This window comes from Papaver somniferum, chromosome 9 (genome assembly GCF_003573695.1).
Source record: "Papaver somniferum cultivar HN1 chromosome 9, ASM357369v1, whole genome shotgun sequence".
NCBI classification, from domain to species: Eukaryota; Viridiplantae; Streptophyta; class Magnoliopsida; order Ranunculales; family Papaveraceae; genus Papaver; species Papaver somniferum.
In genome coordinates this window covers 164690491-164761993 of record NC_039366.1, presented here as the reverse complement: position 1 = coordinate 164761993, position 71503 = coordinate 164690491, and the positions used below count along the sequence as shown (strand labels likewise).

The window sequence follows — 71503 nt, the reverse complement described above, 5'->3', positions numbered from 1 at the left end:
TTCAATGATTAATGACCTAATTAATCATTCACAATTCATATTTGGTTCAAACTCTCTTCAGCAACTGGGAAGATAATCCATTCACCATCAGATGGTCCCACGACTACCAAGGGCCGGTTCCACACCCCTTGGTCGGTCCTCCTCTCTCCATAATTAGGTTTTACTACCTAATGCTCAGTCAAACACATTTTAATAATAATTAAACAACAATTAATCATCCTTTCACCAACTGCTCTGTAAAAGAATTTGGTGAATGCTCAGTCGAGCACCTGGAAACTACATGGTCAGTACATCACCTCAGGTAGCTGTTCATTTCTCATCCATCGGTTGATTCTCAGTTGATCATCCATTGATCATCCAATCAAAATTATGGTTTTGAGAATAATGCTCTATCTAGCATAATTCTGAACAGGTTCAAACACCAATATTTTTGATCTTGATCCAGCAATCAATATTTTAACTAATCATATAATATTCGGTCCATCTACTATTATTTTTTATTAATATTTTATTTGGTCCTATTGCTAATTATTCATTGATCAATCGGTATTTGCTCTGACTAGCAGTGTTTGCTCTGACTATCAAGCGATTTATTTATCAATACCCTAATTGATTACTCTAGAAATATGTTGACTCGGCCAACGAGGTTCAGAACCGTCTTTGTCACTTCTGGCAATATTAATTCAACTAGTCCATCGACCAACATTTGGTTTGCCAGTCTACCATTATTTTAATATTATCTCTCCTTGTCATTGAACTGACTCATGACACATGGATCGAGATGAACCTCCAATGCTCATTCAACAATGATTATTTTTAATAATAATTAAACGCACCAGTATGATGGTTTATGATCGATCTAGCAATTTCATTAACCTATGCTCATCAATCCAAGTCATTGAACTATCGTTATTGCTTCAGCTAGCATAATGATATGTCACAGTCATCAATGACCTAATTCAACGTCTATGGTCCACAAAGCGCGTTGTTGTACTAGCAAGCACTTCATGCTTCATCCATTGGAGCTTCGACTGTTCAGTTCATCGGTAAGGAACCCTGTATTAACTAGGTCAAAAATTGACCACGCATAAAAATACGTCTGCAAAGCAGACTTACACATGAGACATCAATTCATGTTACATGGGGGGTTATCATTAGGGTTTTGGTCTGGTGGTCTACATCATGTGCAATGTGCAACACATTTATGATGAGAAATGTAAGTAAGTCATGTTGACAGTTAAGGAGTAAATGGAATAGTGGATTGTCAATCAACCAAGTCTTCCACGCAAAGTGGAAGTGGTTTTTGCACGTTCTCCCACTTCCTCATTCTTTAATTTCCTTCAACTGTCACCATTTACATGAGATCGATGTGCTGCAATAAATAGGTTTCTACACCTATAATTTGATAAGACTAAGAAGACTCAACGTAAGCAAACCTACAGCAGTCAATTATCAAACATTTATAGAGAATTTCTCTAGTCTACGCAGAGAATCCATCTTCAAAGAAGTTCAACACATCACATCACCAATCGGTCAATCTCTATTAATTTCCTCACATTCTCAGCTTCCCTCCTATCAGACCGACCCTTCTCCTCCTCTTGTGACCAAATTGAAACTGGAACAACCATTGTTTTAGTTTAGGTCAGGATCCTACAGATTAGTCTCTCGACTCAAAGTACTCTCGCACAGTACATTTATTTATACGTTCAGGCGATTTTCTTTATCGATCACTTGCCCTCTCCACTACTTTTCACCAGAAAATCAACAGTCGTTTTTACCCGTAAACAAAAAGTTAGCTAAATTTGCTTGGTGGAATGAGATTCCTAAAGATTCATCCATTCTGTTAGATTGGGATATATCCCCCTCTAGTTGTAGGATGTCCTACTTTGTACTTTGTTTGTCGGGTTCTCTCCCTTCCTTGTATCTTGTATGGTCTGTTTATTACTTTTTGTTGTGCTTTAATAAATATCTAGTACTTTTCATTAAAAATTTTTTTATTGGTTTCTCTGATAAATCATATCTTGATACAGAATCTCCATTGTATTATGAGAAGATGTTCTTGTAAATTTATTGCAACCAGATAGAAAAGAAAATGTGTTAAAGATAAAAATCGGCTGAGCTTGGAGTTTGATAATGGTAATGATCTTTAATTTTCCACTATTAACAACCTACATCCACGTTAAGCAGAATTGCGTCGAAAGAAGAAGGTATGTTGTGATCCCTTCCGCACAGACAATTATAATCCCTCATTTTAGGGGTTAACCTTAGTAGTGAAAGACTTACAGCAACTGCAATGGACGAGTAAACCCAAATTTTCAGTCGAGTGGGCTGGCGTAGTGGGACGGACCATCGATCAAAATTTGATCAAAGAGTAAAATCCAGACCAAATTTGGTCTGGGATCAAGACCAAATCCAAATATAGTCGGGCGTTGATATAATGTCCGTCATTCATCGGGCGTTGATATAATGTCCGTCATTCATCGGGCATTGATATAATGTCCGCTACACATCGGGCGTTGATATAATGTACGCCTGAAACAGGGCGTTGATATAATGTACGCCCGATGGGGCGTTTGTATAATCTCCGCGCGAAATGGGGCGTTCATATACTTAACGCCCCACTTTCACAATTTTAAGATGTTGCATGGGGCGGGCTTTATACCTCCGCCCCATTCTTTTTTTTTTTTTTGTTTGTGAAGCGGATACTATACCAACGCCCCACTCGCGCGTTATCTTTACCAACGCCCCACTCGGGCGTTATCTTTACCAACGCCTGATCCCAGGCGTAATGTTTATCAACGCGCGACCAAATATACTCTTTTCCCCCACTACGCCACATGACGGACTAAACCCAAATTTGGTCTTTTTTTTTAGTCTTTGGTCTTTGGTTATACTCGCACCACTGTGGACGCTCTTAGGGATATATAATAGATATAACATTTTTATGTTATCTCCTCGTTTGTCATTTTGAGATTTTGAAATAAAATTTTGGATTCACTAAACAATCTAGTGGATTGTTGTCGCCTCACCTTTGAGGATGGTTAAATAAGGCTGCCAGTTTAACTTACAAATTCATAGACCAATGACTTTCATTACAAGCATTCTAAACTGACCATGAAGAGCCCACAGCGTGTCCCACCGTAAAAAAAAAAAAGAAAAAACGGGACCCGCACACTTCGAAGTCCAAACCCATCCTTGTTAATTCACGATTGTTGTTGGGAGCGGGGACACATCTTTGGTTGTGGCGAGACGGACCTGAGATTGAGACACGACCGGTCCATCACCACTGACTTGATTATCAAATAAATTTAGAACATTATATAAAGGGGTTATTTGACGTTTAATCTTTGTATTTTATCTAATTTTAGTGTTCGGTATAATATTTGTCCAATTTAGGGTTTGATACATGGACTTCACGTTGACCATCTTTGACCAAATTTTAATTAATTTTTAATAAAATATATTGATTTACAAATGTACCCTTGTTGTGGCTTAGCTGGGATCCAATTACTCTAATAAATTGTTAGAGTATAGCTCGGTTGAACCCATCAAGCGTTGGTAAGTCAAGTTTGGTTATCATATTTTAGTATCAAAACTCATCTAGAGTCGCTTGATTGAATACTAGACTCAACTTCGTTTAGGTTAGACTAGAAAGTCTAGGAATGTTGAGACGTACAAGTATTACTTCGAAGACCTGAAGAATGTGAAGAAGTAACGACTACAACGACATCATCCTTCCTCTTGAGGTTAGTAATATTGACTTGATCTTGTTTTCATTCCTAAAGTATCTTTCAAGTCGGATTATATTGAACAAGATAACATGCAAAGATGTATATATACAATACTCTAGTGGTTAGACTTGGTCATGACATTATGATCAAAGTGGCAAGGAATTTATTGAATTACGAAGCATAACTCGTATCTTTTGAACTTCGTAAATACGACATCGACATAATCTATTGTATATAGTTGTTTGATTATGTGTGCATTATTTAAGAATGATCTCACTATAGGAAAAAATGTTTTATAACATTTGTTTAAAGGAAGTATATATATGAACTTGTTTCATAATCGAAAGGAAATCATGATTGGTCAGATTCTTTATTGAATATCTTTTGAATGACCAATATAAGATGACATGGTAAAACCTATCTTAACTTGTTAATATTTACGGTATAACCGGTCATAGCCTATATAATATAGCTAGTTGTAATCGGTCATGAGCTACATTGGAAATCAAGGTATAACCGATCACAAGCTATATTGGTACGCAAGTTGTAACCGGTCACAAGTTACTTTGGGATCCAAGGTATAACCGGTCACAAGATAATGGGAAGTTAGTTGTAATCGATCCCAAGCTACCTTTGGGAAGCAAGGTGTAACAGATCACAAGCTAACTCAGGAAGTAAGGTGTAACCGATCACAATCTACCTCTGGGAAGCAAGGTGTAACCGGTCACAACCTGGTTTGGGAAACATGGTATTACCGATCACAACTAACATTATAAGGTTGGTACAACCGATCCCAAAGAGCAAAACCGAGTTACCAATATTTACACCTCCTTATGTTTTGTGTGAAGCTTGGAATTAGGGTTTGCTGAGAAACTTATCGATGTCACATTATTTGAATATGTACATAACTCTTATCATTTATTGTTCAAAGATATTCTTTGATACTCAAGGTGATCCTATTTCCGAAAAAGTGAAAAGCATTTAATTATGATTTTCATCATATATGTTTTAAGTACCAGCAATTAAAGCATATCCTCTGGAAAATATCATCAGTTAATGTGCTAGACTAATAATATAAGTTTTCTGTGAGAGTTTTCGGAAATATGGTTTGGCATTTATGTGGAAATAGGAAAACCAAAATTAGGTACTTTAATGAGAATATCTTGATAATATTTTCAGTTTTGAAATTTCATTGTTGTCTAAACAACCTTGGTGTATAAATACTTGAGTTTGCATTTCTTGCAAACTATCCTAAGATCCAGGCAAACTTCATTCTTGTTGTTTCTGGTGGAGCCATCTATCTGGAGAGGAAAGTATCTTAATTAGGTGAAATCTCTTAAGACCGCTCGTTTAAAGACTTCTGTGGGATCAAGAAGCTCTACGAGTACCGTTGGTGGGAAACTAGATAATTGTTTTTTTTATTGTAGTTGTCGATTATTGATTTGATTGACTAACGGTTGTTGAAATTTTGATTGCTCCTAGTTTGTTTATTCTTGAGAATCTTTTTTGTTGATATAAGATTCACTCAAACTAGATCAAACTATTGACGGGATGTTTAGAACCATTTTCGGATCTAAAGACATCTTGTGATAATCCATTATTAACAGACTGCGTTTTGTGCGTGATTGATCACAAGAGGTTTCAAGTGGTATTGTTCAGGCTATTGAAGACAAACGAAGATTTGAGGACGATGAAGTTTTTCTTATTAGTTTTTGTATCTTGTGAATTGTGTGCACAAACCTTGATCGGCTGGGATCCAACTAGAATCTTTTTTATCCTTGATAGACTTGATTGATTAGTTGCGTGAGATCGGCATTACCTTATAGTTTCTCCTAGAGATCTATATTGATTGATTGCAAATATATAGTTTGTTTATTTCAGTTATCAAAAGATAGACTGATCTAACCAGACAAAGGAATTTATTAAATTAAACATAAGATCCTTTGTCACCGACTCAAATATCTTATTACCAAGTTTGAATACAGTGGTTACCAAACAGATTTATCCTTTACTATTTAGAATATGATGTAAAGGATTGATGATTCACGTGTGTGACTCTAGAATTCGAAGGCGCAGTGATACTAAGGAAACTAAGTAGCTAGGGGTAGTCTGCTTGGTCTCAACTATACGAAGTTGGTATTATATTTTGTATATCGGATTAATTATGAGAGTATTCAAAACTTGACAAGATCCCGGGATCTTCTGCATTTGTGGTTTCCTCGTTGACAAAATCTGTGCCATTTACTTTATTTTTCCGCATTGTAATTTTTTATTATAATTAAAGTAAATTGCACTTGTAAGTTAATCTGTAACACTTGATATTGATATTATAGAATTTCGGGTATTACCGAACCTATTATCAAGTGATCATTTCGTTATCGTTTCGTCTCGATCTTGAATCCATAGTCAATCACACAAGTGCTCTTTTTGTTGTATTGTCTCGATCTCGTATCAATAGACGATCACACGAAGTGTGTACTGAAGTTGTTGTATTGTCTCGACTTAGTCCATAGACGATCACACTTGGTAAAGGACTCATAGGTTGATAAATAAAAGATTGTGGTGTATTTGGGTACCCTCGTCTTTTAAATTGGTATCAGCAGGCAAACATGAAAATATCTATCAATATGTATTTGGCGCGATCCAACCTATAAGATATGAGTCTACAGAGAGGTAAATTAAAACCTAAAATAGACTCAGTTAACGTACCACAAGATTTGGGATAGTCTCTCTATGGGTTTAATTTTAGCAAATGTTAAAATGGAGCTTCTTCCACAAGTTCTACTTGCTCTTCTGAAAATATGTCTGAATGTTCTCAAGAAGAGGTTAAGTTAAGCCCTGTTATTCACAATCAATGGTTCAGATTCTGAAAAATCTCTTCATAGCGATAGAGAAGACATTGATTATATGAATATAAAAACATCGCAGCTAAATGAACTAAGTGAACAATTTCTCTCATGCGCAACTGAACTTACTCTTGCACTATGAAGAGAAGGAAAGCTTCTAGAAGATTTGTGTTGTATGAAAGCTGAAAATTATGAATTCATTCTTGATCTGACTACCTTGAAAGCAAAAATAGACTCTCTCAAGGTCACATCTTCCTTGAAGATCCAGTAATTGGAAGAGAAACTGAGTAAAAGCATTGATCAAGAAAAGAGGACTAGGCTCTTAAGAACATTAGCTTCAGACAAATACAATGCCTTAACGATCTCATATGATTCTAAGATTAAGACAGTTTCTGAACATGTCAAAAGGCTAAAAGATGAAAAACATTCTTTGATGTCAAAAAATCAACTGGTAATATCCTATCCGGATAAATCCATAAATTATGATTTGACCTACTCCTCAAAAAGGAAAAAGGATGACATTGAAGGCTCTATAAAGAAATGTTCATCTTCTAAAGAAGCTTCCGTATTCTCTGGTGATTCTAAGATGAACTACTCACGTCAGAGTTTCCCACAACATCACAAACATCATTACAAATGATGTTTTCATTGTGCAATTAAAGGTCATGTTTTAAGAGATTGACAACAATCATCTTATTCAAGCTCTAAAAGAACAACTTCTAATCAAGGTTGTAACAAGAGACCTCTTTCGAAAAAACTCATACATAACTCTGATTTTCTCATATCAAAGAGTTCCCACAAAAATCCTCATAAGGGATTTCAAAGAGTAGTGCATCACAAAAGGAAAGAGGACCTAAAGACTAGCAACTCATGGAAATGGGTACCAAAGAAGACTATGAAACCAAACAAAAAGGAATATGGAAAATTCTCTAGTCCATCACTACATGAGGTAATACCTACATATCTTGATGATAATCTTTTATATGATAAGTTTGGTCCATCTTACAAGAGAAGTGAAATCCCTAAGAGAACAGATAAAGGAATATTCTCTACAACTATTGAAGAGAATAATTTGTCTTAACTAGATACTTAGTATCTTGATTATATATACTGGCTCATGAAGTGCTCAAACTGTTGTTTGATGAGTTTAGTGTATATAGCACAATACTCTAAAGCCTGCGAGATTTAGCCATACGCATCCTAAACTTTTTGCAAATGATGGAAAAAATGTTCACAAGAAGGCACTTTCTTAAAACCTTTAATATTAAAAAAAAATCGGTTTCTTTTATATTAAAGCAGAATATTATTGATTTCCATAATCAGTGACCAAGGCTTTGTAAACTATTGATATATAAATTTTTGGTAATCTCTTATGTCTCTTAAGGAGAAAAATCTTGTTTATTCCTTTTAGAACAAGGATTATGTACAATACAGATTACCATGCAAAACTCTCTGCAAGGGTTTCAGAAAGGTATGCTGGAAAAATGACCTGTAATCCTTCCGTTTTCTTCAATTCCAACGGATTAGAAGGAAACGGAACCACCTCTTGCAATAATATCAATCTGTCATACTCCATGATCGATTATGAAAAAGAGTTACACAAAATGGCACGTACGCGTGCAGAAACAAAGCTAGAGGTCATGATGTTGAAATGTTCTCTTGTGAGATCTCTACTTGTTCAAGCTCATCTTGTCAAACAACAAAAATTACTTCTGAAAAGATTAAACAAATGAGAACCTAACTTACTCAAGTTTGAGGAATTATTCTTTGATCAAGGATCTCTTCAAGGAATTCGGAGAATTGTTCCTATTATGCGAAAGAGATCTCAACATCATGAAGAGATTTGATTTAATTTCAAACCAGTTCTTGTTTTGTAAAATGAACTATTCAAAATTGCTGAAATTTAATTTCGATATTTTGTATAAGGTCTATTTGACTAAAACTATCAATATTTATTTATGGATTAATAAAATTATTATTTATAATCTTTTTTTCATTATTTGATAGTTCTGATTGCATAGCCTGTGTATGAATGCTTATATTTTATGCTATGTGATTTCGGATTTATGATGTTTAGTTTTAGTCTCTATTAACCTAAATATTCGATCTCATATGGTGTGACCCTTATGGTTTGTGTGGATTTTTGATTTAGTGGGATTAAGTTCGAGCCCATGTTGGTAGGCTTTATCAAAGGATCATAAGGTGTTCTGATTGAAACTCATATGTGAAAAGTCACAATATGTTAATAATCAATTTATGTTTACATAAGTTGTGTTTAGCATAACATATGTGTTTCAGATTTAAACTTATGATATTGGCACGAGTTAGTTAAAACTGATTCAACCTTTCTCTGGTAAAGGTTGATTTTATTTTTGTTCTTTTGTTCTTGCGAAAGAGTGACAACACACCGGGGGAGAGTTCTTATTGAACTGGTGCTTAAATGATATATATCTTTCTGGGGAGAAGTGGCCGTGGAATTTTGAGGTAACGATTTTTATTGTTAGTTAATCATTTTTCGTATTTAAGAAAAGCTTGAGTTTATTGCATATATTTTGTTTTTGCTTAAAAAAAATTCGGTACAATTGATATGTTCCATTATGTTGTGTGGATTAATTTTTATGATTCAATTGTTTCCGGGTAAGAAAATCTATGTCAATTTGTTTGGCTTATGATTTGGTATCTTCTATATTGTTTGGTAACAAGTATTTATTGCTTAACGCAATTCGGTGCAATTGCGGTGCCTACAATGATTATATTTGTTTCAATTGCTTTCGGTTGAGAAAAACAAAATGACAAGTCAATTTCTTGTTTGTATCTATTTTTTTTGGCTTAAAAAAATTTACGGGATAATTTGTTTAGTCCATATGATTCCGGATAAGAGAAACTAAGTTAATTCTGATCTTACTTAGACTTATCAATTGGAGGATTCAGTTATTCAAGTCTAATTGAATGCCTTGAAAAGAAAAACTAGTTAACTAACATAGTGTTTGTCTTGTCTAAAGGGAAAGGTCTAAGTTATTTCATGAAATTATTGAGCCTGATGAGAGAAATACAATTAATTCCGATCTCTATTTTGGTCTTGTCGAAACAAGCGATTGTACATACGCAATCGTTTCGACAAAAAAATTAAGTATCTAAGTCAATTTGTTGGACAATTGGGAAAATTGCTTCGGGAAATTGTTTCCTTGATAACATATTAAAACTAAATTAATCTCGTAGTTTCGGTCTTAGTATTGGTTATCTAAAGTGGTATGTGAAACCTTCGTGCTTAACTCTTATAGGTTGTACAAGTCTTATAGATTTGTAAGATCCTTTCGGTTTGTCCTTTGTTTGCTCATACCTTTGTCATTTTGTGACAAAAAGAGGGAGAAATATATGGAGTAAACAAGTGATGTTTAATCACTAGTTAAGGAAATTTGTGCTTAAACGTTATATCTAACGAAAGACTAAAGCATAGACTAAGGGGGAGAAACATATCATAATGTTGTGTAGTATTTCATACTACAAAAAGGGAATAACAAAGATGTTCAGATTAAATATTTACCTAGCTTGCCTTTAGGGGGAGTAAAAGCTTATGTTATTTAAATGTCAACAACGTCATTTATTTATAAAATATATGCAGGTATATTCGTTTATCTCCGTATGTAATTCGTTTAAACTTGGAATCAAGCGTATGAAGAATGAGTTATTTTGTAATTCGTTTAGCTCGATATGCAATAAGAGTTCTGTACCTAAAATTGACAAAGGGGGATATTGTTAGAGCATAACTTGGTTGAACTCCCCAAGCGTTGGTATGTCAAGTTTGGTTGTCATATTTTAGTATCAAAACTTATCTAGAGTCGCTTGGTTAAATACTATAGTCAACTTCGTTTAGGTTAGACTAGAAAGTCTAGGAATGTTGGGAAGCAATGTGTAACCGGTCACAACCTGGTTTGAGAAACATGGTATAACCGATCACAACTTACACTCTTGGGTTCGTACCACTGATCCCAAAGAGCAAAACCGAGTTTCCAATATTCACATATCTCCTTATGTTTTGTGTGGAGCTTGGAATTAGGGGTTGCTGAGAAATTTCTAGATGTCGAAATTATTTGAACTTGTACATAACTCTTATCATTTATTGTTCAAATATATTCTTTGATACTCAATGCGATCCCATGTTCGAAAAGTAAAAAGCATTTAATTATGATTTTCATCATATATGTTTTAATTACGAGCAATTAAAGCATATCCTCTGGAAAATATTATTAGTTAATGTGTTAGGCTAATAATAAAAGTTTTCTATGACATTTCTCGGGAATATGGTTTGGCATTTATGTGGAAAGAGGAAAACTGATATTAGGTACTTTAATGAGAATATCTTGAGAATATTTTCGGTTTTGGAATTTCCTTGTTGTCCAAAAAACCTTGGTGTATAAATACTTGAGTTTGCATTTCTTGCTAACTATCTTAAGAGCCAGGCAAAATTCATTCTTGTTGTTTCTGGTGAATCCGTCAATATGGAGTGGAAAGTATCCTAATTAGGTGAAATCTCTTACGACCGCTCGTTTAAAGACTTCTATGGAATCAAGAAGCTCTACGAGTACCGTTGGTGGGAAACTAGATAATTGCGTTGTTATTGTAGTTTTCGATTATTGATTTGGTTGACTAACGGTTGTTGAAACTTTGATTGCACCTAGTTTGTTTATTCTTGAGAATCTTCTCTTCTGATATAAGATTCACTCAAACTAGATCAAAGTATTGAAGGGATCTTTAGAACCGTTTTCGGATCTAAATACATCTTCTGATAATCCAATGTTAACAGACTTCGTTCTGTGCGTGATTCATCACAAGAGGTTTCAAGTGGTGTTATGCAGGTTATTGAAGACAAACAAAGATTTGAAGACGAAGAAGTTTTTCTTATTAGTTTTTATATCTTGTGAATTGTGTGCACAAACCTTGATCGGCTGGGATCCAACTAGAATCGTGTTTATCCTTGATAGACTTGATTGATTAGTTACGTGAGATCGTCATCACCTTACAGTTTATCTTTCAGATCTATATTGATTGATTGCAAATCTATAGTTTGATTATTTCATTAATCAAAAGATAGATTGATCTAACCAGATAAAGGAGCTTATTATATTAAACAGAAGTGCCTTTGTCAATGACTCAAATATCTTATTACCAAGATTGAATAGAGTGGTTACCAAACATATTTATCTTTTACGATCTAAAGGATTGGTGATTCATGTGCGTGACTCTAGAAGTCGAAGGCGTAAGGATACTGAGAAAACTAAGTAGCTAGGAGTAGTCTACTTGGTTTCAACTATACGAAGTTGGTATTAGTTTTTGTATAGCGGCTTAATTTTGAGAGTATTAAAAACTGGACAAGGTCCCGGGGTTTTTCTGCATTTGCGGTTTCCTCGTTAACAAAATCTTGTTGTGCCATTTACTTTATTTTTCTTCATTATAATTGTTTATTACAATTAAAGCAAATTGCACTTGTACGTTAATCCGTAACACTTGATATTAATCCTATAGAGTTTCGGTTATTACCGAACCAATTATCAAGTGATCACTTCGTTGTCCTATCATCTAGATCTTGAATCCGTAGTCAATCATACAAGTGATCTTGTTGTTGTATTGTCTCGATCGCGTATCAATAAACGATCACACGAAATGCGTAACGAAGTTGTTGTATTGTATCGACTTAGTCCATAGACGATGACACTTGGTAAATGACTTATAGGTTGATAAATAAAAGATTTTGGTGTATTTGGATATCCTTGTCTTTTCATAAACCAATAAACTGACAGTTTTGATGATTTGAGAAAGACTCCTTTTTCAAAGCCACTTGCATAGCCATTACTGCTACTGCTCTTTTTTTCATACATTTTCAAATACCTTCATTGTTGCTCCTAATTTTACACCCACAGTAGATAATACAAATAACACTTATCCTACAGAGTATTTAGATTAATTCGAACCTATATGATGTTAAAGCCGTAGCAGTAATAAAATTAAAATCAAATATGCAAAAATGTAAACCAAGGAAAAAACATCATAAAAATCAAAAATTTCCACCTAAAATCAAAATCAATAGGAATTATGGCGTTTTTCAGAGGATGGATCGAATGTGAAAATATTGATTTATAGGAACAAATTGGAAAAACAAATGTTTGAAAAAGTTGTTTTCTCCCACAAACCTCTGCTCATCGAAAATTATTCCCCCGCTTTTCCACCTCTTCGCAAATAGGTAAGCAAACATGTGAACATTGAAGAAAAAAATGGGCAATTTTCGATTTTTTTTCATAGAAAATTAAAATTAGGACAAAAATTGAATGATGTTAGGGTGAATTTGTACAAAGTTGTTTACTTTAGCTAAAAATCATGATATAGAGATCCGATCTGTACGAAATCCTATGATAATTTTGGGGTAAGGGATGAACATGTGTAACTAAGATAAATTACAGGGTTTGATCTTATATTTAGGGGTTATTTTTGAAAAATTTGATTGAAATGGGTGTATAATTCTTGATGGATGAATTTTAACTGTGTAACAGACAAAATTGGCACGATTTATATGGACTAATACCAGATTACTAGGAACTGATACCATTTCATAGAGGACAAAAAAAAGTGATCCTGACCGTTGGATCGACTAAATGGTATCAGCCCCTAGTAATGTTGGTAGAAATTGGGGTCACTTGGAACTTACTTATTTGATTCGTAATTAATGAATTTTGAATTTACTTTGTTGATTGTGTAATAGATTTAGTACTGTTGTTCTTCCTTAATGGGGGTGTTAGTATACAGTCGACTGTGGATGCAGAAAAAGAAAAATATTTTGTAGTGGATGGGAAAGATAAAGAGACATAAAGAGAATAAGATTCATTAGATTTAGTATGTGTTACATCCTTTACATACAATAGGAATAAGGCCCTAGCTACTATTGGGACGCACATCCATGGGTTAAATCCCTACAACACTCCCCCTTGTGCGGTCCAATAGAACTTCATATGCAGTACTTCACACACAGTGCTTCAGATGTAGGTCTTCAAATTTAGTTCTCTTCTTGATGACTATTTTATCTAAAACAATTGCTCCATTAAAACTTTAACAAGGAAAAACTCAGTAGGACAAAATCTTGGTAAAACTCTTCACATGTAGTACTTCACATGTTGTCTCGTATTTTACATGTAGTTCATCACATGTAATACGATCTTCAAAGATCGACGAGTCTAAGTTAATTGCCTCGTTAAAACTTCGTCAGGAAAACCCATAGGGACAAAACCTGAACTAAAGAAAAAGAGTACAATATTAAGCAAACTTAGAACATAGTTAGACTCGAATATGTTGCCTCATTAAAACCTTGACAAGGAAAACCTAGTGGGACAAAGCCTTGACGAAGGGAAAATAGTACAACGTGACAGATGCAAGTAAAGGTGATTCGTTCCAGATGATCACTTTGATTCGTTGAAGTTGACTAGTTTCTTCACAACTCCTAAGGCAAAAAATTCTCGTGGAAAAGACAATAGCCTTAGCTAGGAAATTTCTTCCCGGTGTTTGTTGTTGTCCCATAAAAACCTTGCCGATTAACAAAACCCTGTGGGAAAAAGCAACCTCGGTGAAGGAAAATAGTTCAACAAACCATTAGATGCTCCCCCTGATGTCAAAAAATTTTCATTAGTCTAATGCAGTCAAAAGGAGTTTATCACACTTTGATTTGGTGACTTGAATGTTTATAATACCATGTTGTTGATTCTGGAAGTACATTGTTTAACAGACTGTCGCATTTCATTTCTTTAATTCGTATATTTTCAGTAATATCAACGGCGATCTTTATGTCTTCAACGTTGAACATACTTGATGTTTTTAGTGTTGTCCCGCTAAAAAACTTGTCGAGTAACAAAACCCTTTGGGAAAAACTATTCTCGATCGAAGGGAAAAAGAGTACAACACAACTTCAATTTCGAAGTAAAATATGTCGACATCATATCCTTGGATCCTCCCCCTGATGTCGGCATCTCCCCCTGATTACTTTCAGAGTTGTTCCAGACAGTTCCTTTAGTCATGTACTTTTCGAAACTGAATATCGGTAATGACTTAGAAAATATTCTACCATATCTCCCCTGATTACTTTCGTTGGAGAAGAGATTACTGTTCCTTCATAATCAACAACTTTTGGATTGCAGTTCCTTTAGCATTCCTTTTTATGTCTTTGCAGGGATAAAACAAACTCATGTCAAAGGTTACTTTTAAGTACATGATTACTTTCACTGTACCATTCCAATGACGTTGCGTTGGCGCTGAGCTATATCTAGCTAACAAGTTACCTGAGGATGTAAAATTTAATCGAGTACATTATTATACTAAGTACAACAATGCGTCTATTGTACTTAGATATGGGAATTTCATCTCCCAACACAAATTCGTCATCTTCCTTTAGACGAAATGGTCACTTACTTACATTTGAACCTCGACTAATCATGGGAGTGCTATCAGCATGCATGTCTTTGTCAAATTGCCTGACAACTTTAGACATATGCAAACTGGTGGAATAATATACCACAAGCTCAGTATTCGGTCGAGCTTTACCCAGATTTTTTATCTCAAATTCGGATTTCAAATAGCTTTTAAGGTCTCTTATTACATCAAGAGTACCCATCATGTCTGTACCATCGACATAAATGGCTATAATTCCAAATCAGGAACTTTCTTGTGAATACTCAAGAAGAAAAAAAAAAAACTTATACTTGTCTATCCCCTCCAAATCAAATAACCACTTAGACGGGTATACCACATCCGCCTAATTGCTTGAATCTATAAGTGACCGTTCTATCTAACTGTAAACGCACTCTGTGGTTTAGAGTCATTAGATTTGGGCAACAAAAGTCTATCAAGTACTTTTGTAAATATCTTCTATCTCTTGATTCTTTCAGAGATACGTAGCAACCACATACATATGCTGCATTTCAAGTCCTTTTAAAATTACCAAGCTAACTAAATAGCCGAACTCTATAACGTTCATTATAAGAGAACAATTCGAGGGCTTTGTGAGAAACCTCGCGCCACAAGGTGAGTCTTTGTATTTCAATACTACTTTCTTCTCATTATGCTTTATGACAAATTAATTATGTATGTCCAATAGGATTTACACTTGGTTGGTTAGCACCAGCACACCAAATACCTGTATATTTGCCAAAGAACTAAGTTCTACCTGGATTGTGTAGGCCAAATATGCTATTTATTTGAAATTAATCAAAATAAAGCATGGTTCGATCTCATTGTGCTCTACTTATGGAGCACCTATTTATGGATTATATCATCACTGTGCACGCATGATCCTTCCATTGACTCATGTGCATTCTCATAATCCGTACAGGATTTCATTATTCTCTTGAATCATTAAAACTTCGGAGCGTCCTCCATTATTGATTCATGGACATAGTCAGAGACAATCAAATGAGATGGTTTCATCAATGATACAAATTAGGTTGTGCCTTACTCATCTACTTCCTTTCTAGGTGAGCATTGATCGAACCTGGTGGTCTCTCCATCTTTCTTTATGGAGCCACGACCTCAACTACACTTCCACCAAGTGTAGTTGCAACACCTTAGTCTATGGTGTACCCCATACCGAGGATTTCTAACCTTGCAGGAATATTTTCATCTGGTATGTGTGATCTTGTCACTTTAGCGACATCAGTGTGCTTTCTGAAAATTGATTATTCTTTGTCACTTCACATTTACATTTGTGGAGTACAATAATCAATATGAGAGACACAGAGGGAACGCACCACGACAATTCATGTCGCTCCCTTAGAAAATAATTTTTCTTATCTCCCCCTAACGACGGGAAGACTGTCTCATTAAAGTGATAACCTGCAAATCTAGCAGTAAGAGACCTCCTGCCAAAGGTTTTAAAATGCGGATAATTGTTAAGAGCAAATATCCAACAAAGTTACTTAATCATTTTTGTGACTCATCATAGTACGATGTGGACTCGTAATGGCACATATATAGTACAACCAAAAATGCGTAATAACACAAATGTCAGGCTTAAATTCAGTTACCAACTGGTACGCAAAAAAAAAAGATTGACTAATATTGGGTTCTAGAATGAATTAAGTAAAGATACGCGTAATATTGCATATCCCCAAATTAATAAAAGGTAGGTTGGTACGCATAACCTATTCCTTAGACACCATCTGTAACCTTTGATGGTAACCTCTGCGAGACCATTGGGTATAAGATGTTCTATATTGATCTTATTAAACATGCAATATTCATCAAGTCCTTTTGATGTAAATTCTCTAGCATTAACAAGGGTGGTGAGCCTTTGTACTTTGCTTTGTGTAATATGTGCTAGGAATTCTACAAAAATTAAACGCATCGTTTGTTATGAACAACAGCTGATTCAATGCGTCGAATCATCCACCAGAGCCATAAATCACTTTGAATGGTCCGCATTATGCGTGGATATATGTTCATTAACAACACTTTATTTCTTTGGAGAATGAGTTATTTATCATTTGCATCTAAGTAAAACAGGATGGTCTCAATCATGTTTCACTAAAGAGAGACTTTGTAAGATGAGTGACGTGCTTTCTTACTCTAAAGCATAATGGGGAGAGGCAGTGCAAATCTAGTAACTCTAGAAATCACTGATTATGATAGATGTCGTAACTTCGCATTCTATTAGTTCATTTTCTTATACACTCAAATGAAGTGATGCTCGTGTTAATACTTTCAAAACGGAACATCGTGTCACAACCAATGTGCCTTATGGTTATGTCAAAGTCTTTATGAATCAATCCCAATTATTTCATTGTTAGGGTTAATAAGGATTCAACAATTCAAGTTCTAGTGATCTACAATTCACTAGATTGACACATTAATTTTTTCTAAGAATATGCTTCCTTCCACATTCATTAGAAAATAATTTATAGATGCAATCAAATCCATTCTCACTGTAAGGGCAGACATATGATCTAGTTCAATTAAATATTCAATTGGCCAGGCAAAGTTCTTGTTTCCATTAAAGTTGATGTGAAAATTGGTTGCTACTATGATATACATTACATTGTATATATCAACACCTATGACCAGGTGCATTTCCAACTATTTCATTTATGATGGGAGATGAATTACATCTTAGCACCATATTCAGCTGATACCGGTACTTTGGTGTCATTAATTATTACTAGGAAAAAAATACACTTCCGTCTCATGATATATATGTCCCTTTTCACATGCTTTATATGAGTACGTCTAACCCTTATCACTTCGGGGTTCTTTCCATTTTCAATTTTTCTACATTTAGCTTAATTTGAGAAATTTCTTTATCTCAATAGACCAAGAGAATCTGACTACACATGTCAACCACTTACTTTAGGTTGAATATATTATTAAAAAATAATTAATTCTCTTGTTTTCATACTTCAACATATACCGGTTCGTTAGTATTATGGATGAAGTAGAGAAATGAAAATTTTCTGGCTCTTATCATCTTTTGCGAGTTCTTCCACAAAAATTGGAATACATGTGATTTTATTTGAACGTATGTTTTGAACAACTGACATATTAATAGTCGAGCAAGTGGATACATTTCAAGGAACATTCAAATTTTGGGAGAAAAATATCAAGTACACAATAATGGTGCTTAAGTCCTTTTAAACCCCAAATGAATACATTGGAATTGAGTTGGTACAACCAATTAAACAAAAGACACTATTCAACTATAACCAATATCATATTCAAGAGAACAAATAGCATTGAGACCAAAATTCTTAATGATTGGGATCAATAAAAACAATTTAAATTGACCGTTTATATGTTGTTGACTAGAAAAAAAATAAACAAAACTAGGCATATTCTAAAAGCAAATAAATAAGTCTAGCAAGTAAATAATCCTAGCATATAAACACTCACGTTATAGTTACTTACCTCAGATTTTGGTTCCCCCGTATATACGCAAAACCAGAACGTCCTTGATCGCGCACAACCCAAAAAATAAAAATAACATAATAGAACATGAAAGGTTCTGGAAAAGGACAGGACAGGCTCTGGAACATGATAGGACAGGCTCTGCAACGGGAACAGGACAAGACATGCTCTGGACAGGGGCTGAACGGGTCGGACCGGAACTGAACAGTGTTGACCGGTTTGGATCGGAGTTGGCCGGATCGGGTCGCGGGCCGGGTAGAGTAGGTCTTCTCCTTGAACGGACGTTACATACATCTTTTCTTCCCCAGATTTTCCATTTTCGTCGATCTGATCGCAAGCAAATCCCAAGCCACCTTGTTAGTGTATATGCAGTATGAACATGGAACAAAATGAGTCCCCATTAGAGCATACACAGTACGAAAATAAAATTAGATAATAATAACAATAAAAATAATTTCAGATTAGATTAATCAAAATCATCCTCATTGATTGGTATATACACATTACGAAAATAATAAACAAAATAATTTCTGATTATAAACGATTAATCAAAATAATTCTTAATTCCTGATTAAATCAATTTTCGCCACAGATTTAATATACCAATGTATATGCCAAAATCAAAAAACAGTAAACAGGAAGAGAAAGAAATGGATTCAACTTAGCTGATATGATTCCAGCAATCTCATCATTTGCTTGATGATAATCCGTGTAGGAAAAAAAAATCAATCAATCTGATATAGCTCCGCGGTATAGCATCGTGCATGATAACGTTTTGTAGTGGATGAGAAAGATAAAGAGACACAAAGAGAAGAAGATTCCATTCATTAGAGTTAGTATGTGTTACATCCTTTATATACAATAAGAATAAGGCCCTAGCTACTATTGTGACGCACATCCATGGGCTAAAGCCCTACAACAAAATAGACAATTATGTAAATATTTGGAAAGTAAAGGGTGTTATAGCAAATTGTATAGTAATTTCTTAACAGAAGTTAAAATATAACCGAGTCAACATGGGTCAACGTTATTTACAAGTACCAATTTCTAAGTTGAATAAAAGTTAGACCAAACACTAATTTTGGATAAAATATAAGTACCAAAAACTAAATGACCCATATAAAAGAGAAGTTCTAAATGGAACGAGATAATTGGACTTCATCTAAACCAACTCTAACAAATTTAATTGGTGGCGCTGGCCCCAAACCTATCAAAGTTTAGTGTGTGTTGAATTTGGTGGAGTTCAGATTCTCCATTCATAAAGCATATTGGTTAATATGATAAGAAACCTATTATAGATGATCCAAGTTTTTGGTTTTGAGGGCTCACAAGATGACGAAATCGGGTCATCAAATAACAATCAAAAAAACTTCTTATCCTACTAATTTTGATAATGACTATAATATCCTATATTAATTGATGCTAATTATTAAATTAACTAAATTAAGTAAGATTAGTGATTAGGTTAGACTATTAATTTGACTTATAGTTATTTTGAAAATCAAAAATAAATTGTTCTTTTTCTTTCTGAAAAATAGTACATACGGCTAGGAAACCTAACCATAATAGGATATATGGTTGGGAGTTCATATTTGCCGAACCATAGATAAAGTCAACGTAATTTACGGTTGCGAAAATTTTGAAGATTAACCATCTACGGTTGGGAAAAATCTGGAAACTTATTTTTCAAAATTAAATATTCAGTTAGGAAGCCCAACCGTAAATATTATATACGGTTGAGAGTTCATATTTTCCCAACCATAGGACTTGTTTACGGTTAGGAAATCATTATTTCCCAACCGTATTCAGTTCTGAAATAAATCCCTAATTTAATCAAATCTAACATGTAAATGCAATTAAAAGACACAAAAGAGGGGTGGATTTTTTGATTCTTACCCAATAGAAATCATCATAGACTAAGAATCGACAATTAATCATCGTTGAAGCAAAAGTATGGAAGAAGAAGAGGTGATGGAGGGATGAAGGAGAAGAAGAGAGGAAGAAGAGGAAAAGGTTAAAGAGCATAGCTCAGTAAAAAAGAAAAGAAAAGAAAAAAAAAACTCCTGAAACCCTATAATACTTGGCTAAATTGGGACATATGCCCATTAATTTGGGCCTATGACAAAAAAAGGTCATTGAAAAGTAAAAAAAAACACCCCTTATCCAATTATTTTAAAAAATGTCTAATTTACCCCTTGATTAATTAGCGTTAATCGGGTGATTAATTGATGTTTAATCAAATTAAACTAAAAATTAACTAATCTTGATTCTTCATCAAAACATGAAGTTTTTTTTTTTTTTTGAAAAAAATCAAACCAGAATCGGTATATGTTCGTGCTCTCATGAACCAATTCTGGGTTGATTTTTTCGATTCACAAAAAAAAAAAAAACAGAATCTGTTTTTATAAATGTACACAAAAAACCGATTATGGGAAAGAAAAAAAATCAAACATAATTTAAATCATACTCGATCTCTGAAAATGAGTATGATTTCATACTCGATTTCAGTACGAGTATAAATTCATATACTCATTTTGAGATCGAGTATGAAATCACACTCGTTTTCAGTACGAGTATAAATTCATATACTCATTTTGAGATTGAGTATGATATCACACTCGTTTTGAAATTGTGCAAAATCATAGTCATACTCATTTTCAATTTGGGTATAACCAGAATCGGTTTACACGATACACACATAAAACCATTTATAGACATTGCAGAAGAGAAATCGGTTTATAAAAGTGCTCATGTAATCCGATTCTAACAAAAAAGGATACAGAAAAATTGGGCATTTTTTCTTACAACAATCGGTTTACTCGACACACATATAAAATCCGATTCTAACATTATACATCAACAATCGCTTTTTATAAGTGCTAATGTAATCCGATTACGGGCTAAGCAGTTATGAATTCAAATGGTACACAATCAGGCTATGTGGACATTAACATTCACCGATTCTGGTTCAAATTTCTCGAGCCACAAAACGTATCCAGGACAACCGGTCTTTGTGGGCATGAACATAAACCGTTTCTATTTGCAATCGGGTCACATGTACATTAACGTTAACCGAATTTGGTAAACCCGGAAAAGTTTGATTTCAAAATTTTCAATTTTTGAGCGATTGCATGTTACTAAAACCTAGTTTAGATTGAGAAGAAGAATCAGTTGAAGTGGAGATGAAAATAAATTTGATTTTGAATTTAGTTTTTAATTTTATGATTTTAGGTTTATGATTTTGATTTTGATTTTGGTTTTTAATTTTATGATTTGAGTTTTAAGATTTTTATTTTAATTTTTAATTTTATGATTAGGATTTAATGGGAACACATTTGTAGTATTAGTATTTGATAAAGGGTAAGTTGGTAGTTTCATCTCTTAATGATCTTTTTTGTCATGTAGTGTAGTGGGCATAGGCCCAATTTAGCCAGGCTATAATAGCCTTCGATAATAGTATACAAAAACAAATTCCATTTATCAAGCAACATAGTAGTTGGCGAATTGGACAAGGAAATCATATCAAAATCCGGATTCATGTTTGGATTATGGGTCTAGATACTCCACCAGTACCACGAAATGATGCGACAGACTCAGAGAATTTCATCTGGGTCAAGGATCTCATTGTTCAAAAAAGTAAGCAATGGGATGTTAATATAGTTCAGCGTCTGTTTGATATTGAAACAACTGAGTTAATCCTAAAAATGAGTATCCTATCTTCAACAGAAGACAAGTTCGTATGGACTCTAACGAAGAATGGTAACTTCACACTGAAATCAACATACAACCGCCTCTTCGAGATCAGTAGAGGAAACCTCCAGGCCTCTACTTTCATTCCTGGTACATGCATCAATTGGAAGGATTTTTGGAGCATTCAAGTATGGCCAAGAGTTAAACATTTCTTTTGGAAATGCTTTCTGGATATTGTTCCCACCAAAGAAAGATCAGCAAGAGTTTGTGGCTTTATGAGCAAAAAGTGTTCTCTGTGCAACCAATTCGATGAAGATCTAATGCATGTATTATTCACATGTCCCTTTTCGAAAGCTGTCTGGTTAATGGTGCCTGGTGGTTCTGTAATTCTCAATAGGAATGATGATAGCATTGCGGAAATGTTTGAGAGTTGGTGGCAAGGTCATCAACAACAAACAAGCCAAACAAGCTGGTTAACCACTGCAATGACAATCTCGTGGACTTTGTGGAATACGAGATGTGAAGTTGAATTTCAGAATACAAGGGTGGATCCAAGGGAAGTAGCTAGAAAAGCAATAAGCTTCACTAACTACATGGACAGTCTAACTGTCAAAAACCAAGTGCATAACTTTACACAGGCCTGTACAGTGATACATGCTACACAATGGAAACCACCTGCTCAAAATTTCTTAAAATTAAATTGTGATGTTTCTTACGACTCAAATACTGGTCTAACTGGTATCGTTCTGGTTTTACGTGATCATGCAGGTAAGTGGAGAGGAGGGCTCGTAAAATGCTATGCAGGAATAACAACCTCGGAGCAAGCAGAGTGTATTGCATTCAAAGATGTTGTGAGATGGAGTTTAGAGTTGCAGCTGACAACAATTATCTTGGAGACAGATCTTCAAGGAATTGATAAATACATCAACCACCGAGCACCTACCATAACATGGGAGAATGAAACCATTTTGCTCGACGCACTTGATAACTTAAAAACTATTAGGCACTGTGAATGTTATTTCGTCCCAAAAAAGTATAATAAAGTTGCCGATAAGCTTCCCAAATTCAACAACAAATTTAGAGTAACTAGTGTTTAGCTAGACAGTCCACGTAGCGTCGTTGAGGGTTATCTTTTGTGTGACATTTCTCCAGTCAATTAATAAAACTTCTTATTTGCATCAAAAAAAAATAATATTATTAATAATAAACACGTCCACTGACTCCACTCTTGCTTTTCTGTATGTACCTACCTCACCTACGCCATAGTGTTGGTCCATATACGTGCAATCATAATAGCCCACGAGCATCCACTTACTATTAAATACTGAACGTCCAATTCACACCGTTCATTTTAAATTTTTAATTCATTTTGTTTGTATTCTTGTTCTATGTTAAATTTTCTAACACAGTATAAGTATTGTTTTAGCTTAAGCTTTTGCTCGGCTCAATGCATCTTTTGTCGGGGAGCTTTTAAGGTTAGGAGATGGATCTTTATCGATACATCTTTTCGGTTTGTCAACAACCTACAATATATACCTTCCCCATATGAATTTCACCCAAAAGCTAGTATCTGGTTGTGCGTCAAACTCCAATTTTAAAGCCCCCAACCATGAAGAAGTTGACAGTTTGATAAGTTGGTGTGCCTTCAATAGCAAGCGGAAGTGTTTTACATACTCGATATTTTACCCAACCACCAAATTATACTGGAGTAGTAATTAGTATACTGGAGTAGTTTTTTCTTTTTTTTTTCCTTTCTTTTTCTCTTTTTTGTAACTTGTATTTATGGGAGACTTTAGAATAGGAGTCAAATAGCCAGTGAGGGAAGAGACGCCTTAACCTCTATCTGACCGTCTCTCAAGTCTCACCTACTCCCTCCCCTTTTCAAAGATAACTTGGTCCCTATTATGTCATTGATTGACATCAGATCATGAAGGAGAACTGGAGAAGGACGTTGTCGACTTTATAAACCGGCCCGACTAAATATTTTGTTACTGTGTCACTTTTTTTTTTAACTGAAAAGGGTAAAATATATTGATTGACATTAGATCAGGAAGGAGAAGGACGTTGTCACACAAGGTGACAAGAATACAACAGCTCAAGGAAGAGCATACAAAAATGATGTCAAGGACAGTTCACAAAAGCATCCACTTACAAATTAAAGTTGAAAGAAAAAAACCATTAAAAGTCTTGGTATGAATCAACCAATTGAACATTATGCACTTAACTGCAATGATAAGTTTCAAACTATTCCTGAATTTATTCGCGAAGCACCTGTTATTCCGTTCTTGCCAAAAAAATCCACCAAACTGCAAAAGGTAAAAGAAACCAAATTTTCCGGTTTTTGGGTCCATATTTTGTTACCTAGAAGTTATAAATTTACCAGTTTTTAGCTGTAAATATTGGTTGGATCTCCAACGGATCAAACTCTCTGTTGTGGATGCCTCCATTTCTTTGGAATCTGTTAATCTCTTAATAGTTTTCTCAGACGGAGTCGAACATTTGACAAATGTTGTTTTGATTTGTGTTGTTAGGGGTTATCCAAACTATAATTCTTATTTATTTTATGGAGGTCTTATAAAGAACGCGCGATTGCAGGATATAAATTACTTCCCCCAACCCATAGTGTCTGCTAAGGGGTGATTTTTGGGTATGAAAATACTAAAATACCTTTTGGTTAATTAAAAAATATTATGAAAAGACTATTATACCCTTCCCACACAAACTTAAAATCAGTTATCCCCCATTTCTATTTTGTTCCGGCACACTCTTAGGGTTAGGGTTTCCGGAAAAAAAAATTCTTCATCTTCTTCATCGTTCTTTATCCGTTCTTCATCGACGATTAATCGTCGATTCAAAAATTTCTTCGTCGATTAACCAACCCGAATCATAACCATGCCTCCACTAAAGAAACCAAATGCCCAGTCGAAGTCAAAATCGATTGCTCAACAAAAATTAGAACAAAGGCTTGCTTTGATTGCTCAAGAGCAAGAGGAAGAAGAACTCGGACAATCAACCTCTCGTAAACATGGCTTCTGTGGGAAGGTAAGTGCTTCTGAACTAGTTTATAAGTGTTTTAATCGATTTAAGGAAATGAGTTTTGGTTAGAATCGCGAACCCTAACTCAAACAGTTTAGTTTCAGTGTGTACCGACATTGAATTTAGTATGAATACGATGTCGGTATTGAATTACGACATTCAATCTAGAATGAAGGCAACGCCGGTAGACTGTCACGGCGTTAAATTTGGTATGAAACCAATGCCGGTACTGATGCTAAAAATCACCTGAAACTGAATGTTATGTACCGGCACTGAAATTAGGTTGAATGCTATGCCGGTAGTGCGTTACGGCATTGGTTTACATTTATTCGTCTCTTTAGCCCAAGCAATTGCTTCCTTTGGATCTTTTATTCCCTACATAAGGACAAAAATGGGAGATTACAAGGTTCATTACAAGCAATATTCAAGATACCAGGTGAAAAGAATTCTTTGGTAACATACCGGAGGCATTTTATAGTATTCCGACGTATCCCGACCGAGCGGTTTTGCATTTGTTGGATCAATATATGTCACAACCTAAGGATTGAATGAAAATAAAATAAATTAGGTCCAACAAATAAAATCAAATACTATGCCGGTAAACACTTCCGGCATGCTCGATCACAGTCCCGGCATAGTCGAACTGCACTGAAACTGAAGACAATTTTGATAGGCTTCCGGCATAAACATTTTATTTGAAATCAATGCCGGAAACACAAGTGTCGGCATGCTCGTAAACTAAGTGACAACGCCGGTATATGGTTCCGGCGTAACCAATATTTAATATACCATGCGGGCTTTTATCTTTGGAAAACACTCCTTCATGTATGTTTTTTTTTGTAGGTACCGGCATGGTAACGTTAAAATTTAACAATGCCGGCGACAATGTTTGCATGCTCGTTATCTATGATTTTATGCCGGTACGCAGTTCCAGCCTTGTAGTTAATTAAATCACTATGCCGGTATTTAGCTTTGGAAGACACTGCTTCCTGTATGTTTTTCATGCAGTACCGGCATGGTAACCTTATAATTTAGCCATGTCGGTAGCATATTCCGTGGTAGGTGAAAATTAACTTTTGTACCGGCATAGCTTTTTGGTTGCGTACTATGCCGGCTTTAGTTTCAAAATGGGGGATATCGAGCTTCCGGCAGGGGCGTAGTATGAATTCCATGCAGGTATTGAAGGTTCCGGGATTGTATTCATACCGCGGCCATGCCGGTACCGAGCTTATTCAACAACATAAATGGTGGATTCAAAGAAAAAAAATCAAATTTTCAACCTATTCGCAGCTTTACCTGAGTATTGGGAGTGTTTATATGTTGAACTAGTTTACTCTCTTGGGTTGGTTCTTCACGAAACACTTCATGCTCATAAAAATCATGATTCAAAGGTGTTGGTTCCACAAAAACTTGCAATTGTGAGTTGTTGTCATTAGCTGAAGATTCAAGATATGTTCCTTGTTGTAGTTGAGCCAAAGATTCAGCAGCAGCAATTCTCTCTTCACAATCATCCTCTCCCCCAAAAAAGTTCCCTCTCAAATATTTTTCCCCTCCTTCTACTCTCACCTCACTCACCCAAACACAAATAATAATACACACTAATCATTTATCAAACATCTTATGATTTTACTAACTATTATTAATCACTAATCAGGATCAGTGAGGGGTAGATTAGGAATTACTTTAAATGCTTAGATAAGGGGTGACCCTGATTGGATATTTGGATCCTTTTTTTTCCCTTTTCCTATATCCCCCAATTGGGGATTCCTTATAGAGACCTTTATTTAGGAGGTTTTAAAAAGCAAAGTCAAATTCCAATCAATTATTTATCAAAATATTTAAAATTTTATTTATATTTAGTAATTTATGCTATCTTATGAATTATAGGCTGATCAGAATACTAGGTACTTGTATAGTTGTGTTACATAAAAATGCTTGGGCTTCAAGTTTCTAATAATTGAGTTGGTCAGACACTTCATAGCAGTACCAAGAGGTATAACGTCGAAATTCCATTTGCAACGGGGTAAATTTTGTATTTCTTTGCCTAGTTACTTTTGATTGTCAAAGGAAAAAGATTGAGAGAGATTTATTTGTTGTTGGGAAATTTATTTTAAATATTGTGGTTTTGGATCGTAATGTGCCAACAACTAATTTGTTGTTCTGTTGGAAACCTTTCATTTTTCACTGAGAGCTTTGTGCTTTGTAAACGGGTAGCACTGATGCAGACACCATCACACGAACACGATACATACATGGATACGAACAAATTAAATTCTTAAAAAAACAGAATACAGACATGTTATGAAATGAGTGATATTTTTTATTAAAGTGAATATATTATGAATATAATTTCTCAACGATGCTGATAAATTGTTGACAAAATAGCAAATCTATTTAAGATCAAGTACATATGCCAATAAAATACATATAAAAATAATCAGCCATTTACGGTATACATTCACATCAAAATAGTATGTAACAAATGCGATGTGTCTGACACGGAAAAGCCTGTTTCAAGTGTCGGACGCGAACATATGACCATGTTAAGCGCATAACTTTGTAATCTCTTTTGAATTTATATTCACCTTTTCACTTCAAAAACACCGACACATCTTCTGGTAAAAGTGATTTATGCTTTAAAAAAAAGGTATTGTCCGTTACCTTCCCTGCAGAGATTGGTATTTCATGTTACCTCCCCTCATAAATAAAATTAGCAAAACCTCATTTAGTTAACTGTTCCGTCCAGATCCCAGTTAGCTGAGTCAACAGTTGTGTACATGTGGCAGATTTCTTTTTGTGAAATACCCAAAATATCCTCACCTTCTCTGATTTATTCAATCCATTTAATCACGTTTCTTATGTTCCTTCTTCACTGCCTATAAAAATTTCAGTGTTTCAAGATCCAGACTTAGGAAAAACCAAACTAAGCTGAAGTTTCTTCAATTAATTATCGTTATTAGAGAGTTTTGGAAGCAAAAGAAGGGACAGTTTAGGTTGTAGCTAATTTGACAAAGGATTTGGTTTGGGGCTTTCCTTTTAGGTTTTGGAAGAGACATGGGATAATAAAAAAAAGAAAACAATATCAACAGAGGAAAAAGAAAGGTTGACATAAATAAGGAACGTGGGACCGTTATAGTTGCTTTTAGGTAATGAATAATGAAATCATTCAATAGTTCCTGATTTGATCCTATGTTTTTTTCTCTTTAACTGAATACTTGATTGAAATTTGCATATATATATATAGTAAAACCTCTATATAAGAATACTCTATAACGGAATAAATTTCATAAATGAATAAAAAACTCTAGTCCAGAACAATTGAGACTAGAGTTTAAATTAGAAATTTGGGATTTTCTATTAAATGGTTCAACTGTTCAGTTTGGGTTTTTCATTTGGGGTACGGACAATTGAGTGAATTAAACTAGAAATTAGATTTTTTTTTTTTTATCAACTGACTAGAAATTAGATGAATCAATCATTGTTGGATGATGATAGGTACATGGAATTTCGGCGATGAACCGAAATCATTCTAAATTAATAGCAAATCAAGGACATTGTTTTGATAATTATGTTTTTGGATATCTGTAGAAGTTGATAGGTATGGAATTAAATGTCTCATATATAACCTACAAGTAGTTGTAATTGTTATTGTGTTCATAGTTTTTATATTAAACACCGTCTTATCATTGTTGGAGAAGATCACTACGGTGTCGAAATCGTGGATTTTATTATTTCAATTGACCAAATTCGAGAATTTTCGAAGGTACTTTTCTTCTAAATATAATGTCATTTTGTAAAATGCAAGCATACCAGTGTTCTTTTTAATAGCAGCTATATTATGCTCGAGAAAGAAGTTGATAGATTTTTTTCTCTACCTCCACCGCTAAAACCACCTCCACCTTCGACACTGTCTTCTCCACCAACCACCTCCTCTGGCACCGTCTCCCCCTCTGTCCAGCTTTCAGTTGGTCTATACTTATACCGTTAACATTTATTTGTTTTTTCCACGTGTACATAACTGCTGACTCAGATAACTGAGATCTGAACGGAATCGTTTACTAAATGAGGTTTTGCTAATTTTATTCCTGTAGAAAGAGGTAATGCAAATTACCAATATTTACACAGGAGGTAATAAAATAAAATAAAATAATGATTTTCAGAGAAAAGATAAACTACGAAATGGACAACATGGCTCCAAGGAAGATCCGATTCTATTTTAAGATGTGAAAACTACAGCCAAACCCATTTTACAGATTTCTTCCACTGTGAAACCCACGCTCGGAAAAGTTCAGGTGCGCACCCACTTTTTGGGGTAAAATTTCTCCCACACCCAGAATTTCTAAAATTGTTTCTTATGGAGTTATTACGAGATAAATGGTCTAGTTATTATGGAGTTAGCATTTTGATTTTTCTTCCACCGGAACTTTCTTTGGATGGGTTTCTGAGTTCCTTATCATTCTTGTGGAGTCACTAGAGGGGTTCTATATTAGAGTTTTAAAATGCCGGGTTTCAGCCAAATTTCTATAGTTTCAAAATGGGAACCCTTTCAATATCTTTGATGCATAAAGTTCTGTAATGAGAGGAGAGTTTATAATAAGCCCAGGAAGTGTTCGATGAAATTGCTAACAGAGATTTGGACTTTAGTTTCCTGATGCGTTTACTGTTTTGAGGTTGTGCAAGCATAAGCGAAGGAGGGACGACTCAAATGTTAGAGCCTAGAGAAATTGTGTCTTAGAGATTTGGCTCCAAATGATGTTGCATAAGTTAAACTGTAATGGCTGATGGGCACCGTAAAGAAAAATAATATTGAGGTAGCAATTCAAATGTACTTGGTTAGAATTTAAGACCGATCATTACCCTTCATCTTCCATGTTATTAATGCAGTCTACATGGTGTTTTTCATAACGGTTGCATAACACGTTATGCAACTATTTTTTCTTAGTGTTGAAACCAACAAAAAATAAGGTTGCATAACTTGTCATGCACCTACAATAATATCTAGATAACATGTTATGCACTCGTGAAAATGGTGCATAACAGGTTATGCATCTGAAAATATGACTACATAATGCATTATGCATCGAGAAAATTGTTGCACAATCTTTTATGCATCGAGAAAATAGATGCATAACCTGATATGCAGATGCATAATTTGTTATGCAGTCGAGAAAACGGTTGCATAATTCGTTATGCGTCTGCAGAATGTGTTATGCATCTTTTTTGGTGGCTGCATAATGGTTATGTAGTCAGTTTTCGAAATTTTGCCTAAAATGATGATGACTTCCGATTTTTTCGTGAAAAATAAAATTTTGATATTGTTATTTGTACTCGTTGCGTAGCTCTCTTAAAAAGATTTTCAACGATATAAAATTTGTAAAATTCCGAGGCGCGGACTTTTAGATATGTTATATCCAAGTTTCCTTGCCAATTATACCCTTGATGCATAACCCGTCATGCGGATGCATAATACGTCATGCAGACATTTTTAATAATTTCATATAATTATGGGTGTCACGGTACCTAAAATTAATTGTGGTCTGACAATGAGAATTTTTTTTTTTTTGGGCTAGGCCTAATTTTCCCTTTTAAGATTCATTGTTATTTAAAGAAAAATTAAAGGACTCTTTTGTCTTTTGGTCCTAGGAAGTCCCATCTTCTATGCATCTTCGCCTCTACTATATCAGAGTAGCCTCCCTTGACGAATCTCTTATAACAATATCTCTGTTTTTCGCTAAAAAGCTCCAAGCTCCAAATACAGATGGCAATGGCAGCAACATCTTCAAACTCACTTCTTCTCAAAAACCCTAATCTTCCCTCAAATGGTTTCTCGCTAAAAAACCCAACAACCAAACTCACCTTCCCATCTAACCATTTCACAGCTCAAACTCGTTTAAACAAATCAATCTCAATCACCTGTGCAGCAACTCAAACTAAAGATCTCTCAACAAACAATTCTACAACCCCATCTCAAGATCGAGTTTTCAATTTCGCAGCAGGACCAGCAACTCTTCCCGAAAATGTTTTAAAGAAAGCTGAATCTGAACTTGTCAATTGGAGAAATTCTGGCATGAGCGTTATGGAAATGAGTCACAGAGGTAAAGATTTCGTTTCGATTATTGAAAAAGCCGAATCAGATCTACGAACCCTATTGAATATTCCTTCAGATTATGCTGTTTTGTTCTTACAAGGAGGTGCAACTACCCAGTTTGCTTCTATTCCTTTGAACCTTTGTAACCCTAATGACTCTGTTGATTATATTGTTACTGGATCTTGGGGTGATAAAGCTTTCAAAGAAGCTCAAAAGTATTGTAAACCTAATGTGATTTGGTCTGGGAAATCTGAAAAGTATACAAAAATTCCATCTTTTGATGATTTGAAACAAAACCCAGATGCTAAGTATTTGCATATTTGTGCCAATGAGACTATTCATGGTGTTGAATTCAAAGATTACCCAACACCCAAGAACAAAGATGGGATTTTGATTGCAGATATGTCTTCTAATTTCTGTTCTAAACCTGTCGATGTATCGAAATTTGGGATAATTTACGCCGGAGCGCAGAAAAATGTTGGTCCTTCAGGGGTTACTATTGTGATTATTAGGAAGGATCTTATTGGTAATGCACAAGAGATTACACCAGTGATGCTTGATTATAAGATCCATGCTGAAAACAATTCATTGTATAATACTCCACCCTGTTATGGAATTTATATGTGTGGATTGGTCTTCGAGGACCTCGTGAACCAAGGTGGTTTGGTTGAGGTTGAGAAGAGAAATATGAAGAAGGCAGAGATTCTTTATAATGCTATTGATGGGAGTGGAGGGTTTTACAGATGCCCAGTTGAGAAATCAGTTAGATCGTTAATGAATGTACCATTTACTTTGGAGAAGTCAGAGCTTGAAGCTGAGTTCATTAAGGAAGCTACCAAAGAAAAGATGGTTCAGTTGAAGGGTCATAGATCAGTTGGAGGAATGCGAGCTTCCATCTATAATGCAATGCCGTTACCAGGAGTTGAGAAATTGGTTGCTTTTATGAAGAATTTCCAGTCTAGGCATGCTTGAGCTTGATCGATGAAGGCAATGTTTTCTGAAACACTCTTAGATTTTGCTTTGAAGTTTTAGTTGCTTCCTTTGTCTTCGTTTATTCTTGTTTATCTTTCTTGATCTTTTTACTGTTAAATTTTGGTTTGGCATTATAAGCGCTTCAATAGTATTGCATCGTGTGGGCTTGGTTGTAGTCAATTTTCATTTGGGTGATTGTAAAATCTCCGTTATCAAGTTCGTACAAGATAAATCAATGTTACAAGTTAGTTTTGTTTCTCAGTATCATTCGTTGTTTTTGGATTTAATTGCATATTCACACATGAGAAATTGTAGTTAAATTACATTATGTGCTGTAGCCTTGTAGGTTGCCTGTTGATCTGCAATGTCTTGGTTAGTTAGACCTTTATACAGGTTTTTCAGCTTCGTGTCATTCTGGAAGAGCTCTTGGAATCTGAAAATTATAGTTGCTTCTCAGCTCTCAAGGAAATTGTAACTCAGTTTTTGGTTTCAGTCTCATAAGACCTTACTGTTATGTAGACTCGTCTCCTTTGATATTGTTCATGTTTGTGGTATATTTCTAGCTCACCCACATAAAGGGCAGTTGCAGTAACACCTGCGAAGTACTCGGTAAAAGGGTTCATCTTTGATTGCAGAGTATTGTTATCCACAAGGGAACATCGTAAGTACTGGATGCTGAAATCAAGAGCCGATTTCCAGTTCCAGGACCATATATCTGGTACAGAGAACATCTATCATATCTAAACTTAAATAGTACCATATATATCTGAATGTCACCAATGAAGGGAAACCTAAAACATCTACTGTGTCACCATATCTGAAATGGGATTTAAACCGACATAAATAGAGATCCAATTGATCTGAAAGGCACTGTATCCATTGAACGTGGAACTCACTGGCTCACACTCACAGGATGCATTACTCGCAGTACAGGTTAAAAGAGAGAAGCAGGAGACGAAAAAGAGTGCGATGAACATGATGGTGTCCAGTTTTGGGTTCCAAAACCACCACCCTCAACCCACACGCTACGGGAAGCAAAAATCTTGTGTGCTCCTCATCCACCAACCAAACAAATTTGCAGAAGAAATTTTTAACACCACCTTTGCACGTGTATTTCACACCAAACCAGAAATCTTTATTATTTTCTCTTTCCTCTCTCTTTTACACTCTATAACGTCTTCCAGAAGCCTACCTCATTCACCTCGCCAACCCTTCACGAAACCAACGTGCTCTCCCCCCCCCCCCCCCCCCCCCCCCCCCTTCATATTATAACTTACCATCTTCCTCATAATTTATCTTTCTTTCTTTCTTTGCCATTTTCTTGTTGCATTTAGTACGCCATTGAGATATGGATGAGCATCAAGGTGATGACAACTCTGGCATGCCACCACCCGAGGGTACCCGACGTGGTGGCATGGGTAAACGTGTTGCACCCCCTTTCTCATCAGCTACTAGTGCACCGTGTGGAGCATGCAAGTTCTTGCGGAGGAAATGCATCAGTGGTTGTATATTTGCGCCTTACTTTGGATCAGATCAAGGTGCAGCTCGCTTTGCTGCTGTACACAAGGTTTTTGGCGCTAGTAATGTTTCCAAGCTGTTATTGCATATACCTTTGAATCAGCGACATGATGCAGTCATTACCATATCATATGAAGCTCAAGCAAGGTTATCTGATCCAATATATGGATGTGTTTCTACCATACTTGCTTTGCAACAACAGGTTAATCAAATCTCATCCCAGCTTTACCCGCCAACGACTTGAATTTGTTTTATCTTCTTTTCTTTCTGTTTCGTTGTTATCGTCTGAATATTTCATATTGAGAAATAAAATCCAAGATTTTCTATTTTAGTTGCATTCCTTATATTTAATCAGGTGGCATCGTTGCAAGCGGAACTCTCCATGGTGCAGTCACAGCTTCTCAGTAGTAGGCTGGCAGTTGCAAATGCACTTCAAAGTTCTCAGCAACAACAGCAGGTTGCAGTGTTGCAGCCAGCCTATTCGAACAACTCATCTTCCTCCAACAACCTAGTTAACTTGACTAGTACCTTCCCATCAAACTTCGATCTCACTGGTGAAACAGTTCCCTCAGGGAGTTTGATCAACAAGACATTCCAGCAGTCTGTGCCGCCAATTCAAGATGAGGAGGAGGATGAAGAAGAGAGCAGGCATCCTGTCATTTTCACAAACCAGATACTAAACAGGAAGTAGATAAGAGCAAGTTATGTTATCTATTAGTTTGAGAGAGTGAGAGAGGGTTGAATGTTGAGATGCCCTGTACTAAGGTCCAAAATGACCACTTAGCTGATCCATAAAACCAGTTTACACTACAGAAGTATAACCCCCTTTTTTTTTCTCTTAAAATTTCTCTGACCATCTATACTAAAATCACTTATACTAGAATCGGAGACCCAAAACTACTATAACATTGTTGGCCAATCAAATGCCAACTAATTGACGGTTAGGATACTATGGGACAGTTGACCATAACCCATCATTAAGTTTCCTCCGAAGGCAGAGCTCCTAAGCAACAAGAGCTTCCACAGAAACACTTGAGTCCATTTTGCTTGAGCATCGGTTCCCCATAGCTAAAAGCAAGCTCTTCACCATCTAGTATGTCTCTGGAAGCGAAGAAGCAAAGCCGGGGGAACAAAGCTCCAGAACCCCGAACCAAAACCGTTGACAAGTTGCCACCGTCACAGGAATGGTTGATGAACCGTGCAGCATTGCCAACTCTAGTTGCGTCTATGTTTACTCGTAAGCATGCATTTCCAGATGGGAGGTGCTCTCTCACAACAAGAAGTGCAGAACCAAACTGACTAGTTGATGCAATGTCATCATATTTCTTTTGCCGCTTTCTAGCTTCTTGGGTAGTCAACAGTTCACCTACAAAATAAGTGAAATTAGGCACAGCCGAAGACTCATACTACCCCCCAACAGGCATGGTGTAAACAGATTGCTAAAAAAGTATGTCACAGAGTCGCATGGTATTATTGATATATAGGCAACAAATTGCGTAGATGCTACTTAAGAAATACAAGGAGATAAAACAGACAGTCACTCAAGATAAGTTCGAGAAGATGACAGCAAGAGTAATTACTGAGTTAACGAACATTGACTTAGAAGCCTGACATCCTAAGTTAATGATGATCAGTTCCAGGAAATATGGCTAAGCTAAGACTTGCGCACGAAAAATCCTTCAAGCTACAGCTATTAACATCCCGCAAATGAATAATGGACAATACTCCAAACTGGTAAGGTAACACCACATTGCACCCGAAATTTCATTCTAGTTTAGGCACAATGGAGATTGGACACAAGAGGCTCAAAACCTATTAAATCCTGTTTGGTTTGGGTACAAATAAAAAATATGTACAACATTATAAGAAATCAAAATTTACCTGCATACTCACATACAAACTCCCCGCGAGGAACAAACTGAGCTGAGTACAAACTCCAACCTTTCCTCGCATCTTTGCCAATTCTCACTTGAACGGAAACTCCTCTTTGAGTCAACCGATTCTTACACTCCACTCCACAATCACAACTCGGTCCGCACTCAGTCATCAGCCCTAATTCTGAAGAATCTGAACCCATATTAGACAATGACAAGGGTTTCAATTTCGAACATGGGCACCGGATATCTCCATTGGTATCTTCTGAACAATTCTTACAAACACAACCAGAAGTACTATCCGACATTAAACTCGTCACATTCGATCCAAATTTCATCAACGAAACCGAACTCGAAACGTTTCTTTTAGGGTTCGTTCCCCATGATTGAGATAAACAAGGAGAAGAAAAGATTTGAGAGAAAGTGTAAATGAAATAAGAGTAAGGTTCGGAATCTATAGTGTTGATAAAAGGAATCGGGTTTTTTTCAAGATTTCTAGAAGCATCTGAAACTCTTCTAATGGTAATTGATTTTGATAATGAATTAAGGGTTTTACAAGTTAATGAAATTGAAGCTAACTCTCTAGGAGATAGCCATGGAAGCACAAATTCTGCACACTCGATGAAGCTCTTGTTGTCCTCCTCTTCAGCAGAACAAGTTTTTTTGGATTCTCTCGACATCAAAAATTCCGAAATGAGAGAGTCCGCCTCGTAAATCCGATATATCACAATCGCACAAAACTACCTTGTCGGTTATAAATAACCGAGCGTATAAAATCTTTCGGTGTGTTCTGTTGGTTAAACCGACACAAACTTAGGCAGGAATTAAGTCGGTTAGGAAACCCAGGCCCACCATGAAAAATACGCTTAATAATATACGTATATGTATACGAAGAGTCGTTCTGCATTTACCTCATTTCTTGGGGTTCATACACGAAACTTGATTCATTTTCTTCTTTTCATTTCTTGAGAAAGAGAGAAAGAAAAGGAAACCCTAAATCACCTTCTACAACGGTCATTTCTAGGTATCAAATCCATCGAGATCGATTCGTACTCCTTCAAATCTCGAACGACTTGTTCGATTTTCAGGCAAAATAATCAAATCCACATCGATTAGGTTACAATTTGTAAGCATTTCTGGTCAATTCGAATTAAGGTTTTTTGTTGAGATTTTCATGAAATTGAGAGATTTTGAGGATAAATGAGGTCGGAAAGTGTAATAAACGAAAGGAATTTACAAATTTCTCCAACGAGTTCAAGGTCTGTTACAGAAACTGTAAATGGATCTCATAAATTTGTTATACAAGGGTATTCGCTAGCGAAGGGAATGGGAATTGGTAAACATATAGCAAGTGAGAATTTCACAGTTGGAGGTTATCAATGGGCGATATATTTTTATCCTGATGGGAAAAATCCAGAGGATAATTCGTCTTATGTTTCTGTTTTCATTGCGTTAGCGAGTGAAGGAGCTGATGTGAGAGCTCTTTTTGAGCTGACTTTGGTTGATCAAAGCGGGAAAGAAAAACATAAGGTTCATAGTCATTTTGATCGGTCTTTAGAAAGCGGACCTTATACGTTGAAGTATCGAGGGAGTATGTGGTATGCTTGTTTTTGTTCCTTTCATATCCTTCAATGTAGTTTATCTATTTTTTATAACCTCAATTATATTGCATTAGTATAATTTAGTCCATTGATTCAATGTTGTTACTACTTATTTGTTACAATGCCTGAAGTCACTTTTAAATTTGAGAAAAAAAGGAAATGAATGCTTTAGAAATGGAAGACATAGTATACATGCTTATCTGCCAACTATTTTTAATTATTGTGTGCTATTTGGAATATACAGTACCTACCATTGCTTAGCTTCTTTACTTTCTGCCTCGTCACTTAGCGTAAACAGTCATACAATTTGAAACAGTGAAGTTATTCTTGGATGCACACACACAAGTGCAGATTAAGCAAAGGCTATATATACACCCACTTTTGATGAATTTGACGCCTTTTAAATGAGGACTGGTGAATGTCGTGCTGATTTCTGTATCTTGGCGCAATTGTTGAATCATTGCTAATACAAGCTGATGCATTAATCTCCTCTAAACCAGCATACTTTGTCGTGCCATTTCTTTTTCAGGGGTTATAAACGCTTTTTTAGACGAGCTATGCTTGAAACATCTGATTTTCTTAAGGATGATTGCCTGAAAATTAATTGCACTGTTGGTGTAGTGGTATCAAAAGTCGACCCCTCGAGGTTACCCTCTATTGTAGTCCCAGAATCTGATATTGGATCCCATTTTGGTATGCTACTGGATAACAAGGATGGTTCAGATATTGTATTTGATGTGTCGGGAGAGAAATTCCATGCTCATAAGTTGGTATTGGCGGCTCGTTCTCCTGCATTGCGAGCCGAGTTCTTCGATGATTTAGAAGAAAATAAGCAGGAGATTGTTGTTACGGAGCTGGAACCTAAGGTCTTTAAGGTGAAAATATTCTAGGCATTCCCATGCGGGCTTTCTTATTTTCAGAGTTTATATCTGTAGGTTTACATAATTATCATTGTATGTATCCCTATTTATTCTTGTTTCTTTTGTTAAGTTTTATGTTGTATGTTGTTGACAGGCTATGTTGCACTTTATATACCGAGATACTCTTGTCGAAGATGAGGAATTGTTAGCATCAAGTTCATCTTGTGAATTTTCTGTATCTGACACATTGATTGCCAAGATATTAGCTGCTGCAGACAAGTATGGTCTGATTAGACTTAGACTAATGTGCGAGTCCTATCTTTGCAAGGATATATCCATAGGTTCTGTTGCGAGAATGCTTGCATTGGCTGATCGCTATCAAGCTGCGGAATTAAAAGCTGCCTGCCTAAAATTTGCTGCTGAAAATTTAGCAGGTATACTTGTTAGCTTTAGTTTAGGCATTTCTCCTTTATCTAGTATTTATCTTGCGAAGCAAAGACACAAGTTTCAATTTTCAAGATTACATTAACAGATTAGCCTGTGTGAGGAAAAAAAAAACTAAATATAATAAATCATAACCTTTATGCACCTTTACATTAATAATCATGTACAGTGCTCAGTTTCAAAAATACTTGTACTGTTAAACATGTATTTACTGTTATATCCATTTATCAACCTATATTTACTGTTATATCCATTTATCATGATGAGCACTTTTTTCGAATCTCTATCCACACATAATTTGTTTGTTCTCCATAAACAATTATATGTTGTCACGTGCTAATGTCCGTCTTCACATTGGTCGATAAATTGAAAGCCATCCCTTCCTCTGACTTTGGGTGTCTGATTTATGAGATAAACTCAAAAGCATCCAAGGGGTACCAAGTGCTTTGGTTAATTCAGGTGTGCTTTTTGAATTAGACATATTGGATAATGAGGTTATATAGGTTGAATCTACTAACCCTAAAGCCATATGTATGTGTGTGTATATAACTCATCACGTCCATGTTACCTAGAGTCCAAGTTTTTTCCACTTCCAGAATAAATGTCTCCACTAGTGTGGCATGCTTAACGAACTTCTCTAAAAGTCTTGAATTGGATACTTACTGTAGCAGTGAGCCTCGATTATAATATGTTTCTTAGAATCCTAATGCGACTTAAAATGAAAGCTGGCTCGGAAAATCTTCACAATTTGATGGCTAATACAGAAAACTTCTATATAAGAGTAGCCCCGGGAAACTGTGCAAACTGTTCTGATAGAAAGGTTACTTTTACAAATGTTAGACCAAGTTGGGACTTGAAGTTTTGAGTACTCTTATATGGAGATTTTACTGTATCATAATATACTTTCTCTTCTAGATTCTGGTCAGGATTTGCCTATTTTCCAGTTCTATCCTTGTCTAAATGTTGCTATCTTCTCTTTTACGAGGCATGAAATTTAGTTATTTCAACAACAAGGGTTGTTTAGTCATTATAGCGGATGCATTCCTCAGTCGCATGATTACAATTTTTTATTTTTTTATTTTTCTGATAAGCGGCTTGTGTTAGTTTCGTAACCCTGCGATGCAACATCGCTGGCTGCCTGGTTTTACTAGCTAAGTGGAAAAATTGTTTTGACTGGTTGGCTGATAAAGTAAACATTCTGTATCATAGTTGTAAGCAAAAAAAAGAAATATGTGATTATGATTGTAAGTTTTTTCATTTTTAGGTAAGTTTGTTGCTTATTCATTTTCAGAGTTTTGGTTTAGTAAAACTTATGCTTTCTATCTATCTATTTAGCAACTGTTACTTCCTCTGCCATATTTGTAATGCCTCAAATGCCGCTTTCTTATGCAGCTATAATGAGATCGGATGGGTTTGAGTATCTCAAAGAGAATTGCCCAGCGTTGCAGTCAGAAATCCTGAAGACTGTAGCTGGGTGTGAAGAGGAATGCAGCAGTGGGGGTGGAAAGAGCCGAAGTGTTTGGGCCCAGCTCTCAGACGGTGGGGATACCAGTGGAAGAAGAGTGCGGCAAAGGACGACCTGAGGTACAAGATATAGATTTCGATTCTTGTGCTTACTGAGCCTTTTTATAAATTGTGTTGACCCAAAACAAGTTAATTGAAAAACAGGACAAAAAAGAAAGTAGAAAGAGCAAATACATTCCCTTCACTGTTTCAGCCCTTCTTGTTTAGTCTTTATATGATGATGATGAAAAAGAATTGCAGTGCACAAAAGTCCCGAACATTGTGGAAGTTGTAAAATCGTTTTTGTAAAAACTGACAACAATCTCAAACTGGAAAGTGGATATTCTCACTTGTTTCACTTTTGTCTGCTCTCTCTCTCGTTTTTTTCTCTTTCTTTGTTCAGCTCCTCATGAGAATCTTGTGCATCTGTTTGTATTGGCCCTTTGCTTTGTTGTGTTTGGTTTGCATCCGAATATAATATTTTTGCACCTGGAATAATCCCCTTATCCTTAGCTATAGGGGACTTAATATAGTTGAAATATAACGAAAATGGAGATGTTCAATCCTTCCTTGTCCATGCTTATGCCCTTGCAAAGTCCACTAGGAGATTTAGTATTATTTACCTACTTACTTGCACACCTGACACCACTGGAAGAAAACAACTTTCAAACTTGGTTCCTAGAACATGGGAAAGACTTATCTCATGTCACCTATAAAGCTTTGGTGGATCTTCTGTTACTGACAAGAAGAAGCTCGCATGGGACGAGTGTTTTCAGTCCAGCCAAGATGATGCATTTCTCAAGTGGCAGATGAGACAATTAAAGAGGCAGCACATCGGCAACTCAGACTGATATCAATCTATGGGCTGGTTGAACGTGTTCTAGTTCTAGGGTTTTAGTTACATGTATTTTTAAGCAGAAATTGAGCACTCATAAGATGCTACTTATCACTCTATTTACCATCCAAACGTTTTATATCTGTAACATTTTTGAGGTGCAACATATTTTACTTGTTTTATAAAACACTAACTGAACCTTACAAACCCGAGGAAGGCTCTTGCTGCTGCACCATCTACCAAATCAGCATTCAGGAAATCAGAGGTACTAAACCCTAGAGATACATTCATTAGCAGCTGTCATCTGCTACTAAATTGCCTTCCCTGGAGGGATGCTGAAACCTAATCCTTCCAAACGAGGTAGCTAACTTCGTTGATGCCTAGGTTGCTGGTGGTCAATTGCAAGCCATCGTGGATAGTCCACACTTTAGCCATGTTGTTGAAGTTGGAGAAATGTGCTTGCAATAGGCTGCAATAAACTTCCCATCAGCTGCAGAAATGATTCCAGCAGAACTCTGTCCCTGTGGCAGTCGTACCTGAGAGAATTTATGAGACCAGAGAGGAAAGGAAAAATGGGTGATCCACAAAGTTGTGCTAAACAGGATTAACATAAGAGCAGTGGCAGAATAGATGGCTTTAGGCTCCTTTTGACACAATCGGCACAAATCAGCAATATCAAGCCCTCTATTCATAAGGTTAGTCTTGCCATGAGCAAGAAGCCAAAGAAAGTGCTTGGCACGAGAGGGACACAAGGGCTTTGCCGCATTGTAACATGCTTTAACCGAGACCTGATCATCATCATTGCTATGGCACCAGACAAGATGATCAGCAGGCGGATCTGGACTAGTGGAAGAAATAGCTTTGGTCTGGGATAAGGTGCTGACAAATTATACTGTTGATGGATTGAGATATTGGACGATAATTTGCGGTAGTCGCGCACAAATCCCTAAAGGATTGGGATAAGATTTGATAAAATATACTAAGAATTTTTACCTGCTTCCTACACACACGAGTAGTTTTGCATTCGGATTAGGCTTTGATATTACTGTCACTTGCTTAAAAAAGATTCAGGCGATTTCCAGCAGGCAAAATAATAGTAATTAAGTTTCTAAAATTGGTTTGCTGATGAAAAGTAATAACGATAAAGATAGATACACCGAGAGATTGGGACCGAGTGTATCACCGAGTGAGTTAGAGAAAGGGCCCCACATCAGTCCACTGATGATCCGATGCTGAGAGGGCTGGGCTCTTCCGTCGATCTCCCTCTACGGTGTCAAATTCGGTGAGTGTAGAATCACCCAAGTAATAAACCCTAAGCTTCCTCAGTTCGGGACCAATTTTGCAGTAGATATTTTTACAACAGCCATTCCCCAACTTCCACCGCAAAATGTTTTAACTGATCGATCACGTCACGGGTGTAAGAAAGCACTGTGTTTTTATGCAACACTGTCACTGAGAGAGAAAAGGGAAGAAGATATACAGTCCCAAGAAAAACAAATTTAATTCACCTTTTTTCAGGTTTATTATAATTAGCTGCTACTTGGGATTGCAAGGGTCGGTGGGAAGTAGAAGATCATTTTACCATTTGAGTGAAGCTCAACATAAAAGAGGGTTTTTTTTTTTTTAGTGGTTTTAATGGGCTTATTGGAATTTGAATCACTACCTAATGCTGCTGGTAGTGGAAAAGGTTGTATTTCATGGGGATTTAGAAGTTTGATTAGGAGAAAACAGGTTGATTCAGCTCATGTTAAAAAATATGGAAAACATCCACAGTTGGCTAAGGAATTATCTATCCTTGAGCTCATTGCCATTGGTAATTTATTGACCATCAATATCTTGTTTTCTGCTCTTTTTCTTTTCAATCTGGGGTTTGTTCCTTGAATCAGTTATTGTGATTTCTTTGATGATTTGAATAGGTGTTGGATCAACCATTGGGGCTGGTGTTTATGTTCTTGTTGGAACAGTTGCTAGAGAGCATTGTGGACCTGCTCTAACCATATCTTTCTTCATAGCTGGAATTGCTGCTGCTCTATCAGCATTCTGTTATGCAGAGCTTGCCTGTCGCTGTCCGTCTGCTGGGAGTGCGTATCATTATTCGTACATTTGTGTTGGAGAAGGGTAATTGCAGTGGATCACATTAACCTTTTTTACTTGTGTTTTGGTTTGACGAAAATAATCTATACATATTTCCACCAAAATCGTGTTGTGTTGTCTTTCAATCAGTGAATTTTAGTTTGTAACTGATGGCAGCGTTGCTTGGCTTATCGGTTGGGCACTCATCCTTGAATATACAATTGGTGGTTCAGCCGTTGCTCGTGGCATATCCCCAAATCTGGTACCATTGAATTTCATTAAGCTCCAATATTTATTTTCTCTTATCTTGTGTGCATGTGATTTGTCTTGTCCATGTTGAGCTTCCTAGGTTATTATTTTACGGATCCAGTCTGTCAGTTGCTTTTTTTGCAAGGGTCCTAAAGAGAGTACAGTTCCACAAGAAAATGAACTTTGCACTACACAAAAATTTGTTTTGAAATGTTTTCCGATTTGATGCATCTAATCTTTCGAAGTTTTATTTGAGATGTGGATCAGATTTGTATTAAGAAAAATTTCTTGAACTGCCGTCTTTTAAGAAAGAGCGGGTCCGAAAACAAGAAGCTTCCTTAATGGTTCACCATTTCATTTCCTTTTAACAAATACTTGTTTGTAAATTTTTCCACTTCCAGGCATTATTTTTTGGAGGGGAGGGCAATCTACCTGTCTTCTTAGCTCGTACTTACATTCCTGGACTTGATGTTGTAATTGATCCATGTGCGGCACTTCTAGTTTTTGTCGTCACTGGGCTCTTGTGTATGGGAATCAAGGAGGTACATTTTTCACTTTAAACCTCATCAACACTTCCGGTGTGAGGTTTTGATCTTATTGCCTATGATGGACCTATAACTCCAGTACATCTTCTGCAGAGCTCGTTTGCGCAAGGTATTGTCACTACGGCGAATATCTGTGTCATGTTTTTTGTAGTTCTTGCTGGTGGCTATCTTGGTTTCAAAACTGGATGGGCAGGATATCAACTTCCTACAGGGTAAAGTGGGTTTCTTTCGATGTTCCTATTTTAATATGGTAACTGAAGCAATATGATCCATAATCCTACCTTTTAGGTATTTTCCGTTCGGAGTGGACGGAATGCTTGCTGGGTCTGCAACAGTTTTCTTTGCGTACATAGGGTTCGATTCAGTTTCTTGCACTGCTGAGGAGGTAAGTTTGAGGTTACTGTTGAACATCTCTGAGCCAAAGCTTAGTATCTTCAAAAATTTGAATCCTCGAACCTCTCTTAAATTTTGCTATATGATTTTATTGGCTGCAGGTCAAGAACCCTCAACGTGATTTGCCGTTGGGTATAGGGATGTCCCTATCCATATGTTGCATGTTGTATATGCTTGTGTCTGTTGTTATTGTTGGCCTGGTTCCATACTATGCAATGGATCCTGATACCCCTATTTCATCTGCATTTGCCGGCCAAGGAATGCAATGGGCAGTGTAAGTAAAGAAATATTATTTATTTTGTTGGCTTTGTTTATTTGTTTCCATTATCTCATCTCCTTGTTCTTTACTGAAGATACATAATCACGACTGGAGCAGTCACTGCGCTCTGCTCAAACTTAATGGGTTCTCTTCTTCCACAGGTAATGAATTTCAGAACCTTATGTCTTTTCGAGTCATTCTTAGTTTTACTGCTGCTGCCAGAAGAGTTCAAATTTTGCTATTGATTGCTTGTTTTAAGAACTAATCTTATCTATCCGAGGGAATCTTTCATGATAGAAATTTATCTACTTGGATACTAGCATAGATTCATGGAACTGGCCACTGGATTTTCAAGAGAATGTCCAAAAGGTTGGGGATATTTCTCACAAAAGTTGCCCTTATTGACGTCTCTAAACGTATATAATAATTGAGGGGTGATTTTTTGCTTATTTTAGTATTGCATTGTTTGATTCTGCATATATTCACCTCATTTTCTAGTACTGTAGATTATTTGTTTTTATATTTTACTTGTTGGGATCTAGATAGACTTGTAATTGTTTTTTCAGCCTCGAATCTTGATGGCTATGGCTAGAGACGGGTTGCTCCCTTCTTTTTTTTCAGACGTCAATAAACGCACCCAAGTTCCTGTAAAGAGCACAATAGTAACTGGGATATGTGCTGCACTATTGTCGTTCTTTATGGATGTTTCTCAATTAGCAGGGATGGTATGTAAAACTATATTCCGCTACGTGCAATATTCAAAAATTTGCAGTTGTCATATGCTCTCACTAAGAATCAAGCAACAATGAAAAGGTCAATAATTTGCAGGTCAGCGTGGGAACTCTTCTTGCATTCACCATTGTTGCTATCTCTATTTTGATTTTGAGATATGTTCCACCAGATGAAGTGCCTCTATCATCGTCACTTCATGAAACATTTGATTCAGTTTCAACACGGTACAGTTATACTACTCCAGAAATTGATGGAAGTAACACTAAGGATCCTGTAATCTCTACTAAGAGTAGCAAATATTTCCAACCTGAAGCTGAAACATCCATTGGTTACCCTCTCATAGTCAAAGACATAAATTATGGTCATGGTAAGTTATGTTTATTGTTCTAGAGGATGTTGATTCAGTAGAATATCGGGTTCAAATACAGGATTTAGGTAGATTTTCGGAGTGACAACATATTTTTCTCTTAAACTTCTTTTTTGGGGAATTGGTCATAGTTTCTACTGGTTAATTGCTTTTCTGCTTTATGCTGATTGTTGCAGATAAATTGAATGAACAAAAGAGGCGACGACTTGCAGCTTGGAACATAGCCTTTGTGTGCATAGGAGTGTTTCTCGTCACCTCTGCAGCTTCTTCAGCTGAATACTTGCCTGGGTAATATTAACTATCATGTATCCTAACAAATGAGCATGCTCTAAAACTCACCATTTCTGGTGGTTAATACTAATGCAACATTATATCTGGAATCATTTCTTGTGGATATTACGATGGTTGCGTCCATTATTGGTCGTGGAGGTTCTTCAATCATATTTCTTTTGGCCAACGCCTATTGTCGCAACTCTGAAAGATAGTTTCTTTTACTCTATGCGACTTCTCAATTTTCTTTTTCTTGTTTTTAGAACTGCTCGCTACCTGTTGTGCGGAATTGGTGTCTCTCTTCTGTTGTGTGGTCTAATTGTGCTGTCATGGATTGATCAAGATAATGCGAGACACAGCTTTGGACACATTGGAGGTATATTCCACTTCTATTCTCATGCTCTCACAAAGAATTAAGATTCTGAGGTTAATTCAAGAAGATGGGTAGGTCACCTTGGTACCTGCATTAGTAGACTAGTCTAGTCATACAAATACATTGATAAATCCCATCTTGGTGATCTTCAAATCGAATAATTATCAGCTGGTGGATCCTAGGCCTTCTTGATATTCTAGCATGTGATTGTATCACTCTGTAACGGGTGAACCGTGAACAGACCCTATGAGCTGTCTGAATTTTGTTTTCCAAAATAGAATATTGTTGAAGTGATGCCATTTCCAGAATTGCCTATATGAGTTTACTAACCCACATTAGGAGTGGGTGTGGGGAGCAAACAAAACCATCTATGTATGTCGAGGAAGCACTTACACCTTTGTAGGTTCATCTAGATATTGTTCCGATTTGTTGTTGCTTTCAGTATATTATGCACAGAGCATAGTCTCGTCCAATGCAGAGTATATTTGTTGTTGTTACCTTAGGATAACTGTTTGAATTGTATGCAGGTTTCACTTGCCCTTTCGTTCCTCTCCTACCAATTGCAAGCATTCTTATAAATGTCTACTTGCTGATCAATCTCGGGTTAGTTTCTTGATCCATTTTATATGTGCACAATTTTATCTTTTCTTGGTGGGTAAATGAGGCTTTCACATGTAACTGATCGCATATTGCTCTTTTTGGATACAGAATCGGCACGTGGATCCGCGTTTCTGTGTGGTTGATACTTGGTGTCTTTGTTTATTTGTGCTATGGCAGAACCCACAGTTTGCTGCACAAAGCAGTATATGTGCCAAAAGAACAAGCTGAAGAGATCTGTCAGAGTTCAGGGTATCTCACTTAAGAGAAACACCGGACCATCATCGGCTCTACAACTCAGATACCCAGATTGATCATCAATTTTTCGTGTTCCCTGCACTGATCATGGAACCTCATGCATTTGTATTTGTGGCGTTTTTCTAGACTGCTTGCATAATGTACATTTTTCTTCTGTATTTGCTTATAACGTTCAGCAGGGTTGAACTCATGTGTTCCTGTACATACATTGACTATTGCGACTCGGGACAGGTTCATCCCAGTTCCGAATCAATTTAGAAAGAAGATGTAAATACTTTTACAAATTCTGTTCTGCAGACGAACTATAGAAATAAAATTAACCATTTTTAACGTGCTGAGTTCTTTTATTCTTATTTGTGTCTTCTGTGCATCAGTTAGCTGTAGTTTGTGAAAATCCTATAGAGGCAGTTTAGTGAAGATTCAGAGCCTTTGTCTTGTAAAATTCAGATTACTAGATTGCATCAAAGTTTCGGATTTTACGGAACTGAAAAGCTAGTTCTGATATTACAGGAAGAGCAGAAAATACATTCTAAAGCTATCCATAGTGTAATCTTGTTGAATAACAAAAATATTTCTCCTCCAGTTTACAAAATAGAAGCAATAAATAGCTCACAGCCCTGTCATGTTAAAGAACTTACAAGGATACAGAAAGGATACTTCACAATTAAAGCAAGATATGATGGTGTTATTACATTGTTGAAGTGATAAGTAAGATTAACCTGGGAAGATTTTCCAAGGCCACTGTGAAAGTACATCCAAGCAGAAACAACAAAACTAAAGCAAGAAATATCCTCCCAAAATACTGGTAAGTGGTGTGAGAATCTGAAGAGTCCATCGTGGATCTTCTAGTAGGAGCAGAACCGTCTGATTTCTGCCGAAGTTACAAATACATCAAGTTAAACCAATGAATATCATACAAGCATATATTCAGCATTTTAATTGTGCTACACAACACTACACCTTAAGAAATGGATAACATTCTGATTGTTACCGAGTATATGATTCTTAAGAAATACGTCAGGAAAGTTCTAAACCTTCTATTCTATTTGTTACAGTATGGTTAAAGGGGTGCTTAAAAACCCTACTTCCAACAGTTACAAGGATAGAGTTGAGTGAAGCATTACCATGGCAGTAGGATTCTTCTTGTACATAGGCTGACCTCCCATATCTTTTCGAGGAACTTCTACTTAAAGACAACCAAAAATCAATGTTAGAATTACTCTTAACTAGTATCAACTAGTTAGACATGATTAAATGTTAGGATTTAACAGTTAACAGTATTATGGTACCTTGTTCTGAAACTGTCTGCAGCTTCCAACCATGGCCATAATCGGTAAGAAGAGCATTAGGACCAAAATTGATTGGTTCTTCCCCTTCTTTAACAGCTTCAATATATGAAGCATGAGAGACCCCAATATCAAGTTTGAGGTTGATCAAGTACAGTGCAAATTTGGATTCAGTACCAATTGCAAATCTTCTTACTTTACCAGAACTTGTACAAGTTACCTCTAAAAACTGTTCCAGTAGATGAAATTGAAACCAAATTCAAAATTAAGATATTATAGACACCAGTGAATAAATCAAATAAAAATCATCGGAATTTGTAAACTCATCTACATAAAACAACGACTTCCAGTATAATTGATAAAAAGACTGAATCTGAAAACAATGATTAAGTGTAATTCAGGCTCAGATAGCAAAGAGAGAGAACTTACGGGAGGAGGATTTGCTGGAGGAGATTGTTGAATGACAGATTTTGCAGCTACTTCCTCTTCAGCCATTAGAAAGAAAGAATTCCCACAGTTCTGAGAAGCCAAATCGCCCTGAAAATCGCTAGACTTAAAAAAAGAAAAACCTTCAAGCAAAATTTTAGAATAACTAGTTCCAGAAACCTTTGACTTTGACTTTCGTTTAATAAAGGTGAGCATGTTTGGACCTTTTGACTTTCGTTTACACTTTTGTCATAGGGAGGAGGTTTTCGTTAGCAAAGCTCCTAGAAGGACGAGAAATTTTTACCACATGATAAATAGTCGAGTAATTTTTACCACATGATAAAGAGTCGAGGTGGTTTCTACTTTCTAGCTTACAGTGCATGCTATGAAATGGGCAAATTATTTTTGCGCCAAAGTTCGAGGTTTCAGTCTGATACTCTGTAGATTTATTATTATGTCATACAGAAAAAAGAAAAAGAAAAGAAGGCAGTATGAATCCAGTATGCTCTTGAAGCAGTAAGAATCCACTATAATCTTGACATTAATACAAAAACTCTTAGTTCCTGCAGACCACGACCAACAACATTTTTTTTAGTAGTCCATACTTGCAGAAAACTGGGAAACCAGGTATAGACTTGTCTACTCCTGCTTTCTGCCTGCTGAAATCCGGTGAAGAAGGATCTATAATCCTCAGCATTTACACTTATCAGTAGCTGGTAGTGGTACTTCTAATTGGTGAACCTTTTACTTGGGTAACTCCCAATCCTTCAATTTCTTGCTTCCTCTGGGTTTTGCAATGGGTGCATCCATACCGGCCATCTTGGAATTGTATTTAGCCCGGAGAGTGTCGTTGTTTGCCCACCTGCGTTAGAAGACAACAAATATAACTATTAACAGATCCTTGGAGGGGAGATATCCCAGGAAGAAACTTAAATCAAAGAGACTTGATAATGGAAATGAACATATACTGTTGACAAATTGTAAATTTCTCAAGAAGAAAAAAGTAAAAACGTACTATGAAACAAATGAATCATATACCCAGAGGCCTCTATCTAGACTCTATTTATTCCTCTTCAACTATTACAAATCTAACACGAGGCTATACTATGCTACATGTAGTTACTATTGACTGTTGTTACCAATTATATGGATGCTACGTAGTTATGACAATGATTTTGATACAAACTAATAGACAATTAACCGAAATGATATCTTCAGCAATTGCTGCTTTTAAACATGCGTTCAAACTTAAGGTAAACAGAACTGAGCAGTGAGAATTATACAAACCCCATCTAGCAGCCTATATAAAACATAAACGCAGTTAAAATTCATACAATACAACAATTAGAATAACAATGTCAGACATGAGACATTTCATAAAACATCAACTATCACATTGGTTCGATAAGTATGTCCGTGATGTTTTGCATTACATGCAAGACTTGGTAGATTTGTCAACTGAATCTCATGGAATTAGGTGCAGAATAACTTTTTTGGATATTTCAAAAGTAATCTACGTAATGAACCTTTTTCAATTATTTTTCCAGGCACACTTGTATACTGTCAGCAGTAAAAATAAAACCCTACGATGAAAAAGGCAACCCTGTTGTTATCTTCCTATAGATCTGCTAGTGAAGATTGATATTGCTTTGCATATACCACATCGAATACCTCTATTTTCTAATACATAGATCAGGTTTTAAGTTTTTAACTAGCAGTGACTAAATTATACAATTCATCTAATTATTGTTTTAAACTCTCTATGTTAATTTGCTACTTCTGCTAGTTTATTTGAAGATCTTTCATGCGCAGCTTACGTGATGAAATTCATAAATGTAAGTGACTATGCTACGGTGAAGAAATTTTTAGGACATTAAATAGAAAAAAACAAAGAGTCAAGGCAGAAGAAATCAAATATTATGAGGTATGGATACTTACGGGTTGTCCCAGGCAGTTGTATCCTCATTGACAAGATGAGTCCATTTGGTTCTTCCACTACGCCCGAAGTGCTTGACCTGCATGACCTTAGGCAATATGGTCTTGTCCATATTATCTTCCCCGGTAGGTTTAGAAAAATCACGGGTGTAGATCTTATCAGCCCTAGCTGTTCCAGCAGGATCATCCGCATCATCTTGAAAGAAAGCACCCTTGTGATAGTACTTCTGCATGAACCTCCATTTCTGCTTATTTTGCTTAGAATCAGTTGTTTTAGGATTCTTCCTCTCCCACTCTCTGCGCTCCTCCTCTGTCATGTTCCTTAATCTCTCTATCTCCTCCTTCTCCTTCACCATTGAATCTCTGTCTTCCCTATCTCTCTTGATCCTTGCAATCTCTCTGACCTTCCATGCTTCGTACTCCTCTGCCTCATTGACCTCATCATCAGTATCCACATCCTCAATGTTAGCTTCAGCTTCCAAATTCTTCTGAATCTGTTCATCCTTTTGAATTTCCGCAACAACAATCTGCTTTGTCTCAACTCTTCTTTCTTCCTTCCTTCTCCTAACCATATCCTCAAGCTTCTGCTCTTCTGCTTCTAGCCGTTCACGCTCAGCTATTGTATCTCGTTCTGCTTTAGGTACAAATACTGGCTTTATCATAGCAATACCCGTTAACTCCTCTTCTGAATCAGTCTCATACTCAGATTCCTCATCTTCTGATTCTTCCGGTTCGTCCTCTTCTTCAACAGGAAGAAGAGCAGCTTCTTCTTGCTCGCGCTGAAGCAATTTTTCCCTAATCTTTCTTCTCCTCTCCTCCTGAGCATCTTCATCCTCCTCCTCTAAATCCAAACCTTCTTGTCTTCTGTTTTCCTCTTCAATAGTAGATACAATCTCAGCTTGACGAATTCGCCTGTGATCAGCTCTAATTTCGTCCCGGTTATCTATCTTACTCTCAGCCAAACGCCGTAACCTAGGGTCATCTCTTCTAACAACATCTGAATCATCCCTAGTTGGAAAAGCTGTCTCTAAAGCAACATCTCTAGTTGTTCTAATATCTCCTTCTTCCTCAGCCTCATCTGCCCATTCCGGGGCTTTACCAGGCCAATACCTTTTCACCTTAGTTTGCCCTATTCTCCCTCTAAGTTTATCTCTAATTGCGATTATAGTGTCGCTAACTCCTGCCGTGACAGACATATTTGCAATTCACTCGAAAACCTAAACGAGTAATCTAGATTTAAACCTAAAATTCCACCCTCCTCCACAAATCTAATATTGATCAAAAATATTATTCTCCAGACCCTACAACTGAAATTTTTTATCAGCAGAAAGATGAAAAGGATTAGAACAATGAATAATGGCTAAAATCAAAATATACAAACTCCAACCCTAGGAAACTGAGAAAGAAGCATGCAAGAGTGTGCAAATTAAAATTGGGGAAAGGTATTAAGTACGAAATAATGATTCGTAATTGAAAAAAATAACACTAATTCGAAGGGGATGTGATATTAATACGTACTCTGGTTGTGATTTTAGGGTTTTTGTCCAATCTCCGCCAGGATGAGAGACCTAAAGAGAAAATAAATGAAGCGCAAGCCGAAACAACTAAGGGGTGCTCTTGTGTATACATGGTTTTTTTTGAGGGGACCATGGCCACCTTCCCTATAGTTATAAGGGGTGTCCTAAATCATTAAAATGACTAACCTACCCTTAACCTAATTTAATTTAAAACCAACCCAATAACCACCTATATATAACCACCACCTCCTTCCACCACCACCTCCAATTATCACCACCACCAACCACCACCGCCAACCACTGCTGATTACCACCACCACCTCTGATTATCACCACCACCAACCACCGATTACCACCACCACCTCCCACCATCGCCGATTACCACCACCACCACCGCCCACCACCGCCGATTACCACCACCACCTCCTCCGATTATCACCACCACCAACCACCGATTACCACCACCACCTCCGATTACCACCACCACCAACCACCACCACCACTATATATATATATAGCTTAATTTAAAACATTAACAAAGATATTCTCACAAACCCATTACTTGGCATTCGTTTTTGGTTGAATAAATGAGAAGTAATCATTAAAATGAGTTAGAAATGGAAGTTGCAAAGAGATTTAATGGAGGGTTTTTTTTCAGAGAAAAGTTCGGTTATCACGAATTAATTTTTTCTTAACCAAACTCAGAGTTCGGTTGATTCGCAAAAAAATACTTTTAACCGAACTCCTTGTATTAGAACAACACAAGTCCATAAGTTCGGTTCCTTCGCAAAATAAGGATATCACCGAACTTTAGTTTACGAAAATAATGAGAAGTCCACAAGTTCGGTTCGTTCGCAAAAATGTTAAGTTTTCTTTGTAACCGAACTCTACCTTTGAAACTTCGTAACCGAACTCTACCTAATTCGCCAAGAAATAAATTTCGTAGTAACCAAACGTTTGCCTAATTGCACATATGCATATATAAGCCCAGTTCGGTTGATTCGCAAAATATGTTGAAGTTTGCGAAGCAACCGAACTTCTAACACTAGGTTACTTTTAACCTGCAGTTTGGTTGGGAACTTGGTTGCGTTGAAGTTTGCGAACTAACCGAACACACAAGATGTACCCAAATAAATTGTTAAGTTCAAAGTTCGGTTACCTACCATTTTATCCTAGGTAACCGAACATTACACTGTACGACCAAAACCTCCATTAACGAGCGAGTTCGATAACCTGCGTGTTTGGAAAACGTAACCGAAATACACTTTCAGGTATGTTCGGTTACATGTTCTTGACATATAGTAACCGAACTGGCCCAAATCTACATAAAAAATTCATTTTTTTTGAAAGTTTGGAGCAATTCAACCAACATTATCTAAGTTTGAAGCATACCTGGGTACCCAAATACCCTTCCTCCGATTGTGGTTGGTAAAACCCATCGTTTTTCATGTTTTCCTTCTTCATCTTCTCTAACTTTACTCTCTCAATAATTCTACTTCTTTAAAAAAAAAACCATCTGATTTTTTAATCTCACTAATTATCTTTAACTTAATAATCTCACTAATCATTACACTAACTATTATTAACACTAACTAATCATCACCCAAAATTAATCAGGAGGGTAATTTAGGTATTAATATAAATATCTAGATAAGGGTTGACCTAGATTTACTTCTAATTTCTTTACCCAAAATAAAACCATGGTCCCCCAAAAAAACCATGGTCCCCAAAAAATCGTTCATACATAAGGTCCCAGTAAAAAGTTGCCCAAGTTCAATGGGCCAACGGATGATGTATGGATTGGACTAAGTTGTTCCAAAGCTAAAAGGCTGAGCAGCGGATCGGATCTAGCGGATTTGGTCCCATCCGCATGGGGTGAGCATATGACCCATAATCCGTGGATTTAACCGGGACCACTCGTATTTTTACGGATGGGTGCCCAGACCGTTCGTCAGTGGATCAGATGCGGATGAGATTTTTGAAATCCAACAGAATATGGATTGGGCTTGAATGTAACCTTAAAAATCCGTTGGACATCCATACCCGTTAGATTAAAAATATTTTTATAGTTTTAGAAAATACATAGGAATTCTTAAGGTGTTGTTGTCCATGACACTTTTATATTTGTATACATAATAGAGCATGTGTAGGTTTAATAGAATGTCATATATGTTCGTTTTATTTATTCATTATAAATTTTAAATAAAACAAATCCATTGATTATCCGCATCCAATCCACTCATCTTGTATCCATTGGATGTTGAATTGGATGCGGATACCAAATTCAAAGTCCGTAATGGAATTGGATTGGATGCAGATGATGTAAAAACCGACCTATGCTCACCTCTATCCGCATCCCCAAATGGTGCTCTATAATTTAAATAGCCTTGGGACCGGAAAAATATATTCGTTTAGTGCGGTTACTTATTTATCGATAAACGAATATATTTATTGATAAATGAATATCTATTTAGTTAAAAAGTATTTTTAGCTTTTCACATATATAATTTTGATGTTTCCGAACCAGAAGTTGGTCAATCAGGAAAAGATAACTAAAAGTTAGGGTGTGTTTGGCGCGCTTAAAATATGAATGTAATATAAAATCTTTGATTTATTTATTGATATTGAGAGAGTAGTTACCGAATACAGTTTAGTTCTTTGTTGTTTCATGATACAATCCAAAGGAGTCGAGTACAAAAAGTCTTCACGACGGGTAAAACAACTTAAGATAGTGGACTTTATCTTAGGATTCACGTGCATTCGCCGGAATAGTGGTAGGCACATGGATACTAAGTAAACTAGGTGACTAGAGGCAGTTTACTTGGTCTCAACTATACGAAGTTGGTAGTGGTCTTTGTATAGCGCCTTGATTCTGAGAGTATTCAAAATTGTACTAGGTCCCGGGGTTTTTCTACATTTGCGGTTTCCTCGTTAAAAATCTTGTTGTGTGATTTTAATTTACTTTCCGCATTATAATTATTGTTGTAGTTATAATAAAGTAATTGCACTTGTATATCAATAAAGACACTTGGATTGATCCCTATAGTTAGGTTCGGTTTCAGACTTGTATACCAAGTATATACCTTGTGGTTGTTATCTTCTTGACATTCTTTGTCTATAATAAATCACGCAAGGTATCTATCATATAGGTTGATATTGATAAGATTTTGGTGTACTTGGTACCCTCGTCATTTCAATTGGTATTAGAGAAGGCAACACGAAAAGATCTAACAATCCGTGTTTGGTACAATCAAACCTATAAGACAATGAATTCGGGTTCACATGAATTGAGTTAAGTTCACATACCGACAAGATTTGATGGTTCTAACTATCTATGGTGGAAGTTTACTATGAGATCTTTTCTCAATCACGCGATTTTAACTTGGCTATTAGTCATTGATGGGTATGAACGTCTGAAAGTGGAAAATTCAGAAACTGAGTTTAAACGCTAAGTGTATTATTTGAATGAATAAAAAACTCTCGCCAAGAAGAACTCATATGTCTTGAATGTTATAATACACGCAGTAAGTCGAGACCTTCTGAAAAAGCGGGGGTCTAACAACACCACCCAATATTTCGATTAGCAATCTGTATGGACTAACTCCGAAACACTTTGCTAAAGAATCAACTAGACAGTCATACTCAATATAGATAGAAAGTATCTCAAGGAGTTATTATCTCAATCTCTCGATTTGATCTTTACTCAAGCAAATAGAAATTTGCGAGTCTTTATCAAAGAGAGATAACTTGGACGGTACCAAAGACCAATGTCCAAGGATCAATCAACTACAATCAACAACCAAAGGTTGGATTAGAGAAGTTGATGATCACGAACGCACAACCTGTATTATTTTAATTCTATAAAATATAATGCGGAAAAGAAATAACACAGACACCAGAAGTTTTGTTAACGAGGAAACCGCAAATGCAGAAAAACCCCGGTACCTAATCCAGATTAAATACACACTGTATTAAGCCGCTACAGACACTAGCCTACTGCAAACTAACTTCGGACTGGACTATAGTTGAACCCCTATCAATCTCCCACTGATACAAGGTACAGTTGTATTCCTACGCCTCTGATCCCAGCAGGATACTGCGCACTTGATTCCCTTAGCTGATCTCACCCACAACCAAGAGTTGCTGCCCAAAATCATAGACTTGATAATAAACAGATCTGTCTCACACAGAAAAGCCTATAAAAGGATAAATCTGTCTCCCATAGATAAACCCTAGGTTTTGTTCCGTCTTTAGATATAAAATCAAGGTAACAAGAACCAATTGATAATCCGGTCTTATATTCCCGAAGAAAAACCTCGATTAATCAATCACCTCTCTATAATACTTCCTGACTACACAAGCGGATTGTCGAGGAATCACAAATAGTGAGACGAAGATGTTTGTGACTTCTTTATCTTGCCTATCGGAGAACTCTCACGATCTCAAGCCAATCAATCGATTGTACTCGTACGATAGAAGATGCAAGATCAGATCACACAACTACGATAAAGTAGTATCGGTCTGGCTTCACAATCCCAATGAAGTCTTTAAGTCGTTAACCTGATTTTAGAGAAGAAAATCAAAGGTTAATGGAGATCGACTCTAGCGGGCGTACTAGTAGCACATAGACGTGTGGGGATTAGTTTTGCACAATGCTAGATGTCTCCTTTATATGGCCTTCAAATCAGAGTTTGCCTTAGTTATAAAGCAATTCATATTCACCGTTAGATGAAAACTTGATTTATATTCAAGTTAATATTTCTCAACCGTTAGATCGAAAACTTAGCTTGTCACACACACTTGGGTAGACGTTTACTGGGTTCGTGAAAACCATGCCCAAACGTGTACGTGTATGTTGGTTCAACATAGTAACCCAAAAAGTTAACCATATGAGCATTTCATATTAACCTTGTTCTTCTTCACCATAACTAGTTCAATTGACTCAAATGAACTAGTTACAGAGTTGTTCAATTTCTATGAGATCTTATGTAACTACACAAGACACAACTGAAGCAAAGATGATTGTAGTGTGAGCTACAATATTATGTAACTACACAAGACACAATCTTATGTAACCTTGTTAAATACTACCATATGTATTTGTAGTGTGAACTACAATATTTCTCCCCCTTTTTGTCAATAAAATTAGCAAAGGTACAAGAATGGGATCATAATGAAATTTCCACAAGAGACATTTCCTGACCAAAAGAAAAATACATACCAACTTAATTTAGATGCAATCTAATAGCCGAAGCTATCAGCATTCATCAAGGAGTTTTAAGATACAAGATAACCCCTATAAAATTCCAAAGCCGCACTCCCCCGCAAGATATTACTATTAAGCACAAGTTCAAAAGAACTCTCCCCCATTTGATGTCATTCCCGAGAGAACAACAAGAGCGACCTTAATTTCGAAAGAAAAGAAGGATTTTTTATTGGACACCAAAAATCATAGGAATGATTTTCTATATCCAAAGCTCAACCAAATTAATCACAAGTAAACTCATGATTAATTCAATTGGAATACGCAACTAAATCAAACCACAAAAGTGATCAATTTAATTGAAATTGCTCAATATAAGTAAACTCACGGAGCTACAACTAAGTCAATCACACGGAGATGACTAACTTAGCCGTTCAAATACTCAACATAAGGAAAACCTTACGGAATATATGACTACATTAACCAAAGAACATGATAGTGTAGCCTTTCATATACTCAACACAAGAACTTGTGGAATATATGAAAACTCAACTAGATTAATTACAAGAGAACCTATAATTAATCTAATTGGAATACAAACAACCAAACTAATCACCGAAGTAATTAATTTAATTATTTTGGGCTCAACATAAAAGAACTTATGGAACCCCGACTAAGTTCATCATAGAATATGACAACCTTAACCGTACATGTACTCAACATAAGAAAGAAGACTTATGGAGTACTAACTAAATAACCAAACTAGTTGATTAATTTAGTTTCTAAGGCAAGGTAAATCGACTTAGTTGTAAGGTGCTCAACATAAGATACACAATGGAGCCTTCACGGTAAAACATAATAAAATGGATCGATGAAGATAAATACCGTGGATAACATACAAGGATCTATTATATTTTCTATCATAGCGACATAATAGACTTTATCCTTGTTGAACAAAAGATTTTATCCTATTTTCCATCAAATACATGACTGCATAGGCATAACTTTTGTATTTGTCAAAAGTCCATTCGTCCTTTCATCAATACGAATACCAATTTATGAACGACTTTACTTTTGAAAACATATGGGACCTTCAAGTCCATGGATGCAAACAATACATATCCCATAAACAATTGCAATATCACAAAATCATAAAGATTAATACTGCAATAACAATCTTTGCCCTTAGAAGGTAGAATCAATCTTTTTCGCACGGATTTATACCAAGAGTGGTTACCAAAAGCGTATAAAAATATTTCCTTAACAAAGAAAAACATACAAAGTCATTGACGACTATGCACCATAGTTCACATGAGATGATTGTGAACACTCAAGAATATATAACAATGTGAACTACTACCCATTCTCGAACTTCCTTCTTTGTGATTCACCAACATCACTCTTGTAACAGCCACAAAATATATTAGAATAGGATTTCTCCAAGAATCCCAGTGCCCAAGTCCAAGAGAATAGAACAAGTGCAACGAAACGGAGCAAACACTAAAAAACAAGAGACAGGACAAAGACCAATATTAACTCATCCAAATTCAACAATTCTCATCTCCATTTTTAAGGGAATTCAATAAGGAAGAGAATGCAAAAAGAATGAGGTGAATCCGAGTTCGGACGAAGAAGTTACGGTCAAAACAAGTTTACCGAATATCGACGTCAAGTATGCATACGAGTTTGCGAACTTAAACCCCTGGATTTTGATTTTGAATGATGTTATGCATACTTGGTATGTGTACCATGTAGTCCAAACATCCTGAACTATTATTTTCAAACCTAAACATTTAAGAACCTTAAACACAGATCAAGTTGGGTAGAAATGAACGATAAGCAAGATTATTATAAGTATTCTAAGCAAATAAAAGTACAAATCTTGCTCAAGTTTATAGACATACCTTTTTAGATGAATCCAATCGAATTCTACCGCTTTACCGAACATAATATGTGTGCCCCAATTCTTGTGCTTCCCTCACCGTATACAAATCAGGCATTCCTTGGCGAGGATGCACTTTTTTTTTTCTGAATCACATAAACTTTTTATTAGAAAAGAAAAAATCGGGAAAGTTACAAGATTAAAAGTAATTCAGAAAAGAAGCCAACTTCATAGGCTGACAAAACAAAATCAAAGAAAGACTAGCTAAAAAACTAACAAAATCTGTAGTATTCAATGTTTGGCATTTCAATTCTTGTCAGAAAATTAGGCCTCCCATAATGCAGATGCCTTTGCCCTGCTGCTAGTTTGGCACCTCTTTTTGCAGCTGTATCAGCAGAGAAATTAGTTTCTCTGAAACAGTGAAAAAATGTTATTGAGTTAAGCTTCTTCACAGCCTTCTGCCATCTTATTCTGACAAACCAGGGCATCTTATTCTCAGCAAACTCATTGATTACTGTTTTAGAATCTGAGTTAATGATTATATTCTTCAAATCCCAAGTCACTACAAGCTCAGCTGCACAGATCACAACATATACTTCAGCTATGTAATTGGATGCAACACCAATTCCACCAGATAGGGTTCCCAGTACTTGGCAAAGGTGATCTCTAATTACAATTCCAAAACCAGCAGCCCCTGGATTCCCAAAAGAAGCACCATCACAACAAAAAAGAATAAAACCATCTTTTGGAGGAATCCAAGAACAAGTTTTAATGTTCTGAAATCTTATCATCCTTGGACCCAAATTGAAGAATAGAATTATCTGATTGTCATAAGCTTGATCCCATTTATTACCCTTCATTCTAAGTCCCCCCTCTTGAAATTCTGAATATTGGGACTGACTTGTTCAAATATCTTTTTATTTTTCTGAAACCAAAGCTCCTTGATAATAGTGCTGGCTGTAGTGATCCAACATTCTTTAACCAGAGGACTTTTGTTTCTAGCACATCTCCACACTTCTTCAAAAGATTTTGGTTTTTTAAAGTTAAAAACAGAGCATGCCCAATTCCAGATCTCAATACTGAATTTGCACTCCCATAAGAGATGGTTCATGTTATCTTGAGATTCTTCACAAATGCAGCATCTTGAGACCATATCATATCCATTTTTAATCCTTTTTTGGTCATCAATAAAAATGCCTTGAACTATTTTCCACAAATTGCTTGCAATGCTTGGATGAAGATAAGAATTCCATATAAAATTATGCCCATGTAACTGTGGTTCTTTATTTCCGATAATGTTTACTGCTGAGGAAAGAGAAAAAATACCTTTTATATCACCTCTCCAAATGAGATGGTCATGCTCCGCTCCAATTTCTGGCAAATTGTAGGCTGAAAGAATTTGACTGATTTCTCCTGATATGCTCCATTCTCCATCAAGGATTATATCTGCAACTTTCATATGCATATGCTCTTTAACATAATTTGTGTACCCAATATCCTCAATGAGAGGAGTATCATTGATCCAAGAGTCGAACCATAATGAGACTTTTCTTCCATCCCCTAAACACCATCTAATATTTTCCTTTAAATGATCCCAAGCCCATTTTAGCCCTGGCCAAATGGAAGATAATTGCAAATTGTTCTTCCACAGTCCATGCTTATCTTGATACTTTGATTTTATAAATGATGCCCACTCTACATCAGAATTCATGATTCTCCATAATAACTTCATAAGCAGAGCTTTGTTAAGGATTTACAGCCTTTGAATCCCCAATCCACCTTCACTATAAGGAGTGCAAACTTTCTTCCAAGAAAGAATTGTATATTTTCTAATTTCTCCATCTCCAGACCATAAGAAATTTCTTATAATTTTTTCACAAGTCTTAATCACTGAAGAGGGCCACTTATAAATTGACATATTATAGATGGGAACACTACATATCACTGATTTTATTAACACTAACCTGTCATGAAAAGATAATAGCTTTCCTTTCCAAGAAGCAAGCTTTTTCTGCATTAATTCAACCATGGGACAAATGGTGGAAATTCTAACTCTCCCAACATGAAGAATAACTCCCAAATATTTTTCAGGTAAAGTACTTAAGTCCATTTGAATCAAATTTTGAATGTACCTCTTTCTTTCTTCAGTAGTGCCATCAATGAACAACTTGCTTTTGCTTTTATTGATTACTTGCCCTGAACTGAGTTGGTAACTTTCCAGCAGCTTCATCAAATTATCAATACTCTTCTTTGCTCCATTGCAAAAAATGAAGACATCATCTGCAAAGAACATATGGATGGGATGAATTCCATTTCTGATCACCGTTGGAGCTATCTTTCCTTCCTCAACCATTTTTGAAATATTCCTACTAGGCACATCCTCCATGAGAACAAACAAAGTTGGAGATAATGAGTCTCCATGTCTAAGACCCCTTCCAACTGAAAAGAAGCCATTTGGCCCTCCATTAATCATAATAGATAACTTAGCAGATTCAAACAGAGTACACAAACACTTGCACCAAGATTCTGAGAAACCATATTTCAATAACACTTGACATAAGAAGTCCCAGCTGACAGAATCATATGCTTGGGAAATATTCAGTTTTAGCCCAATATTACCTCCTCTCTTTTTCTTCTTCATTTCATTTACCATCTCAGAAGCTAGAGCTATTTGATCTTGGATGTTTCTTCCTTTACTGTAGGCAGCTTGTTGGGGAGAAATAAGTTTATGCATTAAAGTAGACATTCTTGAATTAATGATCTTAGTAAAGATTTTGAAACTTACATTGTTGAGCCCAACTGGTCTGAACTGATTAGGAGATCTAGCACCTTCAACTTTAGGAAGCAGAACTATGAAATTTGAGTTTAAGCCTTTTGGGATGAATCTTCTTCTCCAGCAAAATTGAACTGCATTCACTACATCATCTTGTATTATGTTCCAACAAGCTTTGTAAAAAATTCCAGAGTACCCATCAGGTCCTGGGGAGCTATCAGGGTCCATTTCAAAAAGAGTTTTCTTGATTTCCTCAGCTGATGGAATAACATCTAGCATTGCTTGATCTTCTTCAGTTACCAGCTTTGGTATCACATCAAGTAATGAATCTGTTATCTCCACTTCTTTACATTTAAACCTCTGCTCAAAATGGTTAATAAGAACCTCATCAATTTTTCCTTGTTCAGTTAAAATGTTATTGTTACCATCCTCCAATTCTCCAATAAAATTTATGGCTTGCCTGATTTTAAAATTTGTATGGAAAAAACCTGTATTTGCATATCCCTCCTTTACCCATTTAATTCTAGCCTTCATTTTCATCATTGTATTTAACTGCACTTCCTTGGAGTTTAGCTCATTTTCTGCTTCCACAAGATTATTTAACAGGTCCTCATTAAAAGGGTCTTGATCAGAAGCTTCCATGGAATCTTGCACTCTTTTTTCAGCTTCTTTGATCTTCACATGAACATTGCCAGAAACATTCCAGTTCCAGTCAGCTAGAACTTTCTTGAGCTTCTTTAATTTACTTTGAAACACATAAGCCGGATCTCCTAATATTTGTTCATCCCAACAATTAGCTACAACTTCTAAAAAACCAAGATGCTCAATCCATATTTTCTGAAATTTTTGTGGCATATTTTTTGGTTTAGGAATACTTACAATACCACCCAAAAGAGGAGAGTGATCAGAAGCAATTCTAAGTCTTGCTCACCACAAGTGACATTTGGATTATCATGAAAGAGATCACTTTTAGAACCTTTCACATCCAATTCCACTTTTCCAAAAAACTTGTTAAGTTCCAACATCATGGATACTGCCTTTTCCATAGTCATGGAGTTTTCTGGAAGATCATTCTTTTCCACACTCAAAAAATCATTGTCTTTCTTCGGTGTCCACTTCTGAGTGCGTTTAGGAACAGTCAGAACCTTCTTCCCATCACTCTCTTCTAGAATTCTTGGAAGAGAATTGAATTGACTATTGTTTTGCAAGTTAGTATTTCTCCAATTGGGAGCATCAGATCTTGTCTTCGTCTTTACGAAGTTATCCTTTTGATAACCATTACGATTATGAAAAGGATTCGTACGACGTTTATAGGCAAATCTAGGTCTATCATAGCACTGATTCCTTTGCCTAAATGTTGGACAGTTACAACCTGTAACGTTAAGAGGATCAGTCTTAACATATGATCTTGGTTTCACAACTTCTTGTGATGCCCAAACAAGAACATCATGAAGTTTCTCATTCCTTATACGGAAACGACATCTCCTTTCCAGGTGACCTTTATTTCCGCAATAGTGGCAAACATAAGGAATGTTCTTACCTCGATCCATGTGTGCTAACTTTGGAGGTTGATAAACTTTTCTCTTTTGAACCTTAACTTCCCGAGAAGGTATTTCACTTTTTCCATCAGTGGAAACCTTTTGTTGAGAAGAATCACTAGCCTTGACAAATTTTACCTCTTTGCTAGTACTTGGAGCATCTATTCCCTTATAGCCCAATCCTCGTGTATCACGATGATTTTTACTTGCTCATAGCATAGTGGTTAATTTGATTGAACTAGTATTGAACTTTTTCAAGTCATCTTCCAACATCTTGATTTTATCAAGAGCAGCAGCTAAATCAGCCTCAAGGCGTTTTTCTCGAGTGAGATAAGCGCTTTCTCTGTCGTCTAAACCTGTTTGCTGGGAGTTAAACCTTGCTTCAGATTCTGCAAGTTTCTCTTCCAACAAAAAGTACTTTTGATAAAGATTATCACATTCAAGTGACTTCATACGTAGGTTTTCCTCAGAATCCTTGAGGATCGATTCGGTAGAGCGATTCGAAAAATAAACACCTGCATAACATCTTCTCAATTTCTTGTTTTCTCGACAGAAAGGAGTCAGAAGAGGTGTGACATGAGAAGTTGTAATCTTCTTCATATTCCACGAATCCAAAAACTTAACATACTCTGAGACTTCCTCATCAACATCTCTATCAATATCTGAATCACCTTCATCAGAAAGTTCATCCAACTGTTCTTCTAGGAGAGTTTCCCAATCAACAGTTTTTACATCAAGAGAAGGCTTGGATATTGAATTAGATGTGACAGTTCTCTCAGGTGAATCCAAACTTTTAAAATCATCTGGTAATTTCTGAACTGGTACATTATTAGAGATAGACTCGTCCATAATCAGATCGCTACAAACACAGACTTATAAGGTCTTTAACGTGTTTGCCTGCTCTGATACCAATTGAAAAAGCGGGGGTCTAACAACACCACCCAATATTTCGATTAGCAATCTGTATGGACTAACTCCGAAACACTTTGCTAGAGAATCAACTAGACAATCAGACTCAATCTGTATAGAAAGTATCTCAAGGAGTTATTATCTCAATCTCTCGATTTGATCTTTACTCAAGCAAATAGAAATATGCGAGTCATCAAAGAGAGATAACTTGGACGGTACCAAAGACCAATGTCCAAGGATCAATCGACTACAATCAACAACCAAAGGTTGGATTAGAGAAGTTGATGATCATGAACGCACAACCTGTATTATTTCAATTATATAAAATATAATGCGGAAAAGAAATAACACAGACACCAGAAGTTTTGTTAACGAGGAAACCGCAAATGCAGAAAAACCCCGGGACCTAGTCCAGATTGAATACACACTGTATTAAGCCGCTATAGACACTAGCCTACTGCAACCTAACTTCGGACTGTACTATAGTTGAACCCCTATCAATCTCCCACTGATACAAGGTACAGTTGTACTCCTACGCCTCTGATCCCATCAAGATACTGCGCACTTGATTCCCTTAGTTGATCTCACCCACAACCAAGAGTTGTTGTAACCCAAAAAATCACAGACTTGATAATAAACAGACCTGTCTCACACAGAAAAGTCTATAAAAGGATAAATCTGTCTCCCACAGATAAACCCTAGGTTTTGTTCCATCTTTAGATATAAAATCAAGGTAACAGGAACCAATTGATAATCCGGTCTTATATTCCCGAAGAACAGCCTAGATTAATCAATCACCTCTCTATAATCCTTCCTGACTACACAAGCGGATTGTCGAGGAATCACAAACAGTGAGACGAAGATGTTTGTGACTTCTTTATCTTACCTATCGGAGAACTCTCACGATCTCAAGCCAATCAATCGATTGTACTCGTACGATAGAAGATGCAAGATCATATCACACAACTACGATAAAGTAGTATCGGTCTGGCTTCACAATCCCAATGAAGTCTTTAAGTCGTTAACCTGATTTTAGAGAAGAAAATCAAAGGTTAATGGAGATCGACTCTAGCGGACGCACTAGTAGCACACAGACGTCTGGGGATTAGTTTTGCACAATGCTAGATGTCTCCTTTATATAGCCTTCAAATCAGGGTTTTGCCTTAGTTACAAAGCAATCCATATTCACCGTTAGATGAAAACCTGATTTAGATTCAAGCTAATATTTCTCAACCGTTAGATCGAAAACTTAGCTTGTCACACACACTTGGGTAGACGTTTACTGGGTTCGTGAAAACCATGCCCAAACGTGTACGTGTATGTTGGTTTAACATAGTAACCCAAAAGGTTAACCATATGAGCATTTCATATTAACCTTGTTCTTCTTCACCATAACTAGTTCAATTGACTCAAATGAACTAGTTACAGAGTTGTTCAATTGCTATGAGATCTTATGTCACAAGACACAATTGAAACAAAGATGATTCGATTCGATTGAATCGGCTCATGAACATTATAGCCACAGTTTGCATAAAGCATTCCTTAGTAATTTAATGTTTCATGTTCAGAGCACATCTTTAGATCATAACCTCTTAAGTTCATAAACAAGTTCGCGGACTTAAGTTAATCGGTTGAGTTTTCCAAACTCAGCAGAAATTCTCGGAAAGAGAACTTCCGCCAGTTCGCGGACTGGGTTCGCGGACTAAGCACACAAACGAGTATTTGGAAAATCCCAGCAGAAATTCTCGGTCGAGAACTTCCGACAGTTGGCGGACTTGGAAAGCCAATTCCACAATCCTCATGATTTCTCTTGATCAACAAAGTTCGAAAAACTTCGGTTCAAGGAATACATGGTTATGTAATCTAAACTTTCATTTCAATCATTGAGACATTCTCAGAGGACGCTATTTAGCCGTTATTCACAGATCGATTCACGTCAGAGCAATTCTCAAAGTGATTGAAACTTTTCATGACTTTCGTCACTAGGTGAAGATAAACTTGATCAAAACGAAACGCTTTACCAACACATGATTTCGAGATAAAAGATAAGCAATGAATGCTCAGCTCGAAATGTCAAATGTGTATGATCTAGTCTATATAGCATACGATTTTTGTCTCATAAGAAGTAGGAGATAGAAGAGATAGAATTTTGAGTGATAGATAAGTTCAAGTCTCCACATACCTTTTTGTTGATGAAGTTCCACGGTTCCTTGTATAGATCTTCGTCGTTGTATGATGAATCGCCATGAAGTCCTTGAGCTCAACTACACTTTTCTATCCTAGTCCGAGACTTAACTATGTAGGCTAGAAATCAAGACTTATAGTTTTGATCACTAACATTGATAAACATGCTTGAGATAACAACACATGCGAGGTTGACCGAGCTATGCTCTAACACCTTCAACATCATGTCTCCACGTGTAAAACTTCCAAGGAATCGTGGGGTAACCTTGAGATTGTATTCGAAGGTAACACATCAGAATAGGAAGCTAGAATTTAAACTCTCACGTATGATTAGGAAAACCTTCGTATGGATGATAACAATATTTTTGAGGAGTTTCATGTAAAACTTTCAGAGATTGCCAATGTTTTTTTCTCTCTTGGAAAGACCATTTCTGAAAAGGATATAATATGCAATATTCTCAGATTGTTACCATCTAGATACGAGTTTAACAAACATGTTATCGTGGAATCTAATGATCTTTCAACACTTTCTCGAAGATCCCTTGTTGGAAAGTTCTAGATCTTTGACCATGAGGCTCAACTGAATGACAAAATTGTTGCATTCGAAGCATTAAACAATACTCACCAATCTTCAGAGAAAGTTGCTATAAATTGGGCGGAGGAATGTTGTAAAAAAGATAAGTTAATTGTTGAAGATAAGCTTGATTTAACGATATCACTTCTAACACAACGTGTTAAGGATCTTCTAAGAAAAATGAGAGTTAAATAGATATTTAACAAGTCACCATCCAAACAGCCCTTTTCTTCAACCAAGGAAGAAGTTGTGTGCGAATATGATAAAAAAAATATCCAATGCTTTAAATGTCGCGGTTTTGGACACATGTCCAAAAGATGTCCCGGTAAAAAGTCATATAGAGGTAACAGAGCATATCACACTACTCTTGATGATATTCCTGAGGATAAAACCTATGGAGGAATGACAAATTATGATGCATTTTTTTGCCAAAGATAGCAGTAGTCACATGGAAGAATCTGATCAATTTCTCAAAGATTGTCTAGCTAATTTTGATATAATCAGCAAAGATAAACTAGAATTGAAAACAGAACTTGAAAATTTAAGAAGTTCTTTGTCTGATAAGACTTAAGAGGCAAAAGTTGAGCAGGAAAAACTTTCCAACACAGTTGTTCTAAAAGATAGATAGATTGACATCTTAAAAGGTGATTAATAACGTCTCTCAGGGAGTTCTAGCGAAGTCTCGGCTATGTTATTTGGACAAAAGTCTTTCAGGATCATGTGTGTTATTTGGTATACCAGAAACACCTGTACCGAGAACATCAAGTTTATCCCTGCAAAAACTGCTCTGTCAGAAAGCATTGAAAACAAGAATGTTAAGTTGACTGTCGTAAACCTAGATCTCATGTTATGTTCCTTTATGGAAGAAATGGCCACACTGTCAACTTTTGTTGGGATTCCAAACGAAATAACAAATTCATAAAAAAACTCCAAAGGAGAATGAACAAGATGGAGTCGGATTTTAATGAATTTACCAAACCCAAAGAAGAAATTGCAGGATCTTGTAAGTCCAAAGAATTGAACAAAATAAGTTCCGAACACAAGCCACCCTGTTCATTGATCATCCTCAGGTTATTTCGGTTACCTGTGGTGAGATTAAATCTCACCCCAACACAACTTGATTCTGTTGGAAAAATGCATCCTCCCATTTCGTTTTTGTGAGGAGGCATTGGACAACGTTTGGAAATCTATTCGTATTTATTGATAGTTCTTTAAATAAACAAAATATAGAGATAGAAATTCGTATATAGTCTATTCTAGATTTTCTTGAGTGCTCAAGGGAGTGTTGATGACATCATAATCAAACTCAAGAGTCAAATTCTTCCAAGCATATTCCTTTTCAGTCGTATGATTTTCTAACTCAACAAGTTGAGATCGAAGATCGATGAAAATCTCCTTTGAATCTTTGAGCATGTGTTCATGATGCTTGATGTTTTTTTTTTTGACAAAGAAAATCTCTTTTCTTAGAGAATCTTGCTGAACCTTAAGATGTTGATCATCTTTTGTTTCATTCATGATTGATTCATAATCTACATATGAACATAGTGCTAAATTATCAGTAGATGATAAAAACTCCTTCACCGGTTTCTCCATTCGATATCAAACATGACCTCTCTTTAGGACATGATATGGGTACATATATCGAAAATATGAGAAAAATAAGGAACAATACATTGTGTTTATGGAAATAGAATATATTCAAATCTTATAAATATTTTATTCCTCAAAGGTGTGAAAGATGTTGCACAAAAATAAATCAATCATGGATATTAATATTACCTGATATTAAGTTTTTATTTTAAATCCTTTGTGTCATTCTTTGATAGTTATGATTGCATTGCTTGTTCCGATTTAATACCTTTTTTTCTTTGCGTTCGGTTTATGAGATTTACTTTCGGCTTTTACTAACCCTAATGTATCGATTTCATAGTATGTCTATCTCTCATGACTTTATGACTTTTTGACTTAGCAGATTTCGGATACAACCTATTGGTTGCTTTATCAAATAATCATAAGTAGGCATCGATTAAACTCATGTGTGAAGTCAAGATTATACTATAATCAATTTATGTTTTATAAGTGGTGTATTTAGTATATATATGAGTTTCGATTTTAGCTTTTACTTGACACTTAATAACTAAAATATTGTTGACCTTTCTCTGGTCAAGGTTTTCTCTTTTTGTTATTCCTTTGTCTTGCAGGGGAACAACAAAACAATGGGGGAGATTTCTTATTGAACTGCTGCTTAAACTTCATATTTTTGTGGTATGAGTGGTTATGGAAACCGAGTGGAAGAATTATTCTGATAGTCCCTTTCCTGATATGAAAATTTGATCGGTTTTGATCTTAGTTTGTCATATCGAAAGTAAGGTAACGATTTATTTTTTTCGCTTAAACGTTTTCCTGTTAAGAATAGCTGATTTAATGCTTATTATTGCTTTTTCTTAACAAAATAAGGTACGATTATTTTTTTGTTAAGAAAAGCTAAATATAGTCTGATTTTTATTTTTGATTAATAAAAGAAGGTTCAATTGCTTTAGTCCAATTTATTCCTAATAAGAAAAACTAAGTTAATTTTGGTCTTAATTTAGGCTTATCAAAACAAGATACGATTATTCAAGTCTAACTGGTCCTTGAAAAGATAAGAAAACTACTTATCTAACCTTGTTTAAACTTATCAAAAATAAGGTACAGTTATTTTTGAATAATCGGATCATGATATGTAACTAAGTGGTATTCTAGTGGTGCTTATCAAAAGTGGTATGTTAAACCTTTGTGCTAAACTCTTATAGGTTGTATCAAGTTCTCATGAAGTTATAAGATCCTTTCGGGTTACTTATGTATTTTTTCGTTTCTTTGTAATTTGTTGTCACAAAAAGGGGAGAAATATGTAGAATACATTGTGGTTTACAATCACTGACAAAGGATATATGAGCTGAATAATATAAATATAACGAAAGAGTAAAGCACTGACTAAGGAGGAGAAACATATCACCACATGTTGTGTAGTATTACATACTACAAAGGGTAATTGCAAATATGTTTGGAATGAATATATACCTAGATGTCCTATAGGGGGAGTAAAGATTTTTGTTATTCAAATGCTTCAAACACCAGCATTTATTTTTGGATATCTGCAGGTTATTGTGTTGTTGAAACTTGGAATCAGGTGTATGAAGAATGAGTTAAGAGACTGTTGTGTGACGTGGTATGATGTAATTTTTACGGTGGTAAGAAAAAGGTTCGTTGAGACTTGTAGAGATTTTGGTTTCAGAATAATTTCTAATGCTAAAAATAAAGAAAACTAAATTGAAAGTGATATCAGGGTTTTACACTACTACTCATGATTGATTGATAAGGATTTCAAAACTCTAATCAACTTTTAAATCCTCTTTTTATCTTAACTCACTGAAATCAAACAGATTCTCAAATATGACTTGTAAACCTTAAGCATGAATTATCAATAGATTTAACAAAGCATAACCTATCAAATTGAATAACAACTAATTAGGAAAATCATGCAAACAATTTAAAACTCTGCAGTAGCTGTGATTAAGTGAATTATATAATAAAACTAGAGAAAATAAAATAGTTACCCATCAATCATGCGTAAGTAGCTTCATCCATTGCCTTGGTTACGAGAGAATTAGCTCATCATAATGGAAACACACTCAAAATATGAATTCATTGGTCAAAAGTTGTTCACAAATAATGATTGGGAGAAAAATTGATTAAAACCGGGTAACACTTATATTTGTTATAAACTCAATTGTTACAGAAAACGATAACAGGTATATGTCGCAGTCACTGTAGCTTCACGACAGTTCTTGAAGGTCTTAAGTTCTTCGTGTTCTTGAGTTGTGCAGCAGCAACACTATTTCCTGCAACTTCCGATTCTTCAATTCTCCGGCCTCTGCTCTACCCCAAAGTATACCCAAACTATTCGATAACCCTTTTTGGGACTCCCAACAGTGTTTATATAGACCGCAACACCAAAAATCTCGTGAAAAATATCCTTCCAAATCTCTTTTCTTTCACCACAATCTTCGGGATTTTATTGCCTTCTTTCTTTATCTTCTACGCGTTTAATCTATTAGAAAGGATAGAATATAATCCACGGAGAATACTTCTTCTCCCTGTTGCATGTAATTTCCAAACAAACAAGAAAATCCCGAGATATTATCTCTCTCTGCATTACCGAGGAAAGTATTGATGAAATTCAGTAAAATTC

General features: G+C 36.0%; 7 protein-coding genes across 8 annotated transcripts; 4 read left to right on the top strand and 3 right to left on the bottom strand.

Moving 5' to 3' along the window:
* The first annotated feature begins 30928 nt into the window (after positions 1-30928).
* LOC113313445 (phosphoserine aminotransferase 2, chloroplastic-like) lies at positions 30929-32558 on the top strand. The gene has a single exon (XM_026562212.1). The coding sequence runs from the start codon at positions 30993-30995 to the stop codon at positions 32292-32294; it is 1302 nt and encodes a 433-aa protein (XP_026417997.1). The 5' UTR covers positions 30929-30992; the 3' UTR covers positions 32295-32558.
* Positions 32559-33562: 1004 nt separating this feature from the next.
* LOC113313448 (LOB domain-containing protein 20-like) lies at positions 33563-34534 on the top strand. Its single transcript, XM_026562215.1, has 2 exons — positions 33563-34014; positions 34168-34534. Exons 1-2 carry the CDS (start codon positions 33643-33645, stop codon positions 34501-34503), a joined length of 708 nt encoding a protein of 235 aa, XP_026418000.1. The 5' UTR covers positions 33563-33642; the 3' UTR covers positions 34504-34534.
* Positions 34535-34568: 34 nt separating this feature from the next.
* Positions 34569-36366, bottom strand: LOC113313447 (histone-lysine N-methyltransferase SUVR3-like). Its single transcript, XM_026562214.1, has 2 exons — positions 35694-36366; positions 34569-35178 (listed from the first exon to the last, which is right to left on the bottom strand). Exons 1-2 carry the CDS (start codon positions 36364-36366, stop codon positions 34790-34792), a joined length of 1062 nt encoding a protein of 353 aa, XP_026417999.1. The 3' UTR covers positions 34569-34789.
* A 239-nt stretch (positions 36367-36605) lies between these two features.
* Positions 36606-40550, top strand: LOC113313446 (BTB/POZ and MATH domain-containing protein 4-like). The gene is made up of 4 exons (XM_026562213.1): positions 36606-37284; positions 37817-38162; positions 38302-38581; positions 39984-40550. Exons 1-4 carry the CDS (start codon positions 36887-36889, stop codon positions 40172-40174), a joined length of 1215 nt encoding a protein of 404 aa, XP_026417998.1. The 5' UTR covers positions 36606-36886; the 3' UTR covers positions 40175-40550.
* A 1530-nt stretch (positions 40551-42080) lies between these two features.
* Positions 42081-47375, top strand: LOC113313444 (cationic amino acid transporter 2, vacuolar-like). The gene is made up of 14 exons (XM_026562211.1): positions 42081-42742; positions 42846-43047; positions 43180-43264; positions 43653-43793; positions 43890-44008; positions 44085-44181; positions 44291-44463; positions 44543-44609; positions 45015-45173; positions 45277-45547; positions 45724-45835; positions 46081-46193; positions 46718-46793; positions 46899-47375. The coding sequence occupies exons 1-14, from the start codon at positions 42565-42567 to the stop codon at positions 47050-47052; spliced, it is 1947 nt and encodes a 648-aa protein (XP_026417996.1). The 5' UTR covers positions 42081-42564; the 3' UTR covers positions 47053-47375.
* Positions 47376-47549: 174 nt separating this feature from the next.
* LOC113313571 lies at positions 47550-48919 on the bottom strand. 2 transcript variants are annotated; one of them, XM_026562364.1, is made up of 4 exons: positions 48761-48919; positions 48335-48560; positions 48170-48231; positions 47550-47916 (listed from the first exon to the last, which is right to left on the bottom strand). In XM_026562364.1, exons 1-4 carry the CDS (start codon positions 48824-48826, stop codon positions 47734-47736), a joined length of 537 nt encoding a protein of 178 aa, XP_026418149.1. In that variant the 5' UTR covers positions 48827-48919; the 3' UTR covers positions 47550-47733. The 2 variants fall into 2 exon arrangements, with proteins under 2 accessions (XP_026418149.1, XP_026418150.1); XM_026562365.1 differs by having other exon boundaries at positions 48170-48228.
* A 261-nt stretch (positions 48920-49180) lies between these two features.
* Positions 49181-52318, bottom strand: LOC113310739 (microfibrillar-associated protein 1-like). Its single transcript, XM_026559504.1, has 3 exons — positions 52211-52318; positions 50696-51999; positions 49181-49619 (listed from the first exon to the last, which is right to left on the bottom strand). Exons 2-3 carry the CDS (start codon positions 51886-51888, stop codon positions 49502-49504), a joined length of 1311 nt encoding a protein of 436 aa, XP_026415289.1. The 5' UTR covers positions 51889-51999; positions 52211-52318; the 3' UTR covers positions 49181-49501.
* Positions 52319-71503: the final 19185 nt, after the last annotated feature.

Excerpts from the sequence above, each read along its gene's own strand:
- LOC113310739 (XM_026559504.1), bottom strand. The coding sequence starts at position 51,888 with ATGTCTGTCACGGCAGGAGTTAGCGACACTATAATCGCAATTAGAGAT. Across the intron at positions 49,620-50,695 it reads ACAACTGCCTGGGACAACCC|GTGGGCAAACAACGACACTC; the intron begins GTAAGTATCCAT and ends CTTCTAACGCAG.
- LOC113313447 (XM_026562214.1), bottom strand. The coding sequence starts at position 36,366 with ATGTCGAGAGAATCCAAAAAAACTTGTTCTGCTGAAGAGGAGGACAAC. Across the intron at positions 35,179-35,693 it reads GTTTGTATGTGAGTATGCAG|GTGAACTGTTGACTACCCAA; the intron begins GTAAATTTTGAT and ends CTTATTTTGTAG.
- LOC113313445 (XM_026562212.1), top strand. The coding sequence starts at position 30,993 with ATGGCAATGGCAGCAACATCTTCAAACTCACTTCTTCTCAAAAACCCT.
- LOC113313446 (XM_026562213.1), top strand. The coding sequence starts at position 36,887 with ATGAGGTCGGAAAGTGTAATAAACGAAAGGAATTTACAAATTTCTCCA. Across the intron at positions 37,285-37,816 it reads AAGTATCGAGGGAGTATGTG|GGGTTATAAACGCTTTTTTA; the intron begins GTATGCTTGTTT and ends TTTCTTTTTCAG. Across the intron at positions 38,582-39,983 it reads TGCTGCTGAAAATTTAGCAG|CTATAATGAGATCGGATGGG; the intron begins GTATACTTGTTA and ends TTTCTTATGCAG.
- LOC113313448 (XM_026562215.1), top strand. The coding sequence starts at position 33,643 with ATGGATGAGCATCAAGGTGATGACAACTCTGGCATGCCACCACCCGAG. Across the intron at positions 34,015-34,167 it reads TACTTGCTTTGCAACAACAG|GTGGCATCGTTGCAAGCGGA; the intron begins GTTAATCAAATC and ends ATATTTAATCAG.
- LOC113313571 (XM_026562364.1), bottom strand. The coding sequence starts at position 48,826 with ATGGCTGAAGAGGAAGTAGCTGCAAAATCTGTCATTCAACAATCTCCT. Across the intron at positions 48,561-48,760 it reads CTCCAGCAAATCCTCCTCCC|TTTTTAGAGGTAACTTGTAC; the intron begins GTAAGTTCTCTC and ends CTACTGGAACAG. Across the intron at positions 48,232-48,334 it reads GCAGACAGTTTCAGAACAAG|TAGAAGTTCCTCGAAAAGAT; the intron begins GTACCATAATAC and ends GTTGTCTTTAAG.
- LOC113313444 (XM_026562211.1), top strand. The coding sequence starts at position 42,565 with ATGGGCTTATTGGAATTTGAATCACTACCTAATGCTGCTGGTAGTGGA. Across the intron at positions 45,174-45,276 it reads TTTCTCAATTAGCAGGGATG|GTCAGCGTGGGAACTCTTCT; the intron begins GTATGTAAAACT and ends AATAATTTGCAG. Across the intron at positions 45,836-46,080 it reads TCAGCTGAATACTTGCCTGG|AACTGCTCGCTACCTGTTGT; the intron begins GTAATATTAACT and ends TCTTGTTTTTAG.